Below are 57,251 nucleotides of genomic sequence, written 5' to 3' on the forward strand. Positions count from 1 at the left end.
AGGAAGGGGAAGGTGGCCATATGACCCAAGACGTGTCTTTCCAGGATGACGTTTGGATCATATATATTATGGCGACAATATCCATGGGAAGACACTGTAGAAGAGAGTTTCCAACTGTAGTTTTCTGCATAGAATCATTTCCTCAGGTGCCCAGCGGTTTGAAGAATGCATATCCTGGAGCAATGGCCATTGGGCTCCAGCAGCGGCTATCGGTTTCTCACCAGGTCCAAACCATGTTTATATGATGGCGCTAACTACTCTTGTTTTTATTGCCATAAATGTTACTCTTCTTCAGTGGCAATGTCTTGAGCCTGTAGAAGGAAACCCTTCACTGTGCCACCAGGGTTAACAGAGGGCAGGGGACAGTCTCAGGCTGGAAAAAATGAGTATTTAGAACTGCTTGCTTGGTGGCAGCTTCAGCAAGCTGATTTCCTTTAGCTTCCATCATCTTAGGACTGCAATCACCTGGTGTTTCAACAACTGCTAACCCTTTTGACAATTGTATAGCATTTAATAACTCTGCAACCAATTCTCCATTTCTTATGGGCTGTTCAGAAGAGGTTAAAAGCCTTCACTGTTGCCACAACATTCCAAATTTCTGGTTCGGGGGCAAAACTTTTAAAGGTGTGTGGAAGGGGTCAAACGGCTGGTAGTGGGGGTAGGTGTAGAACAGCACAGTCAGCTCCAATAATCCTCGTGAGACTGATCCTGAGATGGTCTGCTCAGGGTCACCTTGTTGGTTTTAGGCACAATTAATCTTCTACCCCAGGATAAATCTGCCCCACCTCCTGAAGCCCAGTACCTGGAATTCTTAAGAAAGCTAGATGAGTTTTCTCTTAGCTAGATAGTCCCCTTCTGTAGCTCTAGGACATTCCACGGTCAGTAAGAAAGGAAACTGAATGTATGTTCTAAAATCTGTGCTGCTCTGGATGGAGCAGCTTATGTTAAGGGTTCACCTGTAGCGTGAGAAAGTAAAGAATCGGCATAAAATAGAAGGAAAGCATGGGCAGCTTTCCAAAGAATATGTGAAAGAGGTTTCAATACACAAAACAGCTGAAAAATTCAAACAACAAAATTAGTCACAGAATCTTGGATTTTAACCAAAGAATACAATAGATGTCTATGAGTCCATAGTGATAGTAATCAAAGATTGAAGAGAGAAAGCATGAGATGAATGACAAAATCTCCCTTAAGGAATAATTCCATATTAGTTATGTAGGTATCCCTTCTTTCAAGGGTCTCTCCTACACAACTTGAACGTTTCTAGTAAGAATTCAGTAGAGTGAACATTTATTCACTTTCATGGATGTGCAATTTTATGTCCAGCTAGAGTATGGTCTGCACTTGTGGACAGGGGAGACCTTCAAGGTTGACTTTGGATGTAAAAATGAGATTTTAGACAAAAAACATCAAATAGATATTCCATGAGAGAAAAAACTGTTACGTTTTACTGCATCTAAATTAAAAACTTTTTTTTCTGCAAAAGATTCTGTTCAGTGAGTCAAAGGACAAGACACATTCAGGCGGGTCATATTTTCTTTGTTTTCTTTTCGTCTTTTCTTTCTATCTTTATTGGAATATAATAGCTTTACACTGTTGTGCCAGTTTCTGATGTACAAAAAAGCGAATCAGCTGTATTTAAGCACACATTCCCGTAACCCCTCCCTCTTGAGCCTCCCTCCTGAGCATCCCTCCCACCTTCCCTATCCCACCCCGCTAGGTCATCGGAAATGTTCAAGTTGATCTCCCTGTGTTAGGCAGTCGCTTCCCACTAGCTATCTATTTTACATTTGGTAGTTTATAAAAGTCAATACTCCTCTTCCACTTTGTTCCAGCTTCCCCTTCTCCACATCCCCAGGTCCTCAAGTCTCTTCTCTACCTCTGCATCCTTATTATTCCTCTACCACTGATATCATCATTACCATTTTTTTAAATTCCATACATATGTGTTAGTATACGATATTTGTTCTTCTCTTTCTGACATACTTCACTCTGTATGACAGACTCTGTGTCCATCTGCCTCACTACAAATCACACAATTTCATTCCTTTTTATTGCTTAGTAATATTGCATTGTCTACATGTGCCACATCTTCTTTATCCATTCATGTGTCGATGGGCATTTAGGTTGCTTCCATGACCTGGCTATTGTAAATAGTGCTGCAATGAACATCATGTTACATGTTTCTTTTTGGATTATGGTTTTATCAGGATATATGCCCAGTAGTGGGATTGCTGGGTCGTAAGGTATTTCTATTTTTAGGTTTTCAAGGCACCTCCATAGCATTTTCCATAGTGGCTGCATCAATTTTCTTTCCCACCGACAGTGCAGGAGGGTTCCCTTTTCTCCTCATCCTCTCCATCATTTATTGTCCCTAGATTTTTGATGATGGCCAGTCTGACTGGTGTGAGGTGATACACATTGTAGTTTTGATTTGCATTTCTCTAATGATGCATGATGTGGAGCGTCTTTTCATGTGCTTGTTGGCCATCATTATGTCTTCTTTGGAGAAATCCCTGATTAAGCCTTCTACCCCCTTTTGAATTGCTTTGTTGTTGTTTTTTTATAATGAGCTGCATGAGCTGCTTATATATTTTGGAGACTAATTTTTTGTCTGTGGCTTCACTGGCAAATATTTTCTCCCTCTCCGTGGGTTGTCTTTTCATCATATTTACGGTTTCCTTTGCTTTGCAAAAACTGTTAAGATTCATAAGATCCCATTTGTTTATTTTTGTTTTTATTTCCCTTACTCTAGGAGGTGGATCAAGAATTATCTTGCCACAATTTACGTCATAGAGTGTTCTACCTATGTCTTCCTCTAAGAGCTTCACAGTGTCAGGACTTCCATTTATGTCTTTGATCCATTTTGAGTTTATTTTTGTGTATGGTGTTAGGGAGTGTTCTAACATCATTCTTTTACAAGTAGCTGTCCAGTAGTCTCAGCACCACTTATAGAAGAGGCTGTCTTTTCTCCATTGCATATTTTTTTCCTCTTTTGTCCATGATAAGGTGACCATATGGACATGGGGTTATCTCTGGGCTTTCTATCCCATTCCATTGACCTATATTTCTGTTTTTGTGCCAGTGCCATACTGTCTCGATTACTGTAGCTTTCTAGTATCATCTGAAGTCGGGCATTTTAATTCCTCCAGCTCCATTGTTTTCCTCTCAAGATTGCTTTGGTTATTTGGAGTCTTATGTGTTTCCATATAAATTGTATATTTTTTGTTCCAGTTCTGTGAAAAATGCCATTGGTATTTTGACAGGGATGGCATTGAGTCTGTACATTGTCTTGCGTACTATAGTCATTATCACAATGTTGATTCTCCCAAGCCAAGAACATGGTATATCTCCCCATTTGTTTATTTCCTCTTTGGTTTCTTTCATCACTGTGTTATAATTTTCTGCATGCAGGTATTTTGTGACATACCATATTAACAAATGAAGGATAAAACCATATGATTATCTCAATAGATGCAGAAAAAGCATTTGAAAACTTCAACACCCATTTATGATAAAACCTCTCCAGAATGTGGGCCTAGAGGGAACCTACCTCAACCTAATAAAGGCATTGCATGTCAAAAACCCACAGCCGACATCATCCTCAATGGTGAAAAACTGAAAGCATCTCCTCTAAGATCAGGAAGAAGACAAGTGTGCCCACTCTCACCACTATTATTCAACATAGTTTTGGAAGTTTAGCCACAGAAATCAAAGAAGATAAGGAAGTAGATGGAATCCAAATTGGAAGAGAAGTAAAACTGTCACTGTTTGCAGATGACATGATACTCTATATAGAAAACCCTAAAGATGCTACCAGAAGACGTTGAGAGTTAATCCCAGAATTTGGGCAAGTTGCAGGATGCAACCAGAATGCACAGAAATCTCTTGCTTTCCTATAAACCAATAATGAAAAATCAGATAGAGAAATTAAGGAAACATGCCCATTTACCATTGCAACAAACAGAATAAAACACCAAGGAATAAACCTACCTAGGGAGGACATATTTTCAAATCTCTGTTTGTCCTCTGACTAACAAGGACACACATGGGAGAAAAGAAAACGAGGACACCAATTTCGAGGGAGGAGTAAAGATGGTGGAAGAGGAAGATGTGAAATTTGTCACTCCTCAGAAACACATCCACAAAGGCATCAAATCCCACAGAGCACCTGCTGAACGTTAGCAGTAGACTTTGGACACCTAAAAGAATGAGAGAAAGAAGAAAAGAGGAATCAAAAAAGAGACCAGAACCCTGGTTGGGAAGTTGATGGTGAGGAGAGATCCCCACATTAAGAAAGACTCCTTCATGGGGGGGAACCAGCTGGGACAGAAGTAGAAGGAGAAATTCAGGAGATCAAAAGAGAATGCAGCAGACGGTCTGTGGAAGGCAAGGCAAAGTAAGAACCGCATGCGTGATCTGAATTGTGATCAGTCCTGCTCAGAACTCGCATTCCAGCCTGAATCATGAGTCGCCTGTTGGGAAGGGGAGCTGGGTGCTGGAAAGTGGGGTTTGGAGCACAGCTCTTGGCTGTGAAAAGACAGCCTGAAGGCACTGGAGCAGGGTGTGCCACAACTGGGAAAGTCTGTGGAAAAAGCCCGAGACACCATAGCAAAGCTTCTCATGCAAGAGGTTAGTAGCTAATTCTAGAACCTGCAGGGACAGCTGGTCTACCAGTAGGCAGAGCTGAGAGTTCATTATGAAGAAGGAACAATATGTTCAAAATTGTTTTAGGTCTGTATTGCAATATAATAGCTTTGCAGTGTTTGTCCATTTTCTGCTGTACAGCAAAGTGAATCATCTGTATTTATACATATATCCTCATATCCCCTCCCTCCCATGTGTCCTTCCCACCCTCCCTATCCCAGGCCTCTAAGTCACCACCAATCTTCGAGTTGGTCTCCCTGTGTTATGCAGTAACTTCCCACTAGCTCTCTTTTTTAACATTTCGTAGTGTATATATGTCAATGCTTCTCTCTCATTTCAGCCCAGCTCCTCCCCCCACCACAACCCATATCCTCAAGTCCATTCTCTACATCTGTATCTTTATTTTTGCCCTTGTCACTAGGTTCATCAGTGCCGTTGCTTTAGATTCCATATATATGAGTTAGCACACGGTATTTGTTTTTCTCTTTCTGGCTTCCTTTGCTCTGTATAACAGACTCAAGATCCATCCATGTCTCTACCAATGTCCCGATTTCATTCCTTTCTATGGCTGAGTAATATCCCATTGTATATATGTGCCACATCTTCCTTATCCATTCATCTGTTGATGGCAATTTAGGTTGCATCCATGTCCTGCTTTTGTAAATAGTGCTGCAATGAACATTGGGGTGCATGAGTCTTTTTTGGATGATGGTTTTCTCAGGGTATATGCCCAGTAGTGGGATTGCTGGGTTATGTGGTAGTTCTATTTTTAGTTTTTCAAGACACCTCCATACTGTTTTCCATAGTGCCAAGTGTATCCGTTTCCATTCCCACCAATAGTGGAGGAAGTTTCCCTTTCCTCCACACCCTCTCCAGCATTTATTGTTCCTCGATGATGGCCATTCTGATCAGTGTGATGTGATACCTCATTGTGTCTTTGACATGCATTTCTCTAATGATGAGTGATGCTGAGCATCTTTTCATGTGATTGTTGGCCATCTCCATGTCTTTTTTGGACAAATGTCTATTTAGGTCTTTTGCCCTTTTTAGGATTGGGTTATTTGCTATTTTGATATTGAGCCACATGTGATGCTTTTATATGCTGAAGATTAACCCTTTGTCATTTGTTTCATTGACAGATATTTTCTCCCATTCTGAGGGTTGTCTTCTTGTCTTGTTTATGTTTTATTGTACAGTGCAAAAGCTTTTAACTTTCATTAGGTCCCATTTGTTTATTTTTGATTTTATTTCCATTATTCTAGGAGGTGGGTCAAAAAGAATCTTGCTTTGATTTATGTCATTGACTGTTCTGCCTATGTTTTCCTTTTCTTCACCTCTTAATAAAACCACTGTGATATTTTGAAACGGCTCAATTTAGACAAGATTTAGACAATGGAAAATCTGCATGTCTAACTGCAAGTGACTCTCTTTCTGTAATACTGAGATAGTTTTCTCCTTTCTTTCAAAAACCATCACAGTGACTGTGTAAGCACAGAAGCATGGGTCCAGAGATGTTCCCCAGGGACAACTGCTCTATGGAGAGGAAGCCCCAATTCCTGACAGGAAAGCAGCCTTTAACTACCATCTGCACCTGCTCCTGGGGCTGAAGGCAAAATTGTTGAGCCATATGTGCTGCCCCAGGGAGGGGTGCCGAGAACCCCCTGCATCTGCCCTCCTGTCTCCCTGCAGGAGGTGTGTGTCTGGGCTCACACTGAGGTCCCCGCACTGTGTCTCTCACACAGGAAGACACGGCCATGTCCTCAGCTCTCAGGCTGCTCATTTGCAGAGTCACCATGTTCTTGGCATTGTCCCTGGAGATGGTGAATCGGCCCTTCGCAGAGTCTGCACATTTAGTGTGACTACCATCACCACTAATGGCTGTGACCATCTCCAGACCCTTCCCTGGAGCGTGGCGGACCCAGTTCCCGGCATACTCAGCAACGGTGAATCCAGAAGCTGCACAGGAGGTTCTCAGAGACCCCCACCGCAGGCTGCACAAAGCCTCCGCCAGAGTCCACCAGCTGCTCCTCACATTTGACACCTGCAAACACGGAGACATCCGGGTAAGGACATTGTCACACATCCACTGATTCCCCCACTCACATCCACTGACATCCTCAGTATCTTTTGTTCTCCATAAATCATCTTGTAAAATAACTAGAGAAACCAAAGAAAGCCTAAAATCATAGAAATGTGAAAAGCATGGCACTAATCTTTTTCATGATGGATGTTGAAACCAATAAAGAGACTGTGATACTCTTCACTTACCTCAAATGGGTGTGTGTGTGTGTGTGTGTGTGTGTGTGTGTGTGTGTGTCTTGGGTGATTCAAGGAACCAGCCGCTCTGTAGATGTCCCTGAATGACCAGGAAACCACAGTATGTATTGTGGGTGTTAATAAAAGCTGCACTTGTGGAATCTGTGAGTAATGGGGGTCACTGGACGTGCAAGGCTGTTTGACTCTGGCATTAGCGTCTACAACACTGTATGCCACATAAACCAACTGTTCTGTGCAGGTGACGGAAAGGAGGGTCTGTCACTTCCTTCCGCATCTACCAAAGCAAAAACATTAATAATGTTTGAAAATCTCCTGTACCTTCTCATGACTTTCAACAGTTTCGAGATTTAGACTCACCGGGAAAATAATTGTGAGCCCCAGTGCTGTTTTGAGATTCTCTGAGAAAAAGAAAAAGAAAGCAAAAATAAAGACTTAGCTCCTTAGGTTAATTTGTCTGTGTCTGTGTCGGTGCATCCACTTCCAAGTCGACCTATGTGTTTCTGTGTGTGCACACATGTATAAAATCAACATTCCGTCAACAAAAAAATTTAAATGAAAATACACACACCTTTATGAGTGTGACTTAAACCACAACAATGAGACATTAGGACAGAGAAGAGGGTCTCTGGTGGAGCTCCTGGGCAGGAAGAGGAAGCCCACGGTCTGACAAGCATCCCTCCCCGCCTGCCCCTTGCACCTGCTCCTGTGCTCAGCTTTGTACTCCGTGGGTCCTGAGCACCCCCTGCTGGGGATGGGCCCTGTGCAGGGAGGTTTATGTCGGGGCTCACACGGACTTCCCATCACTGTGCCTCTTGCACAGTAATAGACGGCCTTGTCCCCGGGGGTCACGCTGCTCAGTGACATGGAGACTTGGCTCTTGGAGGTGTCACTGGTGATGCTGAGCTGGGACTTCAGGGCTGAGTTATAATATGCGCTTCCACCACTAACCATCACACCAAGCCACTCCAGGCCCTTTCCTGGAGTCTGGCGGACCCAGCCTACACCATAGCTGGTTAATGAGAATCCGGAGACCGTGCAGGTGAGGGAGAGGGTCTGCGAGGGCTTCACCAGGCTGGGCCCCGACTCCTGCAGCTGCACCTGGGACAGGACACCTGTGGAAAGAGAGAAGCATCGGTGACTCCTGGGCTTAGAGGCAGCTTCCCCATGTGTTCCTGTCTGAATCCCCGAGACACTCACCTCTGGGAGCTGACAGCAGAAAGAGGAAGAACCACAGTGGATTCATCTTCTTGCAGATGAGATTCACGCCTCCCAGAAAATCTCCTCAAGCTGGAGGAGAAGCCTGTGTTTATGGGAACTGGTGCTTTGTTTTTACCTGGTGGCCTAAGGGGAGATTTGCATATGGGAGGGACCTTTGTATAAAAAGCAGAAAGTAGTGAAGGGAGGTCCCTGTGTCTGGGGCTCCCCCTGTGAGCGGTGTTCTGACTGTGCCCTCAGAGAACTCATCCCCACTTGGTCCCCTCCCCATGCCCGGGGGCCTCTTTGTCCAGGAATGAAGTGATGCTGAACGGCTGGTCAGGAATTCAGCTGTGGTCCAACTTCAATTGTAGATTTTGGGAATAGTCTTTAATCCCATGGAGGTTTTTATCTTCACTTATCAAATACCCACCACACACTCAGGGTCCCATAATTAGACACAAACTCTTATGTTTTGCTTCCTGTGTTCACTAATATTCATTTCCTGGATATGCAAACACTGGAGACAGACCCTATATGTAATCACTAGCTGGATAATGTTGAATGTTTGGTTCGCAATATATTGAGTTTCTCACTCAATGTCGGTGAAATTTTCTTCACCTGAAACAGCTTAAATAGTATCATGAGTTGCTCTGGAGGTGGATTTTGACATAAAAATTAAACATACACTTAGTTTTGTGGACAAGCTGGTCATGTCTGCTGAGATGGACATCTTCCCAGCACTGCTGACTTGCCCAGTAGCCTGTCCTGTGTTTTTCCTGTGCACAGCAGAGTGTCTGCAGGAACACCGGGAACCTCAGGACCCCCTCCTTGTGGGTGGACACTGAGGAACCCCAAGGCTACCAAAGACTAAGAACGGACACTCCTGCAACGTCCTCAACCCTCCCATATGATGGGCTTGTGGCCTGGTCACCCTGCACAGGCTCACTCTTCCTAGATGTGATTATTTCTTACTCTCTGTGTCACTGACAGTGACATGAGAGCTCAGCTCACATAGTCCCCACCACACTGGGTGAGGGAGCAGGCATGATGCTTGGAAGTGAACCTTTACCGTGAATGTCTTCCAGCGGGTGAGGGTGTCATGGTCAGAGGAAATCTCCCATCCCAGGAAGCAGGTTCCCCTGAAAACTCACCTGAGAGCAGCTTTCCTGAGTCCTGGGTCCCTGAGTTCTGGGACGGATCCTGAGGTCACATGAGTACATAGAGCTGGAGAGCAGAGCACAGCTCCATCCTGTCTTTCAGTGGGCACTGAGGGTGCGGCCTCAGCACCAGCATCTCAGTCTGCAAGGATGTAAGTTGGGGACCAGATAGTCACAGCGTGTCTGAACTGTATAGTGTGTTTGCCAGGGGTGTGGGATGCTGTCATCAGTATCATCCGTGGTGTCATCTCTCCTGGGACCAAAAGTCCAAGGTGAGAACCCATCTCTGACTGACACCCTTGTTCATGTAACACTGTCTCCACTCCTGTCCTGAGATGTCACACCTGTGGGTCTGGGGCAGCTCAGCTCTTCCTCGGCCCGGTGATCTCACTGACTGATGTAGAAGCAGCTGTCTGTCAAATGCTCCTGCCTCCATACTATTTCATGAACAGAGTCCCATATTGCTTCTACCTTTACAATAATATTAAGAGAGTATCTTAAATCATAAATAACCTGCCTGCCTCAATGTAGATGATAAGAGAGTCAACTAGAACAGGATGAACAAGTGTCACAGGACAAGCCTGGACCCTCTGATCTGGACCTGAAAAGTGAACCGAGATGCTGTGGGATGGGGGAGGGGAAGGGCTGGCATCCGACACCTAGAACCAGGTGAGCCCATTATTCTGCAGGTGGAATCAGGGCCTGCATTGGAGCAAATGTCCCAGCACCTGACCTGGCCTTCATTAGCTGTGGATCGGAGGAGACCCTTACACGTTCATGGTCACATGGATGGAAACACAGCAGGTGTCTTTATGTCTCATTGGGTGGGGTGGACTGTTAGGATCTATTTACCCCAGGAGAAACATGTTAGGTCACCAGCATGTAAAAACCTTATTTTGCCCTTTGTGGAGATAATTGAACACAATTGTACGTGGCGACCAAAATATATTGTAATGCTGGAGGGAATATCCTCTACAGGTGACCCGTGGGTGATGTTGAAAAGAAGTGTTGAGATTTCCGCCATATTTCTGTCGAAGTTACCAGTGATGGTCTCACCAAGAAGGCCTGACCAGGCTGATGTGGGGAGGAGGAGAGACGATGATGGGCTTCATGGGGACCACGTGGACAGTACCCTCTGACGGCCTGTGTATTTCCCCTTGGGATGCTGCAGAGCCTAAGCTAAGAACGGGGTGTGGACGTCAGGAGGTTTAAAGCCAGGTGTTCAAGGATATTGAGGGTCTTTGTAGGAATCATTGAGGAAAGAAGAAGCAGGAACTGTATTTGGAAAGCAGCGGTGCCCCCAGGTGATGTGAGATGAGTTGTCCAGGATGTTACTGGATGTACAGGGATTCGTTATGCTCACAGTTCATCCTGCAGCTCCACTGGGAATCCAGGTTGAAGCAAGAGGGATGCAGATGAAACTCCCTTATGAGGACAGAGCGTGGTGTCTAAAATTTAGTAGTTATAAGCCAGGCTATGGAAATGTGTTAATGAATTGTAATTGTCAATCCCTGCTCTGGGGCAACAGAAATGTAAACTAATACTAATTATTTTACAAAAAGCATTGCTGTTGTTTCCAGCCATGGCTACAACCATGGAATCATTCATAACTGCCACCCACAGACCCAGGTCCATCACAGGTAAAGTCAGGGTTAGAACATGGGGATGCTATCGGATGAGATTTCACCCTCCCACCCGGGATCGGGGTCTCTGTGGACGTGCAGCAGAGTTCTCACCAGTGAGACAGGAGGTGGGGTGTGTTGGACATTTCTGTTTTTCCAGAAGAGCATCTCTGAAGCAATCCCCGTCCACTTACCCACTCCATCCTCGTGTCTGAAAGAAGCCTTCGCGTCTACCGTCACATGTTCACACATACACTTCCCAATGGTTTAGGCAGTGAAAGTTCACTTAACCTCCCTTTTCGCTGAAGTTGAAACACTAAACGATTGAGAAGCAAGAAAGTGAAATCACATATATTTGAAATTTATCCGAAGACAAGACACAGATTGGAAGAAAATACCTGCAAAAGACATATCTATGTTATTTGAATGTTATCTAAAATATAAAGTAGTCTTAATCTCAACACTAAGAAAACAAGAGTTTTAAAATATAGTGCAAAATTTTTAGCAGACACCTCACCAAAAAGACACACAGGTTGCAAATAAGGCTATGGAAGAACTTATATCACAGTGAAATACAAATAAATACAAGGGCAGACCCCTGCAGAATCACCAGAGTGGCCCAAACCCAGACACTGAGGACATGAAACCTTAGGAGGCTATGGAGCAGCAGGGGGTCTGTTCACTGCTGTTGGGGATGTGAAACGGGTGCACCTTGGGGGACACTTTGGTTGCTCCTTCCAAACGTAAACATACCCTTGTGTTTCAGGAATAGTGCTCCTTTGTATGCAATTGAAAGATCACAAAACTTAGGTCCAGCTACAAACCTGCACATGATGCACATGATGTTTACTTAGCCTTATTCATATTTTCTGAAAACAGGAAAAAAAAAAAACCCACAAGATGTCGTGTCATAGGTGAATGGCTTTATAAACTGTTCACATCCAGACAATGGGCACTGCAATGCCACACAGATTGGGAAGAACCATCCAAGGGTGAGATAGAAATGCAAAATAGAGATGCCAGAGGGACAACACTGGTAAGATGAGGTCAGGAACGGGAAAGTGGCCGTGAGCAAGGAGGCTCCTAAGAGGCTGTGCCAAGTGAGGCTGAAGGGAAGACAGCTTGGGATTGTCAGGAGGGAAATCTCCTCCTCTGCCCCTCCTGGATTCTCGGGGACGAACTGATAATAAAAGTGACAAATACAGATTAAGAGGAGAAAAGAAATAAATTTTGACCGTGGGCATGGACGTGTCATAGAAACAGATCTAGCAGTGCCCAAAGCAGGCAGCTTTTATATTTTTAGACAAAGATCCCATATTTGTGAGGAATTCACAGGAGGAAGAAATGCATGCTTTGGGCACTAAATGAGCGAAGGACCTAAGTAGAGGGTGGGGGTGGGGCAGGGCATTAAACAAGGAGCAAGGTTTGTTCACAGAGGCTTCCAGGCCCAAATTCCTCACATCTGGTGATGAGAGTGTCCTTCTGTAACAGAAAGAGGGTCCAGCTGTTGGATGCTCGAAACCCAAGAAAGAGGCAAAGTTGGTGGAAAGGAAAGCTTGCTTTATTTTGGATGCCTGCAGCTGGGAGGGGGACGGGCTTCTGTCCATAGGACACCCCACCCCCCCGCCTTTAAACCGTGGGCAAGGGTTTTAAAGACTGAAGGAGGGGCTACGTGCAGACACAGCACAGTCAGCTGTGACAGTCATCCTGAAATTGGTCCTGCTCTGTTCTGATCAACGTCACCTTGATTGTTGTAAGGACAGTTACCCTTTAGTTTCAGGGTTGGTGTGTCCCCATTTCCTTGAGGACAGTTCTTGGAATTGTAGCAGTTTGTGTCACGGCTACAGTCTGGTCATCACGTAGTTAACTTCTTCCTCCTGGTGGGAGTTTCAGTGGCTGTAAGAAAGCTCATAGGATGTGGACCAGAAAATTATCTGTAGCCCTGGAGAAGGAAGGAAAGGTCCTTGATTTCCTTAATAACTAAACCATCATTATTTAGTCTTGTTGGACAGTTTTCCCTTCATTCTGCATTTTCTCACTTCTCTGATTACACTTATTCTTTGGCTAAAGTTTTTCCACAGAAAAAAGGCAGGCAGAGGACCTGGGGTGGAGCACAGTTTCACTTCCTCCTCCAGATGCAGGGAGAACACCTCTCATTTGAGAGATTATTTCTTGTTCCAGGGAGACAGGGATGAAGGTCAGAGTGTCCCTCTGCCTTGGCTCTTTCTGAAGTCACTTTAATTCAGAGCAAAGAGTCCTCCATGGAAGAACATTTGGGATGCCCTACCCTGGGCCCCAGGACTCAGTATCTGTTTTATTATTTTGTTCCTAAATATGCACACCAAGCAGGTGATGTATGTGTCAGTTTACCTGCATGTTGCAGAAGTGAAGCTAGACCGCAGCCTGGACTTGGTCGGGAGGTGCTGGGGAGCTCACATCAGGGCACAGGGAGCCCTCCTGTTGGGGTCCACATTGACTCCCCCTCAGTGTGAATCTTGCACAGTAATACTTGGCCTTGTACTTGGTGGTCACATTGTTTAGATACAGGGAGACATGGTCCTTGCACTTGTCTCTGGAGATGGAGATGCTACTCATGACAGATGGGCTGTAGTAAGAGCTGCCACCAGTTTTTACACATCCCCTCCATTCCAGCCTCTTCCCTGGAGGCTGGTGGATTCACCCCAATCATATACACCAGCGATGGAGAAACATTCACACTCAATGTTTCTCAGCTAGCTACCTCCCTTCTCATGTGGTCCTCACTTCACAGACATTCCTGGAAGATTCTTGTTTATAAGAGAAAGTGTGGCCACCACAATTCTGCAAGACATGAGATGAGGTTAATTTTAACTTTGTGCTCCTGACAGGAGGTGATATACCTATCGGTGAAGATCTAGTAATTTCTGCACAGTTTCTGACACAGACATCCACCTCAGTGACCTGCGGAGCAAATTACATGAGAACAAACATAAGTACCAGAGAGTTTGTGAATTATTGACCTAAACCAAATGGATTGCTAGTTATTTCTTTATATGAATGGGTTTATTGGAAATCAACAAAGACGTGCAGTTTGGGTCTGCAGCCATGGTGAGCCACATGCAAATTCCCAGCAATAACGTAGAGGCAAACACGCTTATAAAAGGGAAAAGGAAGCTTTGAGGGTGACAGCAATCCCAGAGTCCATGGGTGTCATTGGCTGAGCTGTGACAGTCTCTCATGGGCTGAGTTCTTGCCGGGAAAAAAGAGGCAGCATCCTTCTTCTCTTGGTGTAAATTATCATTGTCGGGTAGGAGAGCTCCCCCTTCCGGCCTCCTAACGGGATGTAATTGAGGTTTTTGTTCCTTTTAGTTTCACATTTCCCCCTTTTGATCCAGATTACTCTCTGAAAGCATCACTGATCAATAGTCAGGTTTTCCAGCTTCGGGGGCTTTTTGTTTCTCAATGCCACTAAGGGCCTTTCCTGGTTGTACTATCCCAGGTCAAAAAAATTGCACACATTAGAAACCTTTTGGTGAAGTTCCAGTCTTTTCTGACACAATGTATGTTGGTTATATTGGTATGGTGAGAAAAATTACAACTAACAGGCTTCTAGACATACAGCCAATGAAAGTTTTGATATATGCTTTGTATGTTTTACATCTATCAGTTATCTATGGGTAAACTATCACTGCACAGGACATGCTGAGATACTTATTATCTATACAAGTACAGGTGGGAAGATGAAAACATTAAAACAATCAAGTCAGCTTTGTCCCAGCCTGGGGACTCAGGTCGAGCACAGAGAGACCTGGCCCCAGGTTCCACAATCCATGCAGACCATGCAGCATCCCTCCCCAGTCCCGGGTCTCTGCCAAGCTCCCGCCTTCAAACCCTGCCAAATGTCCTCTGGGGCGCACCACAACTCCAGTGATACACTGACATTAATTTCCAAACATACCACATTGTTCCTGCTATTCAGGTGAAAGGCATTGTGTGAAACAGGAGTGGGTTGGACTCTTCAGAATATCAGGAATTGCAGATTCTTGTGACATACAAGAATCTTTGAGGGAAGATTGGATGTTGAAAACAAGAGCTATTCAGGCTCTTAAATGTTTATAAATTGTGAAATATATATATGTATATATATAAAATGTATGTAATAATACAAGCTTTTAAACTTGCATTATTAGTTATTAGACATTTAATATCTTGTGTAGTAACTCGTATTTAAAAACACGTGGTCATGAAGAAGTATTTCTGTGTAGCTGGTCCTTAAATAGTTGGAGGAACAGGGACACCCCTGACTCTGTGAAAAATGATTCAAGTTCAGGGACAAGAAAGTTCCCTGGAATCACTGTGGATGAGTCTTTCCGTGTCGGCAACCATCCGGTGGAGAATTCAGAGACAACCCCTCCATGTCCTCCTCTGCACCTGCTCCAGAATAGGGGCCCTGGCTTTCCTGGTGGTCCTCTGCATTTTCTGCTGAGAGTGAGCCCTCCTTGGTGGTCCCGCACACCCCCGCAGGCCTCCTTGTCCAGCTGCTGGGGCTCTGTGTCTGGAATCCCACTGATTTCCCCTCACTCTGTGTAGCTCACGAACACATGGTGGGTCCTCAGACATAACAGAGCCGGGCGTCACAGGGAACTGGTTCTCTGCTGTGTCTCTGCAGACAGACACTAATGTTTGCAGGGATACTATATACACTGTGTTGTGGCCAGTCCCCAAACACCCCAGTCACTTCAGTCTTTCCCCTGGGGGGTGAGGGATGCAGTCCCAGCAGTCAGCACTGTCTGTGATGCAGCGTCCAGAGACTGAACAGGGAGGGAGAGGGTCTCCCAGAGTCTTGGGCTCGCACCTGCACCAGCACCTGGGACAGGACACCTGGGGAAGGAGAAACAATGGACACCCACTTCACAGCCGTCACCCCGTAATTCCACCTTTCTCAGAGCCAGGAGATGCTCACAGATGAGAGGTGCCAGCAAGAGAAGGAATGACCAGAAGGATTTCATGTTGTTTGGGACTAAATTTTTGACTTTCAGAGAACTATGACATTGAAGACAAGATGCCTGACTGTGAATTTGGACAAGGACCGCTTAACCACACTTTAATCAGGCTTCTTGAAGTGCTTTCCTCAACTAGGTCTTGACTTCTAGGGTTTGGGTCCATCTTTGCCTAGTTTTATCAAGAAATCTGCTAAGTCAGGTTAGAGAGAATTCCTATACTTGAAATGGAATCACCCTCAATATCTGATCCCATTCAGCAAACCTGCTGTCTCCCAGGTGATGTCTGACTCCCATGGCCTCCCCTCCCTTTAGCAAGAATTCTCCGGAGCCGGAATCGCCTGCACTTGAAGTCTCCTCATCGTCGAGTTCCATCCAGTCCAGCTCACCATCTTCTTGGACATAAACCTCCATTTTACCACCTGTGTTTGGAATTAAGCCTAGTTTCCAAGGCTGCCTCAAATACCAAAAGTGAGACTGCATTCCTTCTACAAACATAATGTTTGTATTTGTAACATCAATATCAAGCTTACCACCGTGACTATGTAATTCACGCCCCAAAGAACTTTATCTGTCATAGACATTTTCCACGTCAGTCAGAACACAGCACTTTGGGCTTAGAGACACTAGCCTGTACTTCAGACCTACACATGGGGCCAGTTTAAGGGAGGACATTGTCAACTCATAGCACAAAAATGCAAAAACTATGTCAGTAAATTGATCACAAGAGGCTGACTTATTGGGAGTTGAAGCAAGAAGAAAGAGGCTTGATTGACCTCAGGAGGGAAGGTGTGTGTGCTGGGTGGTTCAAGTGCTGGCCACATTGTAAACGTCCATGTGAGACTGTAAATGCAACAGCTGCGTCCTTTAGGGCTTCAGATAGATTGCACTGAGTGTGTGAATTTACAAACATGGACTCCCTGTGTGATGAGGGTCACTGCATGTCTTACCATCGCGTGGAGCTTCTCAGGACGTTCACCAGGTTGGAGGATTTCAGACTCACCTTGAGAATTATGGTGTTGCCAGAGCTCCTTCCAGAAGTAGAAAAAGTATGCTAAATTTCTGAGTAAAACTGATATTTTCTGAAAGCAACATAAACCACAGCAATGAAAGATTAGAATATAAATGAAGGTGTGTAGTAGAGCTGGTGGTCAGGAAAAGCAGCCCAGGGATTCTAACCAGAAATCCCCTCCCAGCCCCCCTGCACCTGCTCCTGGGCTCAGCCCTGTGCTGGGGGGTTCCTGAGCCCCCCTGGTGGGGATGGGCCCTGTGCAGGGAGGTTTGTGTCTGGGCTCACACGGACTTCCCCTCACTGTGCCTCTTGCTCAGTAATACACGGCCGTGTCCTCAGGGGTCACAGAGCTCAGGTGCAAGGAGATCTGGTTCTTGGACGTGTCTCTGGAGATGGAGGTGCGGCTCTTGAGGGATGGGCTGTAGCCAGTGCTTCCACTGTAACTTATGCCTCCCATACATTGGAATCCCTTCCCTGGTGTCTGACGGATCTAGCTCCCATAGTAACTAGTGATGGAGACTCCAGAGACAGCACAGATGAGGGAGAGGGTCTGCAAGGGCTTCACCAGTCCTGGGCCCGACTCCTGCAGTGTCACATCAGACAGCACACCTGGGCACAGGGAGAATCCGTCGTTGTTAGTCACCTGTCGTCACAACCATCCCCACACCCCCATGCCCTGCACCTGAGACCCTCACCTTGGGGAGCTGTCACCAGGCAGAGGAGAAGACCCCACAGCCTCATCTTCTTCAGGATCACAGCTCTGCCTTCCCAGAGACCTCACACCTGTCTGATGAGAGAGCTGTGAGCTGGCACAGCCCAAGCCTGGATTTTACAGTAGAGAATGGAGGCAAATTTGCATGTGGCGGAGCCCTGCTCTTATAAGTGGGGATGGAGGGAGGTCACGCTCCCTGTGGTCTTTCTGTGCCTGGGTGAGGTCTCTTTCCTGCCAGTCACTCAATATGTGAATCTGGGTTAGGGCAGCAACTGGTTTATGAGATACACTGAAATCAGGTTAAAACAGGACAAGACTTCCTAAGCAAAAGAATAAATGCTGGACGATTTCAAATCTCATGCGTTTTTCTAGTAGATATTAAAGCGGTTAGCATTTGTTCAGATGGTTTCTAAAAACCAGCACATTTATATATCTGCAAGTGTCAAAACTTCATATGTATATTTTCATAATTAATTTGTGTATACTGGCTTAAAATTCTCACAGTATAAGGAACGGTCCTTTGCAGTATATATATTTTTGATTTAACTACCTACAACCTTACTGTAATCTGAATAACTACATCCCAAGCAGAGGAAGGTGCAGGCAGGGAGGACCCTTGATTACTGATGTTGGAAGTTTTATTATTCTGTCTATGATGCGCTGTGCAAAGTCCTCTCTTATGCCAGCTCATAGCATGTTGCAGAGGACCCAATTTAATCACACCAGAAATAATCACACTTTTATATAAAGAAAACTTTGAAACTAAAGAAGTGACATTGCCCCTGTGTCACCCAGCCTCTTTCAGTGCTGACATGATTATGACAGAAAGTTAACCAACTTGCTGCCTTTGTCTCCTGTTATATGCGAAGCCGGAGTTCAGGGAGGGAAAATGAAGAGGGTTCATAGCATACGTTTGCTCATAATAATGTCACCTATGAACCTGACAGGAGCCCCTGATTCCCCAGCCTCCCTCTGCCCTGCTCCTGGGGCCCAGCCCTGAAGTACGAAGGTCCAGGGCTCCCCCCATAGTATATGAAGTTCTTAATACACTATGAACACCATCTTTTGTCAGATATATGATTTGGAAGAACGTTCTCCCAGTGCACATTTGTCTGTTCATTTCCTGAATGGTGTCTTTGGTGAGACACACGTTTTTAATGTTAACAGAGTCTAGTTTATAAGTAATTTCTAGAATGAATCATTTTCTGATGTTTTAACTAAAACTCCTCAAAAACGGCCAAGCTCTATTATCCACGGGATGGAAACCCCTGACCTGCAGACAGAGGCACTAACACTGGCAGAGCCGAGCTGGTAAGACTCCCGTCGCAAGATAGACGGGGAAGCACGGATACACCTGACTCCACGAAACAACGTCCCACGTTCAGAGGCAGGGACGCTCCCTGGAATCACGACGGATGGAGCCTTTGGGGGAGGCAAGGGTCCCGTGGGGAGACCCCAGCTTCTGAGAGGAAGCCCCCCGGGACATCCCCTGCACCTGCCCTGAAACTGGTCCTCTTGTTGCCTGGTGACCTGCGCGCCCCCTGGTGGCGGGAGTGGCCCCTGCAAGGAGGGGGTGTCTGGATGCACCCTGACCTCTCCCTGTCCTCCTGGGGCAGGAACGCAGGGCTGAGTCCTGGGTCCTCACGCGGCGGAGCTGCGAGGAGCCCTGAGTCTGTGATGTGTCCCTGGAGGTGGAGAGGCCTTTTGGAGAGACAGGATGCACCCTGTGCTTCCCAGAACTGAAGCCCCCAGTCCGTCCAGCCCTGTCTCTGGGGCTGAGGGATCCAGTCCCAGCAGTCAGCACTGTCTGTGATGGAGGAATAGAGGCAGAACAGGGGAGGCAGAGGGTCTTCCATAGTCCAGGGACCGCCACAAGCACCAGCACCTGGGACAGGTCACCAGGGGAAGGAGAAACCATGAGATAGCCACTCAGAGCCGTTACCAGGTAATTCCACCTTCCTCAGAGCCAGGAGATGCTCACAGCTGGGAGATGGAAGTCAGAGGAGGAACAGTCAGAAGGTTTTCATGTGTTTTAGATTCTGTCTTTCTCTTCACGTTCTGGACGAGATTTATATTGGAAACATGAATATCAATCTCACAGCCCATGGCCATATAGCTGATGCCTGAATGAAGCTGACCTATCACATATATCTTCTCCTAAGTCCAGTCACGACCGTTTCTGCGTAGGGACACTACACTGTTCTTCAGCACTGTGCCTGGGGTCACGTTCAACAATTGCCCCAAATCACAGAAATGTGTAAAGCATAGCACTAAGTTGGCCCAGAAATGTGCTCATTTTCATGACAGGAGTTGAAACAAAGAAAGAGCGTATCACCTTCACTGACCTCAGATGGGGATGTGTGTGTGTGTGTGTGTGTGTGTGTGTCTTGGGTGATTCAAGGAACCGGTCACACTGTACATGTCCCTGAATGACCAGGAAATGACGTATGTATTGTGGGTGGTAATAAAAGCTGCACGTGTGGAATCTGTAATGAGGGTCACTGCACCTGCAGTGCTGGGTGACTGTGGCATTAGAGCCTACAGCACTGCATGCCGCAGACACCAACTGCTCTGTGCAGGTGACGGAAAGATGGAGGGTCTGTCTCTTCCTTCCACATCCACCAAAGCAAAAACATTAATAATCTTTAAAAATCTCCTGCACCTTCTCAAGACCTTCAACAGTTTCAACATTTACACTCACTGTGAAAATAATTGTGAGCCCCAGTGTTGTTTTCAGAGTATTTGAGAAAAAGAAAAAGAAAGCAAAAATAAAGACTTCGCTCCTTAGGATAATGTGTCGGTAATTCTGTGTGTGTCTGTGCGTGTGTGCCAGTGTCTCTGTGTGTGTGCAAACGTGTAAAAAATCAACTGAATGTCAATAAAAAATTTAAATGAAAATACACACACACACAATTTTCTGAGCATGACATAAACCACAACAATGAGACATTAGGACAGAGAAGAGGGTCTCTGGTGGAGCTCCTGGGCAGGGAGAGGAAGCCCAGGCTTTGACAAGTATCTCTCCAGCCTCCCCCCTGCACCTGCTCCTGGGCTCAGCTTTGTACTCAGTGGGTCCTGAGCGGCCCCTGCTGGGGATGAGCTCTGGTGCAGGGAGGTTTGTGTCTGGGCTCACAGGGACTTCGCATCACTGTGCATCTTGCACAGAAATAGACGGCCGTGTCCTCGGGGGTCACGCTGCTCAGTGACATGGAGACTTGGCTCTTGGAGGTGTCCCTGGTGATGCTGAGCCGGGACTTCAGGGCTGAGTTATAATATGCGCTTCCACCGCTAGCCATAGCACCAAGACACTCCAGCCCCTTTCCTGGAGCCTGGCGGACCCAGCATACAGCATTGCTGGTAATTGAGAATCCGGAGACCGTGCAGGTGAGGGAGAGGGTCTGCGAGGGCTTCACCAGGCTGGGCCCCGACTCCTGCAGCTGCACCTGGGACAGGACACCTGTGGACAGAGAGAAGCACCGGTGACTCCTGGGCTCAGAGGCAGCTCCCCCGTGTGTTCCTGTCTGAATCCCCGAGACACTCACCTCTGGGAGCTGACAGCAGAAAGAGGAAGAACCACAGTGGATTCATCTTCTTGCAGATGAGATTCACGCCTCCCAGAAAATCTCCTCAAGCTGGAGGAGAAGCCTGCATTTATGGGAACTGGTGCTTTGTTTTTACCTGGTGGCCTAAGGGGAGATTTGCATATGGGAGGGACCTTTGTATAAAAAGCAGAAAGTAGTGAAGGGAGGTCCCTGTGTCTGGGGCTCCCCCTGTGAGCGGTGTTCTGACTGTGCCCTCAGAGAACTCTGTCCCCACCTGGTCCCCCTCCCCGTGCCTGGAGGTCTCTTTGTCCAGGAATCAATTTATGCTGAAGGGCTGGTCAGGAAATCAGCTGTGGTCCAACTTCAATTATTAATTTTGGGAATAGTCTTTAATCCCATGGAGGTTTTTATCTTCACTTATCAAATACCCACCACACACTCAGGGTCCCATAGATAGGTACAAACTCTTATGTTTTGCTTCCTATGGTAGCTAATGTTTGTTTCCTTGATACGCAAATATTGGAGACCCAACCTATATGTAATCGTTAGTTGGAAAAATTGAATGTTTAATTCACAACTTCTTTAGTGTCTCACTTAATGTAGGTGAGCATTTCTCCATCTGAAACAGCTTAAATATTATCCCCAGCTGCTCTAGAGGTCGAATTTTACATAACAATTAAACATACACTTAGTTTTGTGAACAAAGTGGTCATTTCTGCTGAGATGACATCTTCCCAGCACTGCTGACTTGGCCAGTAGACTGTCCTGTGTTTTTCCTGTGCACAACTGAGTGTATGAGCACCGGGGACCTCAAGACAGCCCTCTTGTGAGTGGACATGGAGGAACCCCAAGGCAACCAAGGAATTAGAACAGACACTCCTGGAAGCTCCGCAGCCCTCCCATATGCTGGGCTTGTGGCCTGGTCACCGTGCACAGACTCACTCCTCCTTGCAGTGATTATTTCTTACTCTCTGTGTTGCTGACAGTGACATGGGAGCTCAGCTCACATAGTCCCCACCACCCTGGGTGAGAGAACAGGCATGATGCTTGGAAGTGATCCTTCAGAGTGAATGGCTTGCAGAGGGTGAGGGCGTCATGTGTCAGAGGAAATCACCCACCTCAGGAAGCAGGTTCCCCTGAAAAATCTACCTGAGAGCAGCTTTCCCGAGTCCTGGGTCCCTGAGTCCTGAGACGGAGCCTGAGATCATGTGAGTATGTATAGCTGGAGAGCAGAGCACAGCTCCATCCCGTCTCCCTGTGGGCACTTAAGATGTGATCTCAGTATCTGCATCTCAGTCTGGAAGCATGTGAATTGGGGATCAAAAAGTAACAGAATGTCTGAACTGTATAGTGGGTTTGCCAGGGGTGCGGGATGCTGTCATCAGTGTCATCCGTGGTGTCATCTCCCCTTGGACCAGAAAGTGCAATGTGAGTCCCCATCTCTGAGTGACACCCTTGTACATGTGACACTGGCTCCACTCCTGCCCTGAGATGTCACACTTGTGATTCTGCGGCAGTTAAACACTCCCTCAGGACAGCAATCTCACCTGTACACTGACTGATGTAGAACCTGCTGTCTGTGAGATGCCCTTTCCTCCATAGTATTTCATGAGCTGAGACCCATATTGCTTTTATCATATCAATAATATCACTAGAGTAAATTAAATAATAAATAACCTGCCTGCCTGAATGTAGATAATAGGAGAGTCAGCTAGAGCAGGATGAACAAGAGTCACAGGACAAGCCTAGAGCCTCTCGTCTGGACCTGAAAAGTGAGCCGAGATGCTGCAGGATGGGGGAGGAGAGGGGCTGGCAGACAACGCCTAGAACCAGGTGAGCCCATTATTCCCCAGGTGGAATCAGGAGCTGGACTGGAACAGATGCCCGCACCTGACCTGGCCTTCATGAGCTGGTGGGGGCAGGAGTCCCTGGCTAATTCACATTCATATAGAAGGAAATACAAGGGTGAGCCAAAAATTATCCACCCTCTGGCTCTAAAGTTTATTTTAATTAACATTTAGCAAAGACAAGTACATCATTTTTTGACATCATCTCCTTGCTTTTCTATATACTTTGTCCATCCGTCAACAAGCTTTCGTATTCCTTCATTAAAGAATGTTTTAGGCTGAGATGTGAGCCACGAATGCACCACTGTGTTCACTTCATGAAAAGTGAACCTTCGTCCTCGCAGGGCTGCTTTCAGGGAACAAAACCGGGTAAAGTCTGATGGAGCAGGATCCAGAGTATGGGGATGATGTTTTTGTTTTGATTTGTTTTGTTTTTTGTTATGGTTTGGTTTGTTTTGTTTTCTTGATTTCCTTAAATTCAAATTATACAGATATATATATATATATATATATATATATATATATATATATATATTTTAAACCTCTTTATTGGAATATAATTGCTTTACACTCTTGTACCAGCTTATGAATTACACCAATGTCAATCAGCTGTATTTATACACATATCCGCAATTTTCCTCCCTCCCACAACGCCCCCCCACCCTCCCTGTCCTGGCTCTCTAAGGTATCACCCGTTATTGAGTTGATCTCCCTTTGTTATACAGAAACTCTCCACCGGCTCTTTTACAGTTAGTAGTGTAAATGTGTCTGTGCTACTCTCTCACTTCATCCCAGCTTCCCCTTTGCCCCCTGTGCCCCCAAACTTATGTCCTCCATTCCATTCTCTGTATCTGCATCCTTATTCTTGTCTTGTCACAGCGGTCATCAACACCATCTTTGTTTTTTTTTTTTTTGATTCCGTATATGTGAGTTAGCATACAATATTTGTCTTTCTCTTTCTGGCTTACTTCACTCTGTATGACAGACTCTAAGTCTATCCACCTCATTACATATAGCTCCATTTCATTCCTTTTTATAGCTGAGTAATAGTCCATTGTATATATATATGCCACATCTTCTTTATCCATTCATTTGTTGATGGGCATTTAGGTTGTTTCCATGTCTTGGCTATTGTAAATAGGGCTGCAATAAACATTATGGTACATGTTTCTTTTCGGATTATGGTTTTCTCTGGGTATATGCCCAGTAGAGGGATTACTGGGTCATATGGTAGTTCTATTTGTAGTTTTTTAAGGAACCTCCAAACTGTGTTCCATAGTGGCTGTACCAACTTACATTCCCACCCACAGTGAAGGAGAGTTCCCTTTTCTCCACACCCTGTCCAATATTTGTTGTTTTTAGATTTTGTGATGATGGCCATTCTGACCGGTGTGAGGTGGTACCTCATTGTGGCTTTGACTTGCATTTCCCTAATGATTAGTGATGTAGAGCATCTTTTCATGTGTTTGTTGGCCACCTGTCTGTCTTCTTGGAGAAATGTCTATTTAGGTCTTCTACCCATTTGTGGATTGGATTATTTGCTTTTTTGGTATTAAGCTGCATGAGCTGCTTGTATATTTTGGAGGTTGATCCTTTGTCCATTGCTTCATTGGTAAGTATCTTTTCCCATTCTGAGGGTTGTCTTCTTGTCTTGTTTATGGTTTCTTTGGCTGTGCAAAAGCTTTTAACTTTCATTAGGTCCCATTTGTTTATTTTTGATTTTATTTCCATGATTCTAGGAGGTGGGTCGAAAAGAATCTTGCTTTGATTTATGTCACAGAGTGTTGTGCCTATGTTTTCCTCTTGTTCAACTCAAGAAATCCACTGTGATACTTTTGCAATGGCTGAATGTGGAGGAGATTTAGACAAGGGAAAATCTGCATCTCTAACTGTGACTCTCTGCCTTTCATACTGAGACATTTGTTTCCTTTATTTCAAAAACCATCACGGTGAATGTGTAAGCACAGGAGCATGGGTCCAGAGATGTTCCCCAGGGAGAACTGCTCTATGGAGAGGAAGCCCCAGCTCCTGACAGGAAACCAGCCCTTAAATACCATCTGCACCTGCTCCTGTGGCTGAAGGCAAAACTATTGAATCCTATGTGCTGCCCCAAGGAGGTGTGCTGAGCACCTCCTGCGTCCCCCCTCCTGTCTCCCTGCAGGAGGTGTGTGTCTGGGCTCACACAGACGTCCCCGCACTGTGTCTCTCACACGGGAATACACGGCCGTGTCCTCGGCTCTCAGGCTGTTCATTTGCGGAGGCACCACGCTCTTGGTATTGTCCCTGGAGATGGTGAACCAGCCCTTCACAGAATCTGCATAGTGTGTGCTACCACCACTATTAATGCATGAGACCCACTGCAGCCCCTTCCCTGGAGCCTGGTGGACCCAGTTCATCCAGGAGCTACTAATGGTGAATCCAGAGGCTGCACATGAGGGTCTCAGAGTCTCCCCAGGCGGCACCAAGCCTCCCCCAGACTCCACCAGCTGCTCCTCACACTGGACCCCTGCAAACACAGAGACCTCCTGCTCAGGACACTGTCACTCATCCACTCTTTTCCTCAATCATATCCACTCACATCTTCAGTATCTCTTGTTCTCCATAAATCATCTTGTAAAATAACAGCAAGCACAACCCAGCTCAGCCCAAATTCCATGATGTGTCATCTGAGTTCAGTCCTGATCCCTGGCTGAGAGCACCTGGGAATCCTGGGGCTGGGGCTGCTCTCCCAGAGCTGCAGGGTCAGGCCCGGGCTGGTTTTCATCAGCAGAGGGAGGACCTTATTTGCATGTCCTCTGATGATACAGCAATCGTGGGGGTGGTCTCTTTAGAGAGGACCGTGTCTGAGAGCAGACGTGTGCATTCCAGCTGATTTTGGAGGCACAGATACAATTTTCTGGATGAATAACTACAAGCAGAAGTACAGATGGACTGGGGTACATTTTCAAGATCTCATATGTAGTGAGGGTAGCCCCAGCATCTGAGCCTATGCTCTTTGCCACTGAACCCGATTGCTCTCAGAACCCACGTCAAGCCACAAGAAGAGGTACCCAGTGAGGAATGCAGAACCCTCTCCGTGTAATGAGATTGGGTCTTCCTTTGCTGTATTTATTATTGAGTGTTTTCCTAGAGGATGTGTAGAGGAACAAGGCGCATGCAGGTACATTGGTGTCTGACATTCAAGTGACACCATCTGGGTCTCTAAAGCTCCTTCCCTGTACATGTATTTGGTTATTTGTAGTGTCGAGTTCTAACTGACATATAAGAATGTGCACATATTTACCATGTATATTTTTTAAGTATTGGCATGTGTGTACAGCATGGAAACATCACAGACACCAAACTAGTGACTCCATCCTTCACCCCAAAATCTTTCCCGTTGCTCCTCTGTAATTCTTCCCTCCCACTCCACCCCCTTCCCACCCTGTCCCAGGAAATGTGTGTGTGTTGTGTTTGAATCAGGCAGGCACTGGTTTTAGTGCTGAGTTGTATCCAATGTGTGAATGTTCCTCATTTACTTTTGTGCTCACCTTTGATGGTGTCTGCATGTTCCCTGTGACTGGCTACATATGTATAGATGCTACACAGGGAACCCCCACCCTCCCATCCCCTTTTCCCCCATGAACGTTCTGTCTCCAGTAAGGGGTGTGAACTGAGAACACCTCGGATGGTCACAACAAAGACACAGACTCAGGAAAAGGAAGCTCAGCCATAGGATGTAGATGCCTCACCTGTCCCCACACCTACCCCACACCAACAGGGGTCTTCTACAAAAGAGGGCAAGAAATCAAGGAAAGACATGCATCTCCCTCCTGCTTTATGAAAACTCTAGGGAATCTCCAAGTAAACAAAGGACACAAAAGCAAGGACATCAGAGGAAAATCTAGCTCACACTATGGCTTGTCTTTCATCCCCTTTGCCTAGAGTTTGAAAGAGACAAGGTTTGAAATTTTAATCCCAATGTCTCAACATTTCTTTCATGACTCATGACTTTGCATCATCTCACTAGTTTATGACATTTCATTTTTCTTTTCAAACCTATGAGAGCTCTGTAATCTCCTCTCACCCCCTGCCATTCCTGTTGAGACTCATTAGTGAGCCTCACGGTGTCTGGCACTTGGCGGAGGAGCTGGGAAGAGTGAGAGGGGTTCTAAGTGCTTGGAGCTCGTGGTCTAGGACAGCCTTAGTGAGAAATGCACGGTAGGAAATACAGGTCAATGTTGAGATTGGTTTCCTGGGACAATCAACGGACAGGAGAGGGTGGGCAGGGCTCAGGTCTCTGTCCAGCAGGTTCTCATTATCTTTGTGGATTCTCTGCATGGAAGTTGATATATTAGAACACGGCCCCCGAAACTGCTTTCAGAGCCCTGCCCAGAAGCTGCCCCAGCAGTGCTAGGATGGGAATATGTCCCTTTGCTTATCATCCTGCCTGATTCATGTGGAAATTTGAGAGCTGCATCCCTCAGGTGGGCTGCTTCTCCACCCAAGAGATGCAGACATGGATACAGATGAGGGCAATCCCTGATCAGCAGTGTCCACCCCAGTGGATGGCCAGTGGGGTGATACAGTGCATCAGGGAGAACAAGACCCCTTGGGGCAGCTGTCCATGGGAGATTCTCATAACAATGTGAAGGTCGTGTGTGCCTTTCGAAGGGCAGAAGTCATGAGCTGAGCTCAGGGAGTGACTGGACTGTGCTGCTCTTTCTCAGATCATAAGTACCCTCAGAATATACCTTTTGTCAGTATTAAAATAAATATATGGGAACTTAAAAGAAATGTCCCTATTCAGGGGTGATATCTCATTTCCAAACACATGATGTTACCTCCTCATTTGGTGTTTACATAAAAGATATAAAATTATAGCTGGGAGGAAACCTGAAATGTCCCTGGGGTCAGCTGAGAGCCTGAAAAGAAAATCACTGATTCCAACAGGAAGCCTCTTCCTTAACCCACTGTGTATTTGCTCCCGGGTCTGGAATTTGTGCTGTTTGGTCCTGAGTGCCCCATATGGGTCCTGGAAATCCCCTGAAGCCCAGCACCTTCTGTGTCCCTGCAGGCAGGTTTTGTTGGGGCCCACATTGACTCCCCCTCAGTGTGAATCTTGCACAGTAATACTTGGCCTTGTACTTGGTGGTCACATTGTTTAGATACAGGGAGACATGGTCCTTGCACTTGTCTCTGGAGATGGAGATGCTACTCATGATAGATGGGCTGTAGTAAGATCTGCCACCAGCATTTATGCATCCCCTCCATTCCAGCCTCTTCCCTGGAGGCTGGTAGATTCAGCCCCAATCATATACACCAGCGATGGAGAAGCATTCACACTCAACGTTTCTCAGCTAGCCGCCTCCCTTCTCATGTGGTCCTCACTTCACAGACATTCCTGGAAGATTCTTGATTATAAGAGAGAGTGTGGCCACCACAATTCTGCAAGACATGAGATGACGTTAATTTTAAATTTGTGCTCCTGGCAGGAGGTGATATACCTTTTGGTGAAGATCTAGTAGTTTCTGCACACTTTCTGACACAGATGTCCACCTCAGTGACCTGCGGAGCAAATTACATGAGAACAAACATAAGTATCACAGAGTTTGTGAATTATTGACCTAAACCAAATGGATTGCTAGTTATTTCTTTATATGAATGGGTTTATTGGAAATCAACAAAGACGTGCAGTTTGGGTCTGCAGCCATGGTGAGCCACATGCAAATTCCCAGCAATAACGTAGAGGCAAACACGCTTATAAAAGGGAAAAGGAAGCTTTGAGGGTGACAGCAATCCCAGAGTCCATGGGTGTCATTGGCTGAGCTGTGACAGTCTCTCATGGGCTGAGTTCTTGCCGGGAAAAAAGAGGCAGCATCCTTCTTCTCTTGGTGTAAATTATCATTGTCGGGTAGGAGAGCTCCCCCTTCCGGCCTCCTAACGGGATGTAATTGAGGTTTTTGTTCCTTTTAGTTTCACATTTCCCCCTTTTGATCCAGATTACTCTCTGAAAGCATCACTGATCAATAGTCAGGTTTTCCAGCTTCGGGGGCTTTTTGTTTCTCAATGCCACTAAGGGCCTTTCCTGGTTGTACTATCCCAGGTCAAAAAAATTGCACACATTAGAAACCTTTTGGTGAAGTTCCAGTCTTTTCTGACACAATGTATGTTGGTTATATTGGTATGGTGAGAAAAATTACAACTAACAGGCTTCTAGACATACAGCCAATGAAAGTTTTGATATATGCTTTGTATGTTCTACATCTATCAGTTATCTATGGGTAAACTATCATTGCACAGGACATGCTGAGATACTTATTATCTATACAAGTACAGGTGGGAAGATGAAACCATTAAACCAATCAAGTCAGCTTTGTCCCAGCCTGGAGACTCAGGTCGAGCACAGAGAGACCTGGCCCCAGGTTCCACAATCCATGCAGACCATGCAGCATCCCTCCCCAGTCCCGGGTCTCTGCCAAGCTCCCGCCTTCAAACCCTGCCAAATGTCCTCTGGGGCGCACCACAACTCCAGTGATACACTGACATTAATTTCCAAACATACCACATTGTTCCTGCTATTCAGGTGAAAGGCATTGTGTGAAACAGGAGTGGGTTGGACTCTTCAGAATATCAGGAATTGCAGATTCTTGTGACAAACAAGAATCTTTGAGGGAAGATTGGATGTTGAATACAAGAGCTATTCAGGCTCTTAAATGTTTATAAATGGTGAAATATATATATATATATATAATGCATATAATAATACAAGCTTTTAAACTTGAATTATTAGTTATTAGACATTTAATATCTTGTATAGTAACTCATATTTAAAACACGCGGTCATGAAGAAGTATTTCTGTGTAGCTGGTCCTAAAATAGTTGGAGGAACAGGGACACCCCTGACTCTGTGAAAAATGATTCAAGTTCAGGGACAAGAAAGTTCCCTGGAATCAATGTGGATGAGGCTTCCCGGGTCGGCAACCATCCGGTGGAGAATTCAGAGACAACCCCTCCATGTCCTCCTCTGCACCTGCTCCAGAATAGGGGCCCTGGCTTTCCTGGTGGTCCTCTGCATTTTCTGCTGAGAGTGAGCCCTCCTTGGTGGTCCCGCACACCCCCGCAGGCCTCCTTGTCCAGCTGCTGGGGCTCTGTGTCTGGAATCCCACTGATTTCCCCTCACTCTGTGTAGCTCACGAACACATGGTGGGTCCTCAGATATAACAGAGCCGGGCGTCACAGGGAACTGGTTCTCTGCTGTGTCTCTGCAGACAGACACTAATGTTTGCAGGGATACCATATACACTGTGTTATGGCCAGTCCCCAAACACCCCAGTCACTTCAGTCTTTCCCCTGGGGGGTGAGGGATGCAGTCCCAGCAGTCAGCACTGTCTGTGCTGCAGTGTCCAGAGACCGAGCAGGGAGGGAGAGGGTCTCCCATAGTCTTGGCCCGCCACCTGCACCAGCACCTGGGACAGGACACCTGGGGAAGGAGAAACAATGGACACCCACTTCACAGCCGTCACCCCGTAATTCCACCTACCTCAGAGCCAGGAGATTCTCACAGATGAGAGGTGCCAGCAAGAGGAGGAATGGCCAGAAGGATTTCATGTTGTTTGGGACTAAATTTTTGACTTTCAGAGAACTATGGCATTGAAGACAAGATCCCTGACTGTGAAGGGGACAAGGAGCGCTTAACCACACTTTAATCAGGCTTCTTGAAGTGCTTTCCTCAACTAGGTCTTGACTTCTAGGGTTTGGGTCCATCTTTGCCTAGTTTTATCAAGAAATCCGCTAAGTCAGGTTGGAGAGAATTCCTATACTTGTAATGGAATCACCCTCAATATCTGATCCCATTCAGCAAACCTGCTGTCTCCCAGGTGATGTCTGACTCCCATGGCCTCCCCTCCCTTTAGCAAGGATTCTCTGGAGCCAGAACCCCCTGCACTTGAAGTCTCCTCATCGTCAAGTTCCTTCCAGTCCAGCTCACCATTTTCTTGGCCATAAACCTCCATCTTACCACCTGTGCTTGGAATTGAGCCTAGTTTCCAAGGCTGCTTCAAATACCAAAAGTGAGACTGCATTCCTTCTACAAACATAATGTTTGTATTTGTAACATCAATATCAAGCTTACCACCGTGACTATGTAATTCATGCCCCAAAGAACTTTATCTGTCATAGACATTTTCCACGTCAGTCAGAACACAGCACTTTGGGCTTAGAGACACTAGCCTGTACTTCAGACCTACACATGGGGCCAGTTTAAGGGAGGACATTGTCAACTCATAGCACAAAAATGCAAAAACTATGTCAGTAAATGGATCACAAGAGGCTGACTTATTGGGAGTTGAAGCAAGAAGAAAGAGGCTTGACTGACCTCAGAAGGGAAGGTGTGTGTGCTGGGTGGTTCAAGTACTGGCCACATTGTAAACGTCCATGTGAGACTGTAAATACAACAGCCGCGTCCTTTAGGGCTGCAGATAGATTTCACTGAGTGTGTGAATTTACAAACATGGACTCCCTGAGTGATGAGGGTCACAGCATGTCTTACCATCGCGTGGAGCTTCTCAGGACGTTCACCAGGTTGGAGGATTTCAGACTCACCTTGAGAATTATGGTGTTGCCAGAGCTCCTTCCAGAAGTAGAAAAAGTATGCTAAATTTCTGAGTAAAACTGATATTTTCTGAAAGCAACATAAACCACAGCAATGAAAGATTAGAATATAGCAGAAGGTGTGTAGTAGAGCTGGTGGTCAGGAAAAGCAGCCCAGGGATTCTAACCAGAAATCCCCTCCCAGCCCCCCTGCACCTGCTCCTGGGCTCAGCCCTGTGCTCGGTGGGTCCTGAGCCCCCCTGGTGGGGATGGGCCCTGTGAAGGGAGGTTTGTGTCTGGGCTCACACGGACTTCCCCTCCCTGTGCCTCTTGCACAGTAACACACGGCCGTGTCCTCGGGGGTCACGGAGCTCAGCTGCAGGGAGATCTGGTTCTGGACGTGTCTCTGGAGATGGAGGTGCGGCTCTTGAGGGATGGGCTGTAGCCAGTGCTTCCACTGTAACTTATGCCTCCCATACATTGGAATCCTTTCCCTGGGGTCTGACGGATCCAGCTCCCGTAGTAACTGGTGATGGAGACCCCAGAGACAGCACAGGTGAGGGAGAGGGTCTGCGAGGGCTTCACCAGTCCTGGGCCCGACTCCTGCAGTGTCACGTCAGACAGCACACCTGGGCACAGGGAGAATCCGTCGTTGTTAGTCACCTGTCGTCACAACCATCCCCACACCCCCATGCCCTGCACCTGAGACCCTCACCTTGGGGAGCTGTCACCAGGCAGAGGAGAAGACCCCACAGCCTCATCTTCTTCAGGATCACAGCTCTGCCTTCCCAGAGACCTCACACCTGTCTGATGAGAGAGCTGTGAGCTGGCACAGCCCAAGCCTGGATTTTACAGTAGAGAATGGAGGCAAATTTGCATGTGGCGGAGCCCTGCTCTTATAAGTGGGGATGGAGGGAGGTCACGCTCCCTGTGGTCTTTCTGTGCCTGGGTGAGGTCTCTTTCCTGCCAGTCACTCAATATGTGAATCTGGGTTAGGGCAGCAACTGGTTTATGAGATACACTGAAATCAGGTTAAAACAGGACAAGACTTCCTAAGCAAAAGAATAAATGCTGGACGATTTCAAATCTCATGCGTTTTTCTAGTAGATATTAAAGCGGTTAGCATTTGTTCAGATGGTTTCTAAAAACCAGCACATTTATATATCTGCAAGTGTCAAAACTTCATATGTATATTTTCATACTTAATTTGTGTATATTGGTTTAAAATTCTCACAGTATAAAGAATGGTCCTTTGCAGTATATATGTTTTTGATTTAACTACCTACGACCTTACTGTAATCTGAATAACTACATCCCGAGCAGAGGAAGGTGCAGGCAGGGAGGACCCTTGATTACTGATGTTGGAAGTTTTATTATTCTGTCTACGATGCGCTGTGCAAAGTCCTCTCTTATGCCAGCTCATAGCATGTTGCAGAGGGCCCAATCTAATCACACCAGAAATAACCACACTTTTATATAAAGAAAACTTTGAAACTAAAGAAGTGACATTGCCCCTGTGTCACCCAGCCTCTTTCAGTGTTGACATGATGATGACAGAAGGTTAACCAACCTGCTGCCTTTGTCTCCTGTTATATTCGAAGCTGGAGCTCAGGGAGGGAAAATGAAGAGGGTTCGTAGCATATGTTTGCTCAGAATAATGTCACCTTTGACCCTGACAGGAGTCCCTGACTCTCCAGCCTCCCTCTGCCCTGCTCCTGGGGCCCAGCCCTGAGGTGCGCGGGTCCAGGGCTCCCCACATAGTATATAAAGTTCTTAATACACTATGAACACCATCTTTTGTCAGACATGTGATTTGGAAAAACATTCTCCTAGTGCACATTTGCCTGTTCATTTCCTGAATGGTGTCTTCGGTGGGACACACGTTTTTAATGTTAACAGAGTCTAGTTTATCAGTAATTTCTGGAGTGGATCATTTTCTGATGTTTTATCTAAAACTTCCCAAAAATGGACAAGCTCTATTGTCCACGGGATGGAAAACCCTGACATGCACACAGAGGCACTAACACTGGCAGAGCCGAGCTGGTAAGAATCCCGTTGCAAGATAGACGGGGAAGCACGGATACACCTGACTCCAGGAAACAACGTCCCAAGTTCATAGACAGGGACGCTCCCTGGAATCATGATGCATGGAGCCTGTGGGGGAGGCAAGGGTCCCGTGGGGAGACCTCAGCTTCTGAGAGGAAGCCCCCCGGGACATCCCCTGCACCTACCCTGAAACTGGTCCTCTGGTTGCCTGGTGACCTGGGCGCCCCCTGGTGGCCGGAGCGGCCCCTGCAGGGAGGGGGTGTCTGGATGCACCCTGACCTCTGCCTGTCCTCCTGGGGCAGGAACGCAGGGCTGAGTCCTGGTTCCTCACGGGGCGGAGCTGCGAGGAGCCCTGAGTCTGTGATGTGTCCCTGGAGGTGCAGAGGCCTTTTGGAGAAACAGGATGCACCCTGTGCTTCCCAGAACCGAAGCCCCCAGCCCCTCCAGCCCTGTCCCTGGGGCTGAGGGATCCAGTGCCAGCAGTCAGCACTGTCTGTGATGGAGGATCAGAGGCTGAGCAGGGGAGGGAGAGGGTCTTCCATAGTCCTGGGCCCGCCACCTGCACCAGCACCTGGGACAGGACACCTGGGGAAGGAGAAACCATGAGACACCCACTTCACAGCCGTCACCCGGTAATTCCACCTTCCTCCGAGCCAGGAGATGCTCACAGCTGGGAGACGGAACCCAGAGGAGGAACGGTCGGAAGGTTTTCATGTGCTTTTTGATTCAGCCTTTGTCTTCATGTTCTGGACGACTTTTATATTGGAAACACGAATATCAGTCTCACAGCCCATGGCCATATAGCTCATGCCTGAATGAAGCTGACCTGTCACATATATCTTCTAAGTCCAGTCATGGCCGTTTCTGCATAGGGACACTACACTGTTCTTCAGCACTGTGCCTGGGGTCACGTTCAACAATTGTCCCAAATCACAGAAATGTGTAAAGCGTGGCACTAAGTTGGAGCAGAAATGTGCTCATTTTCATGACAGGAGTTGAAACAAAGAAAGAGCGTATCACCTTCACTGACCTCAGATGGGGATGTGTGTGTGTGTGTGTGTGTGTGTGTGTGTGTCTTGGGTGATTCAAGGAACCGGTCACACTGTACATGTCCCTGAATGACCAGGAAATGACGTATGTATTGTGGGTGGTAATAAAAGCTGCACGTGTGGAATCTGTAATGAGGGTCACTGCACCTGCAGTGCTGGGTGACTGTGGCATTAGAGCCTACAGCACTGCATGCCGCAGACGCCAACTGCTCTGTGCAGGTGACGGAAAGATGGAGGGTCTGTCTCTTCCTTCCACATCCACCAAAGCAAAAACATTAATAATCTTTAAAAATCTCCTGCACCTTCTCAAGACCTTCAACAGTTTCAACATTTACACTCACTGTGAAAATAATTGTGAGCCCCAGTGTTGTTTTCAGAGTATTTGAGAAAAAGAAAAAGAAAGCAAAAATAAAGACTTCGCTCCTTAGGATAATGTGTCGGTAATTCTGTGTGTGTCTGTGCGTGTGTGCCAGTGTCTCTGTGTGTGTGCAAACGTGTAAAAAATCAACTGAATGTCAATAAAAAATTTAAATGAAAATACACACACACACAATTTTCTGAGCATGACATAAACCACAACAATGAGACATTAGGACAGAGAAGAGGGTCTCTGGTGGAGCTCCTGGGCAGGGAGAGGAAGCCCAGGCTTTGACAAGTATCTCTCCAGCCTCCCCCCTGCACCTGCTCCTGGGCTCAGCTTTGTACTCAGTGGGTCCTGAGCGGCCCCTGCTGGGGATGAGCTCTGGTGCAGGGAGGTTTGTGTCTGGGCTCACAGGGACTTCGCATCACTGTGCATCTTGCACAGAAATAGACGGCCGTGTCCTCGGGGGTCACGCTGCTCAGTGACATGGAGACTTGGCTCTTGGAGGTGTCCCTGGTGATGCTGAGCCGGGACTTCAGGGCTGAGTTATAATATGCGCTTCCACCGCTAGCCATAGCACCAAGACACTCCAGCCCCTTTCCTGGAGCCTGGCGGACCCAGCATACAGCATTGCTGGTAATTGAGAATCCGGAGACCGTGCAGGTGAGGGAGAGGGTCTGCGAGGGCTTCACCAGGCTGGGCCCCGACTCCTGCAGCTGCACCTGGGACAGGACACCTGTGGACACAGAGAAGCACCGGTGACTCCTGGGCTCAGAGGCAGCTTCCCCGTGTGTTCCTGTCTGAATCCCCGAGACACTCACCTCTGGGAGCTGACAGCAGAAAGAGGAAGAACCACAGAGGATTCATCTTCTTGCAGATGAGATTCACGCCTCCCAGAAAATCTCCTCAAGCTGGAGGAGAAGCCTGCATTTATGGGAACTGGTGCTTTGTTTTTACCTGGTGGCCTAAGGGGAGATTTGCATATGGGAGGGACCTTTGTATAAAAAGCAGAAAGTAGTGAAGGGAGGTCCCTGTGTCTGGGGCTCCCCCTGTGAGCGGTGTTCTGACTGTGCCCTCAGAGAACTCAGTCCCCACCTGGTCCCCCTCCCCGTGCCTGGAGGTCTCTTTGTCCAGGAATCAATTTATGCTGAAGGGCTGGTCAGGAAATCAGCTGTGGTCCAACTTCAATTATTAATTTTGGGAATAGTCTTTAATCCCATGGAGGTTTTTATCTTCACTTATCAAATACCCACCACACACTCAGGGTCCCATAGATAGGTACAAACTCTTATGTTTTGCTTCCTATGGTAGCTAATGTTTGTTTCCTTGATACGCAAATATTGGAGACCCAACCTATATGTAATCGTTAGTTGGAAAAATTGAATGTTTAATTCACAACTTCTTTAGTGTCTCACTTAATGTAGGTGAGCATTTCTCCATCTGAAACAGCTTAAATATTATCCCCAGCTGCTCTAGAGGTCGAATTTTACATAACAATTAAACATACACTTAGTTTTGTGAACAAAGTGGTCATTTCTGCTGAGATGACATCTTCCCAGCACTGCTGACTTGGCCAGTAGACTGTCCTGTGTTTTTCCTGTGCACAACTGAGTGTATGAGCACCGGGGACCTCAAGACAGCCCTCTTGTGAGTGGACATGGAGGAACCCCAAGGCAACCAAGGAATTAGAACAGACACTCCTGGAAGCTCCGCAGCCCTCCCATATGCTGGGCTTGTGGCCTGGTCACCGTGCACAGACTCACTCCTCCTTGCAGTGATTATTTCTTACTCTCTGTGTTGCTGACAGTGACATGGGAGCTCAGCTCACATAGTCCCCACCACCCTGGGTGAGAGAACAGGCATGATGCTTGGAAGTGATCCTTCAGAGTGAATGGCTTGCAGAGGGTGAGGGCGTCATGTGTCAGAGGAAATCACCCACCTCAGGAAGCAGGTTCCCCTGAAAAATCTACCTGAGAGCAGCTTTCCCGAGTCCTGGGTCCCTGAGTCCTGAGACGGAGCCTGAGATCATGTGAGTATGTATAGCTGGAGAGCAGAGCACAGCTCCATCCCGTCTCCCTGTGGGCACTTAAGATGTGATCTCAGTATCTGCATCTCAGTCTGGAAGCATGTGAATTGGGGATCAAAAAGTAACAGAATGTCTGAACTGTATAGTGGGTTTGCCAGGGGTGCGGGATGCTGTCATCAGTGTCATCCGTGGTGTCATCTCCCCTTGGACCAGAAAGTGCAATGTGAGTCCCCATCTCTGAGTGACACCCTTGTACATGTGACACTGGCTCCACTCCTGCCCTGAGATGTCACACTTGTGATTCTGCGGCAGTTAAACACTCCCTCAGGACAGCAATCTCACCTGTACACTGACTGATGTAGAACCTGCTGTCTGTGAGATGCCCTTTCCTCCATAGTATTTCATGAGCTGAGACCCATATTGCTTTTATCATATCAATAATATCACTAGAGTAAATTAAATAATAAATAACCTGCCTGCCTGAATGTAGATAATAGGAGAGTCAGCTAGAGCAGGATGAACAAGAGTCACAGGACAAGCCTAGAGCCTCTCGTCTGGACCTGAAAAGTGAGCCGAGATGCTGCAGGATGGGGGAGGAGAGGGGCTGGCAGACAACGCCTAGAACCAGGTGAGCCCATTATTCCCCAGGTGGAATCAGGAGCTGGACTGGAACAGATGCCCGCACCTGACCTGGCCTTCATGAGCTGGTGGGGGCAGGAGTCCCTGGCTAATTCACATTCATATAGAAGGAAATACAAGGGTGAGCCAAAAATTATCCACCCTCTGGCTCTAAAGTTTATTTTAATTAACATTTAGCAAAGACAAGTACATCATTTTTTGACATCATCTCCTTGCTTTTCTATATACTTTGTCCATCCGTCAACAAGCTTTCGTATTCCTTCATTAAAGAATGTTTTAGGCTGAGATGTGAGCCACGAATGCACCACTGTGTTCACTTCATGAAAAGTGAACCTTCGTCCTCGCAGGGCTGCTTTCAGGGAACAAAACCGGGTAAAGTCTGATGGAGCAGGATCCAGAGTATGGGGATGATGTTTTTGTTTTGATTTGTTTTGTTTTTTGTTATGGTTTGGTTTGTTTTGTTTTCTTGATTTCCTTAAATTCAAATTATACAGATATATATATATATATATATATATATATATATATATATATATATATATTTTAAACCTCTTTATTGGAATATAATTGCTTTACACTCTTGTACCAGCTTATGAATTACACCAATGTCAATCAGCTGTATTTATACACATATCCGCAATTTTCCTCCCTCCCACAACGCCCCCCCACCCTCCCTGTCCTGGCTCTCTAAGGTATCACCCGTTATTGAGTTGATCTCCCTTTGTTATACAGAAACTCTCCACCGGCTCTTTTACAGTTAGTAGTGTAAATGTGTCTGTGCTACTCTCTCACTTCATCCCAGCTTCCCCTTTGCCCCCTGTGCCCCCAAACTTATGTCCTCCATTCCATTCTCTGTATCTGCATCCTTATTCTTGTCTTGTCACAGCGGTCATCAACACCATCTTTGTTTTTTTTTTTTTTGATTCCGTATATGTGAGTTAGCATACAATATTTGTCTTTCTCTTTCTGGCTTACTTCACTCTGTATGACAGACTCTAAGTCTATCCACCTCATTACATATAGCTCCATTTCATTCCTTTTTATAGCTGAGTAATAGTCCATTGTATATATATATGCCACATCTTCTTTATCCATTCATTTGTTGATGGGCATTTAGGTTGTTTCCATGTCTTGGCTATTGTAAATAGGGCTGCAATAAACATTATGGTACATGTTTCTTTTCGGATTATGGTTTTCTCTGGGTATATGCCCAGTAGAGGGATTACTGGGTCATATGGTAGTTCTATTTGTAGTTTTTTAAGGAACCTCCAAACTGTGTTCCATAGTGGCTGTACCAACTTACATTCCCACCCACAGTGAAGGAGAGTTCCCTTTTCTCCACACCCTGTCCAATATTTGTTGTTTTTAGATTTTGTGATGATGGCCATTCTGACCGGTGTGAGGTGGTACCTCATTGTGGCTTTGACTTGCATTTCCCTAATGATTAGTGATGTAGAGCATCTTTTCATGTGTTTGTTGGCCACCTGTCTGTCTTCTTGGAGAAATGTCTATTTAGGTCTTCTACCCATTTGTGGATTGGATTATTTGCTTTTTTGGTATTAAGCTGCATGAGCTGCTTGTATATTTTGGAGGTTGATCCTTTGTCCATTGCTTCATTGGTAAGTATCTTTTCCCATTCTGAGGGTTGTCTTCTTGTCTTGTTTATGGTTTCTTTGGCTGTGCAAAAGCTTTTAACTTTCATTAGGTCCCATTTGTTTATTTTTGATTTTATTTCCATGATTCTAGGAGGTGGGTCGAAAAGAATCTTGCTTTGATTTATGTCACAGAGTGTTGTGCCTATGTTTTCCTCTTGTTCAACTCAAGAAATCCACTGTGATACTTTTGCAATGGCTGAATGTGGAGGAGATTTAGACAAGGGAAAATCTGCATCTCTAACTGTGACTCTCTGCCTTTCATACTGAGACATTTGTTTCCTTTATTTCAAAAACCATCACGGTGAATGTGTAAGCACAGGAGCATGGGTCCAGAGATGTTCCCCAGGGAGAACTGCTCTATGGAGAGGAAGCCCCAGCTCCTGACAGGAAACCAGCCCTTAAATACCATCTGCACCTGCTCCTGTGGCTGAAGGCAAAACTATTGAATCCTATGTGCTGCCCCAAGGAGGTGTGCTGAGCACCTCCTGCGTCCCCCCTCCTGTCTCCCTGCAGGAGGTGTGTGTCTGGGCTCACACAGACGTCCCTGCACTGTGTCTCTCACACGGGAATACACGGCCGTGTCCTCGGCTCTCAGGCTGTTCATTTGCGGAGGCACCACGCTCTTGGTATTGTCCCTGGAGATGGTGAACCAGCCCTTCACAGAATCTGCATAGTGTGTGCTACCACCACTATTAATGCATGAGACCCACTGCAGCCCCTTCCCTGGAGCCTGGTGGACCCAGTTCATCCAGGAGCTACTAATGGTGAATCCAGAGGCTGCACATGAGGGTCTCAGAGTCTCCCCAGGCGGCACCAAGCCTCCCCCAGACTCCACCAGCTGCTCCTCACACTGGACCCCTGCAAACACAGAGACCTCCTGCTCAGGACACTGTCACTCATCCACTCTTTTCCTCAATCATATCCACTCACATCTTCAGTATCTCTTGTTCTCCATAAATCATCTTGTAAAATAACAGCAAGCACAACCCAGCTCAGCCCAAATTCCATGATGTGTCATCTGAGTTCAGTCCTGATCCCTGGCTGAGAGCACCTGGGAATCCTGGGGCTGGGGCTGCTCTCCCAGAGCTGCAGGGTCAGGCCCGGGCTGGTTTTCATCAGCAGAGGGAGGACCTTATTTGCATGTCCTCTGATGATACAGCAATCGTGGGGGTGGTCTCTTTAGAGAGGACCGTGTCTGAGAGCAGACGTGTGCATTCCAGCTGATTTTGGAGGCACAGATACAATTTTCTGGATGAATAACTACAAGCAGAAGTACAGATGGACTGGGGTACATTTTCAAGATCTCATATGTAGTGAGGGTAGCCCCAGCATCTGAGCCTATGCTCTTTGCCACTGAACCCGATTGCTCTCAGAACCCACGTCAAGCCACAAGAAGAGGTACCCAGTGAGGAATGCAGAACCCTCTCCGTGTAATGAGATTGGGTCTTCCTTTGCTGTATTTATTATTGAGTGTTTTCCTAGAGGATGTGTAGAGGAACAAGGCGCATGCAGGTACATTGGTGTCTGACATTCAAGTGACACCATCTGGGTCTCTAAAGCTCCTTCCCTGTACATGTATTTGGTTATTTGTAGTGTCGAGTTCTAACTGACATATAAGAATGTGCACATATTTACCATGTATATTTTTTAAGTATTGGCATGTGTGTACAGCATGGAAACATCACAGACACCAAACTAGTGACTCCATCCTTCACCCCAAAATCTTTCCCGTTGCTCCTCTGTAATTCTTCCCTCCCACTCCACCCCCTTCCCACCCTGTCCCAGGAAATGTGTGTGTGTTGTGTTTGAATCAGGCAGGCACTGGTTTTAGTGCTGAGTTGTATCCAATGTGTGAATGTTCCTCATTTACTTTTGTGCTCACCTTTGATGGTGTCTGCATGTTCCCTGTGACTGGCTACATATGTATAGATGCTACACAGGGAACCCCCACCCTCCCATCCCCTTTTCCCCCATGAACGTTCTGTCTCCAATAAGGGGTGTGAACTGAGAACACCTCGGATGGTCACAACAAAGACACAGACTCAGGAAAAGGAAGCTCAGCCATAGGATGTAGATGCCTCACCTGTCCCCACACCTACCCCACACCAACAGGGGTCTTCTACAAAAGAGGGCAAGAAATCAAGGAAAGACATGCATCTCCCTCCTGCTTTATGAAAACTCTAGGGAATCTCCAAGTAAACAAAGGACACAAAAGCAAGGACATCAGAGGAAAATCTAGCTCACACTATGGCTTGTCTTTCATCCCCTTTGCCTAGAGTTTGAAAGAGACAAGGTTTGAAATTTTAATCCCAATGTCTCAACATTTCTTTCATGACTCATGACTTTGCATCATCTCACTAGTTTATGACATTTCATTTTTCTTTTCAAACCTATGAGAGCTCTGTAATCTCCTCTCACCCCCTGCCATTCCTGTTGAGACTCATTAGTGAGCCTCACGGTGTCTGGCACTTGGCGGAGGAGCTGGGAAGAGTGAGAGGGGTTCTAAGTGCTTGGAGCTCGTGGTCTAGGACAGCCTTAGTGAGAAATGCACGGTAGGAAATACAGGTCAATGTTGAGATTGGTTTCCTGGGACAATCAACGGACAGGAGAGGGTGGGCAGGGCTCAGGTCTCTGTCCAGCAGGTTCTCATTATCTTTGTGGATTCTCTGCATGGAAGTTGATATATTAGAACACGGCCCCCGAAACTGCTTTCAGAGCCCTGCCCAGAAGCTGCCCCAGCAGTGCTAGGATGGGAATATGTCCCTTTGCTTATCATCCTGCCTGATTCATGTGGAAATTTGAGAGCTGCATCCCTCAGGTGGGCTGCTTCTCCACCCAAGAGATGCAGACATGGATACAGATGAGGGCAATCCCTGATCAGCAGTGTCCACCCCAGTGGATGGCCAGTGGGGTGATACAGTGCATCAGGGAGAACAAGACCCCTTGGGGCAGCTGTCCATGGGAGATTCTCATAACAATGTGAAGGTCGTGTGTGCCTTTCGAAGGGCAGAAGTCATGAGCTGAGCTCAGGGAGTGACTGGACTGTGCTGCTCTTTCTCAGATCATAAGTACCCTCAGAATATACCTTTTGTCAGTATTAAAATAAATATATGGGAACTTAAAAGAAATGTCCCTATTCAGGGGTGATATCTCATTTCCAAACACATGATGTTACCTCCTCATTTGGTGTTTACATAAAAGATATAAAATTATAGCTGGGAGGAAACCTGAAATGTCCCTGGGGTCAGCTGAGAGCCTGAAAAGAAAATCACTGATTCCAACAGGAAGCCTCTTCCTTAACCCACTGTGTATTTGCTCCCGGGTCTGGAATTTGTGCTGTTTGGTCCTGAGTGCCCCATATGGGTCCTGGAAATCCCCTGAAGCCCAGCACCTTCTGTGTCCCTGCAGGCAGGTTTTGTTGGGGCCCACATTGACTCCCCCTCAGTGTGAATCTTGCACAGTAATACTTGGCCTTGTACTTGGTGGTCACATTGTTTAGATACAGGGAGACATGGTCCTTGCACTTGTCTCTGGAGATGGAGATGCTACTCATGATAGATGGGCTGTAGTAAGATCTGCCACCAGCATTTATGCATCCCCTCCATTCCAGCCTCTTCCCTGGAGGCTGGTAGATTCAGCCCCAATCATATACACCAGCGATGGAGAAGCATTCACACTCAACGTTTCTCAGCTAGCCGCCTCCCTTCTCATGTGGTCCTCACTTCACAGACATTCCTGGAAGATTCTTGATTATAAGAGAGAGTGTGGCCACCACAATTCTGCAAGACATGAGATGACGTTAATTTTAAATTTGTGCTCCTGGCAGGAGGTGATATACCTTTTGGTGAAGATCTAGTAGTTTCTGCACACTTTCTGACACAGATGTCCACCTCAGTGACCTGCGGAGCAAATTACATGAGAACAAACATAAGTATCACAGAGTTTGTGAATTATTGACCTAAACCAAATGGATTGCTAGTTATTTCTTTATATGAATGGGTTTATTGGAAATCAACAAAGACGTGCAGTTTGGGTCTGCAGCCATGGTGAGCCACATGCAAATTCCCAGCAATAACGTAGAGGCAAACACGCTTATAAAAGGGAAAAGGAAGCTTTGAGGGTGACAGCAATCCCAGAGTCCATGGGTGTCATTGGCTGAGCTGTGACAGTCTCTCATGGGCTGAGTTCTTGCCGGGAAAAAAGAGGCAGCATCCTTCTTCTCTTGGTGTAAATTATCATTGTCGGGTAGGAGAGCTCCCCCTTCCGGCCTCCTAACGGGATGTAATTGAGGTTTTTGTTCCTTTTAGTTTCACATTTCCCCCTTTTGATCCAGATTACTCTCTGAAAGCATCACTGATCAATAGTCAGGTTTTCCAGCTTCGGGGGCTTTTTGTTTCTCAATGCCACTAAGGGCCTTTCCTGGTTGTACTATCCCAGGTCAAAAAAATTGCACACATTAGAAACCTTTTGGTGAAGTTCCAGTCTTTTCTGACACAATGTATGTTGGTTATATTGGTATGGTGAGAAAAATTACAACTAAAAGGCTTCTAGACATACAGCCAATGAAAGTTTTGATATATGCTTTGTATGTTCTACATCTATCAGTTATCTATGGGTAAACTATCATTGCACAGGACATGCTGAGATACTTATTATCTATACAAGTACAGGTGGGAAGATGAAACCATTAAACCAATCAAGTCAGCTTTGTCCCAGCCTGGAGACTCAGGTCGAGCACAGAGAGACCTGGCCCCAGGTTCCACAATCCATGCAGACCATACAGCATCCCTCCCCAGTCCCGGGTCTCTGCCAAGCTCCCGCCTTCAAACCCTGCCAAATGTCCTCTGGGGCGCACCACAACTCCAGTGATACACTGACATTAATTTCCAAACATACCACATTGTTCCTGCTATTCAGGTGAAAGGCATTGTGTGAAACAGGAGTGGGTTGGACTCTTCAGAATATCAGGAATTGCAGATTCTTGTGACAAACAAGAATCTTTGAGGGAAGATTGGATGTTGAATACAAGAGCTATTCAGGCTCTTAAATGTTTATAAATGGTGAAATATATATATATATATAATGCATATAATAATACAAGCTTTTAAACTTGAATTATTAGTTATTAGACATTTAATATCTTGTATAGTAACTCATATTTAAAACACGCGGTCATGAAGAAGTATTTCTGTGTAGCTGGTCCTAAAATAGTTGGAGGAACAGGGACACCCCTGACTCTGTGAAAAATGATTCAAGTTCAGGGACAAGAAAGTTCCCTGGAATCAATGTGGATGAGGCTTCCCGGGTCGGCAACCATCCGGTGGAGAATTCAGAGACAACCCCTCCATGTCCTCCTCTGCACCTGCTCCAGAATAGGGGCCCTGGCTTTCCTGGTGGTCCTCTGCATTTTCTGCTGAGAGTGAGCCCTCCTTGGTGGTCCCGCACACCCCCGCAGGCCTCCTTGTCCAGCTGCTGGGGCTCTGTGTCTGGAATCCCACTGATTTCCCCTCACTCTGTGTAGCTCACGAACACATGGTGGGTCCTCAGATATAACAGAGCCGGGCGTCACAGGGAACTGGTTCTCTGCTGTGTCTCTGCAGACAGACACTAATGTTTGCAGGGATACCATATACACTGTGTTATGGCCAGTCCCCAAACACCCCAGTCACTTCAGTCTTTCCCCTGGGGGGTGAGGGATGCAGTCCCAGCAGTCAGCACTGTCTGTGCTGCAGTGTCCAGAGACCGAGCAGGGAGGGAGAGGGTCTCCCATAGTCTTGGCCCGCCACCTGCACCAGCACCTGGGACAGGACACCTGGGGAAGGAGAAACAATGGACACCCACTTCACAGCCGTCACCCCGTAATTCCACCTACCTCAGAGCCAGGAGATTCTCACAGATGAGAGGTGCCAGCAAGAGGAGGAATGGCCAGAAGGATTTCATGTTGTTTGGGACTAAATTTTTGACTTTCAGAGAACTATGGCATTGAAGACAAGATCCCTGACTGTGAAGGGGACAAGGAGCGCTTAACCACACTTTAATCAGGCTTCTTGAAGTGCTTTCCTCAACTAGGTCTTGACTTCTAGGGTTTGGGTCCATCTTTGCCTAGTTTTATCAAGAAATCCGCTAAGTCAGGTTGGAGAGAATTCCTATACTTGTAATGGAATCACCCTCAATATCTGATCCCATTCAGCAAACCTGCTGTCTCCCAGGTGATGTCTGACTCCCATGGCCTCCCCTCCCTTTAGCAAGGATTCTCTGGAGCCAGAACCCCCTGCACTTGAAGTCTCCTCATCGTCAAGTTCCTTCCAGTCCAGCTCACCATTTTCTTGGCCATAAACCTCCATCTTACCACCTGTGCTTGGAATTGAGCCTAGTTTCCAAGGCTGCTTCAAATACCAAAAGTGAGACTGCATTCCTTCTACAAACATAATGTTTGTATTTGTAACATCAATATCAAGCTTACCACCGTGACTATGTAATTCATGCCCCAAAGAACTTTATCTGTCATAGACATTTTCCACGTCAGTCAGAACACAGCACTTTGGGCTTAGAGACACTAGCCTGTACTTCAGACCTACACATGGGGCCAGTTTAAGGGAGGACATTGTCAACTCATAGCACAAAAATGCAAAAACTATGTCAGTAAATGGATCACAAGAGGCTGACTTATTGGGAGTTGAAGCAAGAAGAAAGAGGCTTGACTGACCTCAGAAGGGAAGGTGTGTGTGCTGGGTGGTTCAAGTACTGGCCACATTGTAAACGTCCATGTGAGACTGTAAATACAACAGCCGCGTCCTTTAGGGCTGCAGATAGATTTCACTGAGTGTGTGAATTTACAAACATGGACTCCCTGAGTGATGAGGGTCACAGCATGCCTTACCATCGCGTGGAGCTTCTCAGGACGTTCACCAGGTTGGAGGATTTCAGACTCACCTTGAGAATTATGGTGTTGCCAGAGCTCCTTCCAGAAGTAGAAAAAGTATGCTAAATTTCTGAGTAAAACTGATATTTTCTGAAAGCAACATAAACCACAGCAATGAAAGATTAGAATATAGCAGAAGGTGTGTAGTAGAGCTGGTGGTCAGGAAAAGCAGCCCAGGGATTCTAACCAGAAATCCCCTCCCAGCCCCCCTGCACCTGCTCCTGGGCTCAGCCCTGTGCTCGGTGGGTCCTGAGCCCCCCTGGTGGGGATGGGCCCTGTGAAGGGAGGTTTGTGTCTGGGCTCACACGGACTTCCCCTCCCTGTGCCTCTTGCACAGTAACACACGGCCGTGTCCTCGGGGGTCACGGAGCTCAGCTGCAGGGAGATCTGGTTCTGGACGTGTCTCTGGAGATGGAGGTGCGGCTCTTGAGGGATGGGCTGTAGCCAGTGCTTCCACTGTAACTTATGCCTCCCATACATTGGAATCCTTTCCCTGGGGTCTGACGGATCCAGCTCCCGTAGTAACTGGTGATGGAGACCCCAGAGACAGCACAGGTGAGGGAGAGGGTCTGCAAGGGCTTCACCAGTCCTGGGCCCGACTCCTGCAGTGTCACGTCAGACAGCACACCTGGGCACAGGGAGAATCCGTCGTTGTTAGTCACCTGTCGTCACAACCATCCCCACACCCCCATGCCCTGCACCTGAGACCCTCACCTTGGGGAGCTGTCACCAGGCAGAGGAGAAGACCCCACAGCCTCATCTTCTTCAGGATCACAGCTCTGCCTTCCCAGAGACCTCACACCTGTCTGATGAGAGAGCTGTGAGCTGGCACAGCCCAAGCCTGGATTTTACAGTAGAGAATGGAGGCAAATTTGCATGTGGCGGAGCCCTGCTCTTATAAGTGGGGATGGAGGGAGGTCACGCTCCCTGTGGTCTTTCTGTGCCTGGGTGAGGTCTCTTTCCTGCCAGTCACTCAATATGTGAATCTGGGTTAGGGCAGCAACTGGTTTATGAGATACACTGAAATCAGGTTAAAACAGGACAAGACTTCCTAAGCAAAAGAATAAATGCTGGACGATTTCAAATCTCATGCGTTTTTCTAGTAGATATTAAAGCGGTTAGCATTTGTTCAGATGGTTTCTAAAAACCAGCACATTTATATATCTGCAAGTGTCAAAACTTCATATGTATATTTTCATACTTAATTTGTGTATATTGGTTTAAAATTCTCACAGTATAAAGAATGGTCCTTTGCAGTATATATGTTTTTGATTTAACTACCTACGACCTTACTGTAATCTGAATAACTACATCCCGAGCAGAGGAAGGTGCAGGCAGGGAGGACCCTTGATTACTGATGTTGGAAGTTTTATTATTCTGTCTACGATGCGCTGTGCAAAGTCCTCTCTTATGCCAGCTCATAGCATGTTGCAGAGGGCCCAATCTAATCACACCAGAAATAACCACACTTTTATATAAAGAAAACTTTGAAACTAAAGAAGTGACATTGCCCCTGTGTCACCCAGCCTCTTTCAGTGTTGACATGATGATGACAGAAGGTTAACCAACCTGCTGCCTTTGTCTCCTGTTATATTCGAAGCTGGAGCTCAGGGAGGGAAAATGAAGAGGGTTCGTAGCATATGTTTGCTCAGAATAATGTCACCTTTGACCCTGACAGGAGTCCCTGACTCTCCAGCCTCCCTCTGCCCTGCTCCTGGGGCCCAGCCCTGAGGTGCGCGGGTCCAGGGCTCCCCACATAGTATATAAAGTTCTTAATACACTATGAACACCATCTTTTGTCAGACATGTGATTTGGAAAAACATTCTCCTAGTGCACATTTGCCTGTTCATTTCCTGAATGGTGTCTTCGGTGGGACACACGTTTTTAATGTTAACAGAGTCTAGTTTATCAGTAATTTCTGGAGTGGATCATTTTCTGATGTTTTATCTAAAACTTCCCAAAAACGGCCAAGCTCTATTGTCCACGGGATGGAAAACCCTGACATGCACACAGAGGCACTAACACTGGCAGAGCCGAGCTGGTAAGAATCCCGTTGCAAGATAGACGGGGAAGCACGGATACACCTGACTCCAGGAAACAACGTCCCAAGTTCATAGACAGGGACGCTCCCTGGAATCATGATGCATGGAGCCTGTGGGGGAGGCAAGGGTCCCGTGGGGAGACCTCAGCTTCTGAGAGGAAGCCCCCCGGGACATCCCCTGCACCTACCCTGAAACTGGTCCTCTGGTTGCCTGGTGACCTGGGCGCCCCCTGGTGGCCGGAGCGGCCCCTGCAGGGAGGGGGTGTCTGGATGCACCCTGACCTCTGCCTGTCCTCCTGGGGCAGGAACGCAGGGCTGAGTCCTGGTTCCTCACGGGGCGGAGCTGCGAGGAGCCCTGAGTCTGTGATGTGTCCCTGGAGGTGCAGAGGCCTTTTGGAGAAACAGGATGCACCCTGTGCTTCCCAGAACCGAAGCCCCCAGCCCCTCCAGCCCTGTCCCTGGGGCTGAGGGATCCAGTGCCAGCAGTCAGCACTGTCTGTGATGGAGGATCAGAGGCTGAGCAGGGGAGGGAGAGGGTCTTCCATAGTCCTGGGCCCGCCACCTGCACCAGCACCTGGGACAGGACACCTGGGGAAGGAGAAACCATGAGACACCCACTTCACAGCCGTCACCCGGTAATTCCACCTTCCTCCGAGCCAGGAGATGCTCACAGCTGGGAGACGGAACCCAGAGGAGGAACGGTCGGAAGGTTTTCATGTGCTTTTTGATTCAGCCTTTGTCTTCATGTTCTGGACGACTTTTATATTGGAAACACGAATATCAGTCTCACAGCCCATGGCCATATAGCTCATGCCTGAATGAAGCTGACCTGTCACATATATCTTCTAAGTCCAGTCATGGCCGTTTCTGCATAGGGACACTACACTGTTCTTCAGCACTGTGCCTGGGGTCACGTTCAACAATTGTCCCAAATCACAGAAATGTGTAAAGCGTGGCACTAAGTTGGAGCAGAAATGTGCTCATTTTCATGACAGGAGTTGAAACAAAGAAAGAGCGTATCACCTTCACTGACCTCAGATGGGGATGTGTGTGTGTGTGTGTGTGTGTGTGTGTGTGTCTTGGGTGATTCAAGGAACCGGTCACACTGTACATGTCCCTGAATGACCAGGAAATGACGTATGTATTGTGGGTGGTAATAAAAGCTGCACGTGTGGAATCTGTAATGAGGGTCACTGCACCTGCAGTGCTGGTTGACTGTGGCATTAGAGCCTACAGCACTGCATGCCGCAGACGCCAACTGCTCTGTGCAGGTGACGGAAAGATGGAGGGTCTGTCTCTTCCTTCCACATCCACCAACGCAAAAACATTAATAATCTTTAAAAATCTCCTGCACCTTCTCAAGACCTTCAACAGTTTCAACATTTACACTCACTGTGAAAATAATTGTGAGCCCCAGTGTTGTTTTCAGAGTATTTGAGAAAAAGAAAAAGAAAGCAAAAATAAAGACTTCGCTCCTTAGGATAATGTGTCGGTAATTCTGTGTGTGTCTGTGCGTGTGTGCCAGTGTCTCTGTGTGTGTGCAAACGTGTAAAAAATCAACTGAATGTCAATAAAAAATTTAAATGAAAATACACACACACACAATTTTCTGAGCATGACATAAACCACAACAATGAGACATTAGGACAGAGAAGAGGGTCTCTGGTGGAGCTCCTGGGCAGGGAGAGGAAGCCCAGGCTTTGACAAGTATCTCTCCAGCCTCCCCCCTGCACCTGCTCCTGGGCTCAGCTTTGTACTCAGTGGGTCCTGAGCGGCCCCTGCTGGGGATGAGCTCTGGTGCAGGGAGGTTTGTGTCTGGGCTCACAGGGACTTCGCATCACTGTGCATCTTGCACAGAAATAGACGGCCGTGTCCTCGGGGGTCACGCTGCTCAGTGACATGGAGACTTGGCTCTTGGAGGTGTCCCTGGTGATGCTGAGCCGGGACTTCAGGGCTGAGTTATAATATGCGCTTCCACCGCTAGCCATAGCACCAAGACACTCCAGCCCCTTTCCTGGAGCCTGGCGGACCCAGCATACAGCATTGCTGGTAATTGAGAATCCGGAGACCGTGCAGGTGAGGGAGAGGGTCTGCGAGGGCTTCACCAGGCTGGGCCCCGACTCCTGCAGCTGCACCTGGGACAGGACACCTGTGGACAGAGAGAAGCACCGGTGACTCCTGGGCTCAGAGGCAGCTTCCCCGTGTGTTCCTGTCTGAATCCCCGAGACACTCACCTCTGGGAGCTGACAGCAGAAAGAGGAAGAACCACAGAGGATTCATCTTCTTGCAGATGAGATTCACGCCTCCCAGAAAATCTCCTCAAGCTGGAGGAGAAGCCTGCATTTATGGGAACTGGTGCTTTGTTTTTACCTGGTGGCCTAAGGGGAGATTTGCATATGGGAGGGACCTTTGTATAAAAAGCAGAAAGTAGTGAAGGGAGGTCCCTGTGTCTGGGGCTCCCCCTGTGAGCGGTGTTCTGACTGTGCCCTCAGAGAACTCAGTCCCCACCTGGTCCCCCTCCCCGTGCCTGGAGGTCTCTTTGTCCAGGAATCAATTTATGCTGAAGGGCTGGTCAGGAAATCAGCTGTGGTCCAACTTCAATTATTAATTTTGGGAATAGTCTTTAATCCCATGGAGGTTTTTATCTTCACTTATCAAATACCCACCACACACTCAGGGTCCCATAGATAGGTACAAACTCTTATGTTTTGCTTCCTATGGTAGCTAATGTTTGTTTCCTTGATACGCAAATATTGGAGACCCAACCTATATGTAATCGTTAGTTGGAAAAATTGAATGTTTAATTCACAACTTCTTTAGTGTCTCACTTAATGTAGGTGAGCATTTCTCCATCTGAAACAGCTTAAATATTATCCCCAGCTGCTCTAGAGGTCGAATTTTACATAACAATTAAACATACACTTAGTTTTGTGAACAAAGTGGTCATTTCTGCTGAGATGACATCTTCCCAGCACTGCTGACTTGGCCAGTAGACTGTCCTGTGTTTTTCCTGTGCACAACTGAGTGTATGAGCACCGGGGACCTCAAGACAGCCCTCTTGTGAGTGGACATGGAGGAACCCCAAGGCAACCAAGGAATTAGAACAGACACTCCTGGAAGCTCCGCAGCCCTCCCATATGCTGGGCTTGTGGCCTGGTCACCGTGCACAGACTCACTCCTCCTTGCAGTGATTATTTCTTACTCTCTGTGTTGCTGACAGTGACATGGGAGCTCAGCTCACATAGTCCCCACCACCCTGGGTGAGAGAACAGGCATGATGCTTGGAAGTGATCCTTCAGAGTGAATGGCTTGCAGAGGGTGAGGGCGTCATGTGTCAGAGGAAATCACCCACCTCAGGAAGCAGGTTCCCCTGAAAAATCTACCTGAGAGCAGCTTTCCCGAGTCCTGGGTCCCTGAGTCCTGAGACGGAGCCTGAGATCATGTGAGTATGTATAGCTGGAGAGCAGAGCACAGCTCCATCCCGTCTCCCTGTGGGCACTTAAGATGTGATCTCAGTATCTGCATCTCAGTCTGGAAGCATGTGAATTGGGGATCAAAAAGTAACAGAATGTCTGAACTGTATAGTGGGTTTGCCAGGGGTGCGGGATGCTGTCATCAGTGTCATCCGTGGTGTCATCTCCCCTTGGACCAGAAAGTGCAATGTGAGTCCCCATCTCTGAGTGACACCCTTGTACATGTGACACTGGCTCCACTCCTGCCCTGAGATGTCACACTTGTGATTCTGCGGCAGTTAAACACTCCCTCAGGACAGCAATCTCACCTGTACACTGACTGATGTAGAACCTGCTGTCTGTGAGATGCCCTTTCCTCCATAGTATTTCATGAGCTGAGACCCATATTGCTTTTATCATATCAATAATATCACTAGAGTAAATTAAATAATAAATAACCTGCCTGCCTGAATGTAGATAATAGGAGAGTCAGCTAGAGCAGGATGAACAAGAGTCACAGGACAAGCCTAGAGCCTCTCGTCTGGACCTGAAAAGTGAGCCGAGATGCTGCAGGATGGGGGAGGAGAGGGGCTGGCAGACAACGCCTAGAACCAGGTGAGCCCATTATTCCCCAGGTGGAATCAGGAGCTGGACTGGAACAGATGCCCGCACCTGACCTGGCCTTCATGAGCTGGTGGGGGCAGGAGTCCCTGGCTAATTCACATTCATATAGAAGGAAATACAAGGGTGAGCCAAAAATTATCCACCCTCTGGCTCTAAAGTTTATTTTAATTAACATTTAGCAAAGACAAGTACATCATTTTTTGACATCATCTCCTTGCTTTTCTATATACTTTGTCCATCCGTCAACAAGCTTTCGTATTCCTTCATTAAAGAATGTTTTAGGCTGAGATGTGAGCCACGAATGCACCACTGTGTTCACTTCATGAAAAGTGAACCTTCGTCCTCGCAGGGCTGCTTTCAGGGAACAAAACCGGGTAAAGTCTGATGGAGCAGGATCCAGAGTATGGGGATGATGTTTTTGTTTTGATTTGTTTTGTTTTTTGTTATGGTTTGGTTTGTTTTGTTTTCTTGATTTCCTTAAATTCAAATTATACAGATATATATATATATATATATATATATATATATATATATATTTTAAACCTCTTTATTGGAATATAATTGCTTTACACTCTTGTACCAGCTTATGAATTACACCAATGTCAATCAGCTGTATTTATACACATATCCGCAATTTTCCTCCCTCCCACAACGCCCCCCCACCCTCCCTGTCCTGGCTCTCTAAGGTATCACCCGTTATTGAGTTGATCTCCCTTTGTTATACAGAAACTCTCCACTGGCTCTTTTACAGTTAGTAGTGTAAAATGTGTCTATGCTACTCTCTCACTTCATCCCAGCTTCCCCTTTGCCCCCTGTGCCCCCAAACTTATGTCCTCCATTCCATTCTCTGTATCTGCATCCTTATTCTTGTCTTGTCACAGCGGTCATCAACACCATCTTTGTTTTTTTTTTTTTTTGATTCCGTATATGTGAGTTAGCATACAATATTTGTCTTTCTCTTTCTGGCTTACTTCACTCTGTATGACAGACTCTAAGTCTATCCACCTCATTACATATAGCTCCATTTCATTCCTTTTTATAGCTGAGTAATAGTCCATTGTATATATATATGCCACATCTTCTTTATCCATTCATTTGTTGATGGGCATTTAGGTTGTTTCCATGTCTTGGCTATTGTAAATAGGGCTGCAATAAACATTATGGTACATGTTTCTTTTCGGATTATGGTTTTCTCTGGGTATATGCCCAGTAGAGGGATTACTGGGTCATATGGTAGTTCTATTTGTAGTTTTTTAAGGAACCTCCAAACTGTGTTCCATAGTGGCTGTACCAACTTACATTCCCACCCACAGTGAAGGAGAGTTCCCTTTTCTCCACACCCTGTCCAATATTTGTTGTTTTTAGATTTTGTGATGATGGCCATTCTGACCGGTGTGAGGTGGTACCTCATTGTGGCTTTGACTTGCATTTCCCTAATGATTAGTGATGTAGAGCATCTTTTCATGTGTTTGTTGGCCACCTGTCTGTCTTCTTGGAGAAATGTCTATTTAGGTCTTCTACCCATTTGTGGATTGGATTATTTGCTTTTTTTGGTATTAAGCTGCATGAGCTGCTTGTATATTTTGGAGGTTGATCCTTTGTCCATTGCTTCATTGGTAAGTATCTTTTCCCATTCTGAGGGTTGTCTCTTGTCTTGTTTATGGTTTCTTTGGCTGTGCAAAAGCTTTTAACTTTCATTAGGTCCCATTTGTTTATTTTTGATTTTATTTCCATGATTCTAGGAGGTGGGTCGAAAAGAATCTTGCTTTGATTTTATGTCAAGAGTGTTGTGCCTATGTTTTCCTCTTGTTCAACTCAAGAAATCCACTGTGATACTTTTGCAATGGCTGAATGTGGAGGAGATTTAGACAAGGGAAAATCTGCATCTCTAACTGTGACTCTCTGCCTTTCATACTGAGACATTTGTTTCCTTTATTTCAAAAACCATCACGGTGAATGTGTAAGCACAGGAGCATGGGTCCAGAGATGTTCCCCAGGGAGAACTGCTCTATGGAGAGGAAGCCCCAGCTCCTGACAGGAAACCAGCCCTTAAATACCATCTGCACCTGCTCCTGTGGCTGAAGGCAAAACTATTGAATCCTATGTGCTGCCCCAAGGAGGTGTGCTGAGCACCTCCTGCGTCCCCCCTCCTGTCTCCCTGCAGGAGGTGTGTGTCTGGGCTCACACAGACGTCCCTGCACTGTGTCTCTCACACGGGAATACACGGCCGTGTCCTCGGCTCTCAGGCTGTTCATTTGCGGAGGCACCACGCTCTTGGTATTGTCCCTGGAGATGGTGAACCAGCCCTTCACAGAATCTGCATAGTGTGTGCTACCACCACTATTAATGCATGAGACCCACTGCAGCCCCTTCCCTGGAGCCTGGTGGACCCAGTTCATCCAGGAGCTACTAATGGTGAATCCAGAGGCTGCACATGAGGGTCTCAGAGTCTCCCCAGGCGGCACCAAGCCTCCCCCAGACTCCACCAGCTGCTCCTCACACTGGACCCCTGCAAACACAGAGACCTCCTGCTCAGGACACTGTCACTCATCCACTCTTTTCCTCAATCATATCCACTCACATCTTCAGTATCTCTTGTTCTCCATAAATCATCTTGTAAAATAACAGCAAGCACAACCCAGCTCAGCCCAAATTCCATGATGTGTCATCTGAGTTCAGTCCTGATCCCTGGCTGAGAGCACCTGGGAATCCTGGGGCTGGGGCTGCTCTCCCAGAGCTGCAGGGTCAGGCCCGGGCTGGTTTTCATCAGCAGAGGGAGGACCTTATTTGCATGTCCTCTGATGATACAGCAATCGTGGGGGTGGTCTCTTTAGAGAGGACCGTGTCTGAGAGCAGACGTGTGCATTCCAGCTGATTTTGGAGGCACAGATACAATTTTCTGGATGAATAACTACAAGCAGAAGTACAGATGGACTGGGGTACATTTTCAAGATCTCATATGTAGTGAGGGTAGCCCCAGCATCTGAGCCTATGCTCTTTGCCACTGAACCCGATTGCTCTCAGAACCCACGTCAAGCCACAAGAAGAGGTACCCAGTGAGGAATGCAGAACCCTCTCCGTGTAATGAGATTGGGTCTTCCTTTGCTGTATTTATTATTGAGTGTTTTCCTAGAGGATGTGTAGAGGAACAAGGCGCATGCAGGTACATTGGTGTCTGACATTCAAGTGACACCATCTGGGTCTCTAAAGCTCCTTCCCTGTACATGTATTTGGTTATTTGTAGTGTCGAGTTCTAACTGACATATAAGAATGTGCACATATTTACCACGTATATTTTTTAAGTATTGGCATGTGTGTACAGCATGGAAACATCACAGACACCAAACTAGTGACTCCATCCTTCACCCCAAAATCTTTCCCGTTGCTCCTCTGTAATTCTTCCCTCCCACTCCACCCCCTTCCCACCCTGTCCCAGGAAATGTGTGTGTGTTGTGTTTGAATCAGGCAGGCACTGGTTTTAGTGCTGAGTTGTATCCAATGTGTGAATGTTCCTCATTTACTTTTGTGCTCACCTTTGATGGTGTCTGCATGTTCCCTGTGACTGGCTACATATGTATAGATGCTACACAGGGAACCCCCACCCTCCCATCCCCTTTTCCCCCATGAACGTTCTGTCTCCAATAAGGGGTGTGAACTGAGAACACCTCGGATGGTCACAACAAAGACACAGACTCAGGAAAAGGAAGCTCAGCCATAGGATGTAGATGCCTCACCTGTCCCCACACCTACCCCACACCAACAGGGGTCTTCTACAAAAGAGGGCAAGAAATCAAGGAAAGACATGCATCTCCCTCCTGCTTTATGAAAACTCTAGGGAATCTCCAAGTAAACAAAGGACACAAAAGCAAGGACATCAGAGGAAAATCTAGCTCACACTATGGCTTGTCTTTCATCCCCTTTGCCTAGAGTTTGAAAGAGACAAGGTTTGAAATTTTAATCCCAATGTCTCAACATTTCTTTCATGACTCATGACTTTGCATCATCTCACTAGTTTATGACATTTCATTTTTCTTTTCAAACCTATGAGAGCTCTGTAATCTCCTCTCACCCCCTGCCATTCCTGTTGAGACTCATTAGTGAGCCTCACGGTGTCTGGCACTTGGCGGAGGAGCTGGGAAGAGTGAGAGGGGTTCTAAGTGCTTGGAGCTCGTGGTCTAGGACAGCCTTAGTGAGAAATGCACGGTAGGAAATACAGGTCAGTGTTGAGATTGGTTTCCTGGGACAATCAACGGACAGGAGAGGGTGGGCAGGGCTCAGGTCTCTGTCCAGCAGGTTCTCATTATCTTTGTGGATTCTCTGCATGGAAGTTGATATATTAGAACATGGCCCCCGAAACTGCTTTCAGAGCCCTGCCCAGAAGCTGCCCCAGCAGTGCTAGGATGGGAATATGTCCCTTTGCTTATCATCCTGCCTGATTCATGTGGAAATTTGAGAGCTGCATCCCTCAGGTGGGCTGCTTCTCCACCCAAGAGATGCAGACATGGATACAGATGAGGGCAATCCCTGATCAGCAGTGTCCACCCCAGTGGATGACCAGTGGGAGCATACAGTGCATCAGGGAGAACAAGACCCCTTGGGGCAGCTGTCCATGGGAGATTCTCATAACAATGTGAAGGTCGTGTGTGCCTTTCGAAGGGCAGAAGTCATGAGCTGAGCTCAGGGAGTGACTGGACTGTGCTGGTCTTTCTCAGATCATAAGTACCCTCAGAATATACCTTTTGTCAGTATTAAAATAAATATATGGGAACTTAAAAGAAATGTCCCTATTCAGGGGTGATATCTCATTTCCAAACACATGATGTTACCTCCTCATTTGGTGTTTACATAAAAGATATAAAATTATAGCTGGGA

General features: G+C 46.8%; 1 protein-coding gene, 3 pseudogenes and 2 gene segments (V, D, J or C); all 6 read right to left on the reverse strand.

The window, feature by feature from the left end:
* Positions 1–1,079: 1,079 nt before the first annotated feature.
* Positions 1,080–8,183, reverse strand: LOC130852025 (immunoglobulin epsilon heavy chain-like). The gene is given in 5 exon segments (XM_057732661.1): positions 1,080–1,159; positions 6,379–6,628; positions 6,630–6,715; positions 7,713–8,036; positions 8,122–8,183. Coding segments are annotated over 5 exon segments (786 nt in total). The 5' UTR covers positions 8,168–8,183.
* Positions 8,184–15,659: 7,476 nt separating this feature from the next.
* LOC130852026 (uncharacterized) lies at positions 15,660–21,233 on the reverse strand (annotated as a pseudogene).
* Positions 21,234–30,353: 9,120 nt separating this feature from the next.
* Positions 30,354–32,324, reverse strand: LOC130852027 (immunoglobulin heavy variable 4-59-like; annotated as a pseudogene).
* Positions 32,325–35,363: 3,039 nt separating this feature from the next.
* LOC130852029 (immunoglobulin heavy variable 4-38-2-like) lies at positions 35,364–35,913 on the reverse strand. The segment is given in 2 exon segments: positions 35,364–35,755; positions 35,841–35,913. Coding segments are annotated over 2 exon segments (438 nt in total).
* Positions 35,914–45,050: 9,137 nt separating this feature from the next.
* Positions 45,051–47,021, reverse strand: LOC130852030 (immunoglobulin heavy variable 4-59-like; annotated as a pseudogene).
* Positions 47,022–50,060: 3,039 nt separating this feature from the next.
* On the reverse strand, positions 50,061–50,610 carry LOC130852031 (immunoglobulin heavy variable 4-38-2-like). The segment is given in 2 exon segments: positions 50,061–50,452; positions 50,538–50,610. Coding segments are annotated over 2 exon segments (438 nt in total).
* Between the last annotated feature and the right edge of the window lie 6,641 nt (positions 50,611–57,251).

This window comes from Hippopotamus amphibius, chromosome 4, assembly GCF_030028045.1.
Source record: "Hippopotamus amphibius kiboko isolate mHipAmp2 chromosome 4, mHipAmp2.hap2, whole genome shotgun sequence".
In the NCBI taxonomy this organism is placed as follows: domain Eukaryota; kingdom Metazoa; phylum Chordata; class Mammalia; order Artiodactyla; family Hippopotamidae; genus Hippopotamus; species Hippopotamus amphibius.